At 46.3% G+C, this 72,089-nt stretch overlaps 1 protein-coding gene across 1 annotated transcript; it reads left to right on the top strand.

Moving 5' to 3' along the window:
• Positions 1-21,427: 21,427 nt before the first annotated feature.
• Positions 21,428-54,752, top strand: PRAP1 (proline rich acidic protein 1). Its single transcript, XM_085607941.1, has 5 exons — positions 21,428-21,890; positions 37,613-37,679; positions 40,116-40,159; positions 52,496-52,599; positions 54,274-54,752. The coding sequence occupies exons 1-5, from the start codon at positions 21,883-21,885 to the stop codon at positions 54,450-54,452; spliced, it is 402 nt and encodes a 133-aa protein (XP_085464067.1). The 5' UTR covers positions 21,428-21,882; the 3' UTR covers positions 54,453-54,752.
• Positions 54,753-72,089: the final 17,337 nt, after the last annotated feature.

Raw genomic sequence — 72,089 nt, 5'->3', positions numbered from 1 at the left:
CCGCCTCGTGAATAATAGACTTTTTTCTTCGCAGTTAATGAATATATCAATATTTATTTGAACAACAAAATCAATTAATGGACTGTTCAAAATCATTGTAATCCTTTACATGTCAAATAGCTCCCATATTTCACTAATGAACAGCTCTCTCATACTAGCAATCATACATTCAACACATTACCTAATTAGATTCACACTCAATGTTCGAACTTGCTCTCATTCATTCTAACAGCCACACAGCCAATCATTCATACACACCCTCATCAAATACTAAAAAGCATTTTTATATACATCACAATAGTTTAAGGAAACAATATTTTAAAGCAAACAAGACCTAAGGTGAATACATTTCACAATGATTATCAAAAATCAAAAATATTTCCAACATATAAAAACACTCAATAGGTCCAAAATCCAACAGGTCGACGCGTTTCAAACACCCCAATTCAATTATTGGTGTTCTCCTCAGGACCAACAAGGCTGTAACAAAACAAAACAAATCACAGTCACTCTATGTGCTCCAAAAAACCTCTGACCTCTTTCTCTCACTCCTACCAAGAGTCTCAGGCTTACCGTGGCTTTTTTAATTGATAGATCAGCCGATTTATTCATCTGCAGGACAATTAGCGCATTCCCTGCAACAACAAATCAAATGGCAACCATTAAGAAAACCATCTCACATTGGTATAAAAAGTCACCCATGCGGTGAAACACGATGTCTCAACAACACCAAAAACACTTACTCGTGGCACAACAGCGCGCTTTCTCTTAGGCAGCCAGAGACAAAGGACGGAGACAGCTTACTCACACAGTGTAGCAACCAACAAAGGACTACCTATAAAGAAAAGATTTGTATATAGGCCACTTAGTCGGTTATATGTAAAAGGATACAGTCCTTCATACGCATATGGCAGAAAAATTTGACTTACTTTTCACACTCCTTTATATTCTTCTCCGGAGCTCTTTTTACACTCCCTTCAATGGTGCACCGCTTCACAATTGCACGTCCACTCTAAAACAAAACAGGAGGCACAAGAGGGATGCCGTCAGTCTCCTAATTAGCCCAATACCTTCTGCGGCGGGTATCTTTACTTCATTGTATTTTCCATACCTGATTTAGGCAAGGGGGAGAGCTCTTCCGTAATTTCAAAATCCAGCAAGATACCGCGGGTATTAACTTCCGTGGTGGTGCCGGGTAGCCATGGTTTAATTCGTCTATCGACGTCACGTGATCGCCATGTTCTTCCTGGAGCGCGCTCCGGCGCTAGTCCTCATGGGAAATGTAGTTGTAAATATCTCCATGAACGAAACCAAGGACTCTATTTGCATATCTATTTTCCATAGGGAAACTTTTAGTGGTGGTAGAAGCCATCTAATTCTTTGTCAATAAAACCACAATTGCAGGATCGTGTCTGCACGTCACTTTGAGGACCCGATTTTGGCATATTGTTTTACATATAAAACCCTTTTTGTGAAATTTGTCTCCCAAGTAATTTGCCTCAATAAATGACATAAGGAATGTATATTTGGCCAATATTTGCATTGTCAAAGCAGCGCATGAACGTATTAGTGCTAGAATAGTAGTCAACCAATTTTAGAGATGTATCATATCATGAATATGATCAGTTATGGAATATATGGGACATCCTATCCCAATTTATAAATCTCAGATAGTTCATTTAATCCGTTTACTGCTGAATTGTATTTAACAATCAACATTGCTTCCCTGCGAGTCAGTTTTAGTTCTAAATCCCGCCTCTAGTATCCAGTTCAACTTTTGAAATTACAGTCCATTTAAGATCCTTTACGACATGATTGTTCTACCTCCAGTGATTTACCAGAGGAGCTGTTTGGACATTTTTCCGGATCCGTGATTTATGTTGTGAGATCCTAACTCTCACTTCCTGGTTAGTTTTGCCAATGTACAGTTCTACTATTCTAGCACTAATACGTTCATGCGTGGCTTTGACAATGCAAATATTGGCCAAATATACATTTCTAATGTCATTTATTGAGGCAAATTACTTGGGAGACAAATTTCACAAAAAGGGTTTTATATGTAAAACAATATGCCAAAAACTGGTCCTCAAAGTGACGTGCAGACACGGTCCTGCAATTATGGTTTTATTGACAAAGAATTAGATTGTTTCTACCACCACTATAAGTTTCCCTATGGAAAATAGATATGCAGATTGAGTCCTTGGTTTCGGTCATGGAGATATTTACAACTACATTTCCCATGAGGACTAGCACCATAGCGCGCTCCAGAAAGAACATGGCGATCACGTGACGTCAATAGACGAATTAAACCATGGCTACCCGGCACCACGACGAAAGTTAATACCCGCAGTATCTTGCCGAATTTTGAAATTACAGAATTGTGAAGAGCTCGCCCCCTTGCCTAAATCAGGTATGGAAAATACAATAAAGTAAATATACCCACCACAGAAGTTATTGGGCTAATTAGGAGACTGACAGCGTCCCTCTTGTGCCTCCTGTTTTGTTTTAGAGTGGACGTGCAATTGTGAAGCGGTGCACCATTGAAGGGAGTGTGAAAAGAGCTCCGGAGAAGAATATAAAGGAGTGTGAAAAGTAAGTCCAATTTTTCTGCCATATGCGTATGAAGGACTGTATCCTTTTACATATAACCGACTAAGTGCCCTATATACAAATCTTTTCTTTATAGGTATTCCTTTGTTGGTTGCTACACTGTGTGAGCAAGCTGTCTCCGTCCTTTGTCTCTGGCTTCCTAAGAGAAAGCGCACTGTTGTGCCACGAGTAAGTGTTTTTGGTGTTGTTGAGACATCGTGTTTCACCGCATGGGTGACTTTTTATACCAATGTGAGATAGTTTTCTTAGTGGTTGCCATTTGATTTGTTGTTGCAGGGAATGCGATAATTGTCCTGCAGATGAATAAATCGGCTGATCTATCAATTAAAAAAGCCAAGGTAAGCCTGAGACTCTTGGTAGGAGTGAGGGAGGGAGGTGAGAGGTTTTTTGGAGCACATAGAGTGACTGTGATTTGTTTTGTTTTGTTGCAGCCTTGTTGGTCCTGAGGAGAACACCAATAATTGAATTGGGATGTTCGAAACGCGTCAACCTGTTGGATTTTGAACCTATTGAGTGTTTTTTTATATGTTGGAAACATTTGTGATTTTTGATAATCATTGTGAAATGTATTCACCTTAGGTCTTGTTTGCTTTAAAATATTGTTTCCTTAAACTATTGTGATGCATATAAAAAATGCTTTTTAGTATTTGATGAGAGTGTGTATGAATGATTGGGTGTGTGGCTGTTAGAATGAATGAGAACAAGTTCGAACATTGAGTGTGAATCTAATTAAGTAATGTGTGTAATGTATGATTGCTAGTATAAGAGAGCTGTTCATTAGTGAAATATGGGAGCTATTTGACACGTAAAGGATTACAATGATTTTGAACAGTCCATTAATTGATTTTGTTGTTCAAATAAATATTGATATATTCATTAACTGAGAAGAAAAAGTCTATTGGTCACTTTGTTTTGTTTCTTTGTGACGTGTTCAGAATAAGGTTAAAGGAGAGATCAGTATTGGCATTCTGTTGTTAATTGTATATTGGGGCTCTGCCTTGCTGATTATGAGTCCAAACCCTGGTTGTTTCAGCCTGGTGAATAAGGCCCCCTTTCATGCAGCACTTCGTATGAAAGGGGTGGGCAAAGGGTGTTGTGGTGGGTGTTCCACTGCAACACCCATTGCTTTTTGACGCTGTCCCTAATTACAAGTGTGGCATAAAAACTGGTCTTATTATGACGAAAAGAGGAGAAATGATTAACTTCTCCATGTTTTTGTTGTTTCTGTGTGTGCTGTATTGTGCAGCACACTTAGGAACAGTGTATCGCCATGAATGATTGTTTATGTACAGGAATGTGTCCCTTCCTGCACATAAACAATCAGAAAAAAAAAATGTGATTTGCAACTTCTATGTATGCTGCACAATGTAGCACACATAGGAGTTACAAATCACCCATAGTGATTGTTTATGTGCAGGAAGGGAAACCTTCTTGCACATAAACAATCACTCCCTCAATGCAGGCACCCTTGCACTATGCTGCAAGGGTGCCTGTGTTGGTGCGATGTAGCTGAATTTAGCGCCAGTGCTGGGGAAAACACAGGGGTAAACCGTATCATTGTTAATACCGCGCATCCCTGCATTTTCAGAATGACGGAGCGCCGTATTAGCGATTTTGGCATAACGCCATGCTCCACCATTCTCTTGTAAATGTGCCCCTTAGTGTTTTATGGGTTAGGGTCTACAGAAATGTAAAAGTTACAATTCCTACCAACGACAAGGGCTTTGAATACCAGGTCAAGGACTCTAGGGCCAGAAAGTCAGGATCTTTCCTGGGTCAAGTGGCTGAGCTCTGACTCTTGGATATAAATTAAATGTAAGTGAACAAAGAAAGACAGGCATGTTAAACACCTTTCAGGTCCACTCCTTGAGTTTATGATCCCACTATTGCTCAGGCCAGCTGGGTGCCGGACCTTTGCACAGCCAGGCACTGTGACTCCCTTGTGGCACTGAGGCACAGAGTTCGGTGACGGGTATCTACTCATGATATGCTGGGTGGAATCTGGTCTGTACCGGGACAGCCAGTTGATGAGTCCCACAAACCTAACAAAGGGTTCTGGTGTTGCTGAAGAGAGTGCACACCAGGCAGTCATCGCTCTAGGAGGTTCAGCTGCACTTGAATGATAGATCCTTTCTGGCAATCCTCCTCCGATATATGTCAAGGGTTAGGGAGGACATTTTGGATTCTCTTGACACAATGTCAGGCCGGGGCTTCCATAGTGGTAGGACAACTGCAGCAAGGCCTCAGGACTTGCTTTTCAGTACTAGTCCTCACCTAGCTTGGAGGAATCCACACAACTTTCCTGTTGATATAGCTCTTCTGTGAGTTCGGAGTTTTTTTTAATATAGCGCAAACTTGACCCAAAGGTATAGGAGCGCTTTACATGAGAATCGGTTGCTTACAGAAGGACACATTCATTTTTTATTAGGCACAGGGAGATTAACGATGTGCCCAGAATCACAAGATGTTGAACGTCCCTGCCGAGACTCATACCCGATTCCCCAGTGTTGAGGTCGATCGCTCTAGCCATAAGGCCACATCCTTTTCCCTAATTGTTGAGTTGCTGATCAGTTAGGGGCAGTTGGATATGAGCCCACTGCCAATCGCAGTACTTGTATCCAATTTAAAATCCCACTCAGTCAGGTTGTGTCTACTTATATTGCTTCAGGAAAAGTACAAATATTGTAGCGGAGAAAAAGCTTGTTGCATTGCAAGGCCTGGCGGCTGTGTGCCAAAACACAGAGGAAACTCTCAAAAAAGTTCTGAGCTGTGAGGAAACCATATTTATTCCTCCAAGGTTGGAGAAGAAGCTGGGGGGGTAGCTGACCCTGTCATTTTCTGCATCCAAACCCAGTACGTCCCCTGGGAAAAGCCACAGCACCTCAAAGTGTGAACATGCTGTCACCATGCGGGACCTAGGATGAGTGGTCCAGAGGTAAGCCTGAACCGATTAGCTTGAAGAGGCCAGTTCAAGGTCTCCTCTGTCAAAAGGGGGCATCAAATGTGTGACTGCCTAGAACTAGAGGTGTGGTTTGCTGGTTTACTTCATTTAGGAGCTCCTCAGATAGAGTAAAACTGCCGGAGAGCTTTATGGACAAGAATGAAAAATGGTGGTATGCGTCAGCCATTACAAACAGATTTGAATTTTCCTCCTCACATTTCCTATTCAGCAAAGTTGCATTTGAATAGAGCCATATGAGTTCTCAGAAACCATCACACAATTAATCAGTGGTCCAATGGTTATGTTGTTGACCTTGAAACCTGAAGGATTGGCTTCTAAACCCAGCTTTGGTACCGGCAACTCACTTTCTCTCCTTGTGCCTCGCGTTGTAAATATGTATGTGTGATGTAAATAATGAAGAATAACTGCAGTGTGCTGGCTAACGCTTCTCCAGTTACATGTTCCCGTGCCCTGAGGATTGGCTTCTAAACCCAGCTTTGGTACTGGCAACTCACTTTCTCTCCTTGTGCCTCGCGTTGTAAATATGTATGTGTGATGTAAATAATGAAGAATAACTGCAGTGTGCTGGCTAACGCTTCTCCAGTTACATGTTCCCGTGCCCATCACAAACTGGTTTCATTACATATATTTCTGTCTAGTCATATCATGTTTGAGGTGCTACTATTGCAATAAAGATGTTGTCTATGAAGATCACTGCTTCTGCCTGGACCTGGGTTCAAGATGTTCTATATTGCTAAAATAAAATATATATAGATCTATGTAACATCAATGCATTATTTACATTGATCCAATGATAGTATGTGTTTTCAAATTTAATATAGCACGAGCCTGACCGAGAAATGGGTATTAGAGCTTTTTTTCAGAGTATACCAAAGAATACCCATGTAAAAGAAAATAGCACTAATAATATATAAAGAAGGAAATGATCATCCTCGCCACTTACCCAATCCCAGCACAAGATCAGCAGCTCTGCCACTAAGAATCAGTTTCCAAGGCCCTATTATGAACGGGATGAAAATGGCTCTGTATCTCTCCCTGGAGCTACTGAAACTGCAGATGTCATACTGTGGATATTGGTAATAACAAGGGTTGGAGAAATGACCCCTTCTTACAATATGGACCCTGAGGGATCCATAGGAAATTGGGATTCAACCAGTGGCGGCTGGTGATCCCCCAAAGTGGTGTGACATAATAGTTGCCACGGTTTCACCTCATTGTTTTCAATTTTTGCCTTGTGTGGTGCTGCCTGTATGTTAAGAATTACCTCCAATGTGCCAATGCCCGATATTTCCTCATTGGTACTCCATTATGCCAAGAATTATATAATTATGTCAGTACCAGAATTTTGCAGTTGATCCTGCCCATATATCATAGGTAAATCATATGTTAAAAAATACTCCCAGTATATCAGAGCCAACATTTTCTCATGGTTCGCCTCCTCCAGCCAGACCTCCCACCCCCAATGTGCCATGGTTACCAAGTATTACCTTAGTACGCCAACACCATCATTTTGCCGAGCGTGTATCCTCATGGCAAGAATTACAATCAGTATGTCAGTCCCTACATTTTTCAACGGTGTCTTCCCTAATTTCAAGAATAACCTTCAATATGCCAGCAACAGCAAGGTATTTTGTGTCTCCCCACAAGCCAAGAATTATCTAGAGTGTGCCATGACCAGCAGCAGACACACAAGCATAAAACATGCTAAAATACACACTCTTACTCACTTACACTTACACTCACTCTCGTTCATACTCACTATCGGCCTCATTCGCATTCTCTCCCCTTCACTCACTCTAACTCACACACTCTCTTACTCATTCTGATTCATACTCACTCCTGCACAAAGATGTACCCATACACTCACACTGAGTCGCATTCTGACTCTGTCTTTCACTCACAAACACAATTACACGCCCTCACTCATTCACAATAACTGACCCTCGCTCACAACAATTGGCGGACTGGGACAGCAATTTAAACTCCTGAGGTACAGGTCCTCTGCTTTAATATATAGGTTCAATAGGTTCCTCAGGCCTGTGGACCGTGGTGTAACTGCACCTGCTGCATCACTCATAGTGGCACCCCTGACTCACTCCCTCTCATAATCTCCGCCTCACTCACTCATTGTAACTCACTCACATTGCTTTACTCACCCCTAACCCTGCCTTTCACTTATTTATACTTACACTTACTCATTGAGTCTCATACTCTTTTACTCTCAGTGACACTTTCAAACACTAAATAAACACACCTCTCACTCAATCTCATTTTCTCTCAATCACTCACAACCACACTTTAACTCACACATGCAGAGAGAAACCAACCTGTTTTTTTTTTACTACCTTTCTTCCTTTGCTGGCAACTCAAAGCCACCCTGGTAGAAGGAGACCAGGAATCCGGATCCAGGCATTGGAAACATCAATGTATGATTCCAAACGAGGAGCCAGACAGAGCATAGGGCCAGAGATTAAGAGGAAGACCCACCTCAAGCCCTCTCGTGCCTTCTTGATTGGACTAGACGAACAGCCCCATAAGAAGCTGGGACAGAGCTGGGGATCCTGCCCCTGCTTCTCTGTGTTCTCTTCATTGCCTCGGGAATGCAATGATATGTGCCCTGACAGCCACATTTTAGCAGATATGCTGTGCTGCCTAAGGCATGCACAGTATGTCTGCTGAATTAAATCAATTGTGCCTGTGTGAGGGAATCGTAGTTTAACTATGCTCCTCACATGCACAATCCAGATTTTCTTCTACAGAGCGCTGTGCTTTTTAAAAAACACTCTTGAAGGGGTATTTCCTGCATTCAATGTTTTGCATTTTATTGACATTATGTGTGAACATGCAAATATATTAACTGTGTATTATTCACGTTTATATTCACCATAGCTAAAGTAGGTCTCAATTTTAAAATGTCTAACTTTTGGAAGCCATTTTGTTTCAGAAAAATCTGTATTTTTATTTCTAGGAGAAGCTGAACTCACAATTAAGAAATGCGATGCATCTTTGCTTTCTTTGGCATGTGAAATGTTTTAGTTTAGGCGATAGCCGCAGAATGTTTTAATTCGTTGCTACAGTACACCTGCAGAGTACAGGCTGGTCCGATGTTTCTTGTCACTGCAAGTTTGAAGGACGTTTAGAAAAGCTGTATTGTAGAGGGTCCTAATAAGATTCCGTGTGTATCCGTGTGCTCTATCCTGATTAGAGCGTTTTATATGAACCATGTGTAGGTGCAGCAAATGTTAGAACTGTGTGATTTAAGCTAGTGCAGAACAGAACTTTTCCAGAAGATGCGTTTGTCCCTTCTTGATGCAGCTTAGAAGGGAGTAAGGTACTCTCTCTACCATAGAACTGATGTACTTAACCTTTGCCTTCCAGACAACTATATAATAAATGTGTCCTTTCATTTATTTGAACTTCATAGTTGCTAAATGCATTCATGTATTGATAATTGATTGGATGGTTTTGAATCTATAACAATGTTAACCTGTAATACATCTTTATTGATGAAAACATAACCACTGTGTCTTCCTTGAGGAGGCAAACGTGTTTCATGTTATTTAAGTGCAGTGATATCATGCTTGGTCTTAGTTATGGGTTTTGATTCATCAGATAGCGCTTTATGGGCCCTGAATGTTCACAAAGGAAAGCGCTAACACTCTATAGATGGATCGTTGCTCAGCCCCTGTGCCTCTCCTCCTCCTTCTGTCATCAGGAGCTTGGAGCAGAGGCGGAGTGGGCCGACCTGCACACTGGCAGTGTTTATGGAAACACACAAGTCGTGTTTTCCTGAACACTGGTGCCGGTCAAGGGTCCCAGCAGTATTTGGCGCATCACAGGTGACATGGCTGGGTCCTGAAGCCCCTGAGGAGGAACCGACACTGGATTTAACGGGAGAAAGTGGAATATCACACCTAGTGCCGGTGAATAATTCCTTCTGCCCCAGAGATGGACCTGGAGACGTGGGTTGCGCTCAGGAATCCAATTACCCTGATAAGATCATTGGACATGTGGAGTTACCGAGGTTTCATAATCCGGATGGGGCCTTTTACTGCCATTAGCACAGGTCTTACTAAGGCCCCAAGAAGCGAAATGCCTGTTAACAAGACAGGCCTTCAGTTCTTCTTCGACCTAAAGTAGAGAGGGAACAGCCCACAGACTATTCCGTAGCCTAGACTCAAAAGAGGGGAAAAAAAGGTTCATTAGTGCGGCTAGTGCAGTGGCACCAGTTCCTAGGGGTGTGGCCCGATACATTCCTATTATGGCTGCCTTGTAATACCCAACCAGGGGCAGAGGGGCCCAATGTCCCTGGTCTCCCTTCCACACTGAACTGAGCGCTCCAGATGGTTCTAGCTTCACCTGACTGGTGCCTCTTCTGACAGTGATAGCGAATGGCCTTAAACTGAGAGGGAGCCAAGGCTTATTTTTTTTTTTTTGCAGTTTTATGTAGTGCAAACTTGGCCGAAGGTATCAGAGCGATTTACATGAGCACCAGTTACATTACACAAAGACACATTCATTTTTGGTAGGGAAGGGTATATTGAGTGATTTGCCCAGAATCACAGGATGTTGAGCCGACGCCCAGACTTGAACCTGGATTCCCAGCTCCAAAGTTGGCAGCCACATCCTGTGCCCTGTTCTATATGAATAGGCATGATGTCATTACTGACATGACCAGTGCTCAGTGTTCTACAATAAGTAGAGTTAAGGTCATGTCTAGCTCGCCAGGTGTCATGCTTGAGCCCTGTAGTGACGTCTTCCTTATGTCTTGCTTTAGGTTCACACATTTGTGGTGGTGCTGTGACACAGATCGCTGCACCTACGAGCCTGGCCAGTTTGAGTGGAGGCATGGGCTGGGATCACAGCTGAAACAATTGGTGTGCTTGTATGGACTGCATGCGTTGTGTGCATTCTGAATCTCTAAGTTAGCAATTTTAAGGTTAGCTTGGTGAGAGCCCCAGAACACCTGCCCAGACAATGCCTTAGGATTTCTGATATATTTCCACTACTGAAATGAGTCTCTCATAGGGTTGTGGTTTACAGCTTTAAAGTCTGCCAATGCCCATCCCAGTATTGGTTCTCCTAGCTGGACACCACTCTAACAGCCTCCCTTTGGCAGGGCTGGCGCCAAAAGTTGAGCCATATCATCACCCAATCCCTAAGGAGTTAGCGGGTGGGACGTTTCAGCTGCCATTTCCTCCAATTGTATTGTCTCATATACACTTTCCCCAGATGCCAATAAATGATTTATTAGAGCTTGCCACCCTATTTATTTTTATGTACTTACTTATTTATGTATTTATTTAGAGTATTTAATCTAGCTTGAACGTGGCAAGGAGCCACTGTAAGATTTATAGGGAACATCCTTATTTCAGTCATACACAAGGTAGTGTACGTACGAAATATTGTACACGGTTGCATGTACAAGTTGGCACCAGAATGTGATGGCGAGTGGAAACTGGGACAATATTAGGCAGCGCAGTTATTTTTACATCACACCTGTATACATAATTTTAAAACTTGAGGCAATTGGAAGAGTAAATTCCCCGGAGCCACTCGATTTTTGGTCAACTGTAAAAGCTGAGATTGAGACATGAAAGATTAGCAACTGAGCCACTAGACTGGTGGGCATATTTGCTACAACTTCATGCAATGAAGGACAGCAAGCAAAGTTGCTACTCTATGTACCGTGAACAGGACAGCTGAAAAGTGTCATATCTACAAAGATGTGGTGTTCTTCAGCCCTATACCTGCACTGGCGCTCTTGAGGCTGCTTACTTCTAACGCAGACACCCTTGCACCATAGTGTAAGTGCATACGCAGGGCCGTTTCTAGGTGTTTTGCTGCCCTAGGCGAGAATTGAAAAATGCCGCCCCCTCCCTTTTACTACCATCACTCTCTCCCCCTGTCATCCAGGCTAGAAGAATTAATGCATTAGATATTCCCAAACTCATGTTTTTTGCCGCCTTCCCCCCTTTGCTGCCCTAGGCGGACGCCTAGTCTTGCCTAATGGTAGAAACGGCCCTGTGCACACGTTATGGGTAGGAATCTGTTTGTGCAGGAAGTGGTACATTTCCTGTACTAAAATAATCCTAAGAGGCAATTTCCTCTTTCTATGCACGATGCAAAATGCATCACGCATAGAAAGAGGAAATAACAAGGAGAAATAACATATTTCTTTTTTTTTTTTTTTTTTTTTTTTGAAAGTTTTATTGATAACATTCCAAACATTACAATCAATGGCATCGCATTCAGGGACATAATATCAGTATATCATCCATGCCTTACCCCGGCACGGTCGGTCTGTGGTCATTTAGGCATAAAAAAAAAGCAACATATCCGACAGTTTCTTATCCTGACATTCAGCAGATAACCCAGCGGTTACTGCCCCATGCAGTTCAACCCCGCACTGATACAGGTCAAGTCGTGCATTCTCAAGGGGTTCCTCCCCCACCCCCATCGCCACCCTCCCTCACCCCCTCCTCAGATTCACATACCCCACCTCGCACCTCGGCAGTGCCTCCAAGTGGATGTGCAAGTAGATAACCCTGCAATGGCCCCCAGATATCCCTGGGCCTAGAGGCGCCCGGCAAGAGGTCCGCATATGTAACAAGCTGTTCCTGACAATATATCAGATCATCCAACCACACCTTAAATTTAGGTGCCCGCCCCCTGCCCCAGCGGCACGCCACACGCCTCTTTGCCAGCAGTAATGCCAGCGCGACATACTTGCGGTGCGCAGCCTTCAACGGCTTTACATAGCCTAATACCGCCAATAGGGGCGTGGGTTCAATCCGCTCATTCACCATCAAGGCCAAGGCCGCAAAAACTTTCCTCCAGTAAGCATGGACCCCCGGGCAGTCCCAGGCTAAGTGTAAGAAATCTGCATGTGGTGCTCTGCACCGCTCACATGTGTCCGCTGTCCGCAGTCCGTACCTGTGCAGCCTAACCGGTGTGTAATAAAGTCTATGCAAGAATTTGTAGTGCACAATGCGCAGGCGGCTGCTGGCCGAAACCTGTTCTGTATGCGTCGAACAGTACTCCCACTGTTCATCCGTCAGGTCGGCCCCCAGTTCCGCACCCCACCCCAGCCGGGCCGGAGCGGGTGACGTCTGCCTCTGTGTGTGGACAGTGTTATATATAAGCGAGACTAAGCGCTTCGCCGTCGCACTCTTAAGGGCCAAGTGTAGAGGCGCAAGTTCAGGGGGCTCAGTTGGGAAGTCAGAGGTGAGGGAACGAACGCCCTGCCGCAGGCGGACATATAAAAACGCGTCGAGAGGAGTGCTAGGCAAGTCTCCGAGTATGGATTCCAATGTTCGAAAGCGACCATTTCGGTAAAGATCCCCCCATGTTTTAAGGCACACGCGGTCCGCAAACCTTTGAAACACCGCTTCCTGCAGTAAGGGCATCCTAGGGTGATAGGTAAGAGGCAACAATGAAGAGTAGAGCATAGGAGCCTCCAGTAAGCTACCAATACGACGCCATGCGTCCACTGTGCATGCAACCGTCGTCGTCGGCTTCTCCCTGCCAACATGCGCATCATACAGTGCTCCGTCAAGCGGGATGGGATGAGCCAACCAGTGCTCCGCCGCAACCTGCGGCATATACCGCGGCTGATGTACCCAAAAATATGCGTAGTGCGCCTGCGCACTGAGATAGTACAATTCAAAGTTGGGTACTCCAAAGCCACCCTGCGAGTATGGTCGAACAAGGACATCCCACTGTAGCCGTGAGTGCTTACCCCCCCACACCAAGCGTATCAATTCAGATCTCAATGTTTTAAAAAAATAAGTACCAGGATAGAAGGGTATATTTAAGAAGAGATACAGCAGCTGGGGCAGAATTACCATTTTTATCAATGACGCACGTCCCGCCAACGAGAGCGGGAGGGTGATCCAGCGGGTCACATAGTCCGCAATCCGCGTCAATGCCGTGCCGTAATTGAGGCGCATGAGCGCATCCCTATCGCTCGTGACGATAACGCCCAGATATCGCACCTCATCCTCACACCACTCCAAGGGGTAATCTAGCGGAAATCGGGTCGCGGCGGCTGTCAAAGGGAAGACGCACGATTTACTCCAATTGATTTGGATCCCTGAAAGCCTCCCGAACACAATAAACTCACGGAGGAGCGGATTTAAGTTGACTTGCGGCTCACGAACATACAACGTGATGTCGTCCGCATACATGGAAATTAATATGTGCCTCATATTGCAACGCAGCGCCTTATCCTTGTGGTGTTGTCGCAGTTTAGCCGCTAAAGGCTCAACCGCCAATGCAAAAAGCAAAGGAGAAAGAGGGCAGCCCTGGCGGGTGCCCCTCGTAACCGAAAAAGCTTGGGACACGCGACCATTAACGAGCACCTTAGCTACAGGCATGCAATACAGCAACCTGATCCAAGAGAGGAACAAAGGCGGAAATCCCATACGCGCCATCACCCCAAACATATAGTCCCACTCCAGGGAGTCGAAAGCCTTCGTGGCATCCAGAAACACCGCCGCCAAAGGCAATTCTGGCGCAACATTGTTCAACACTGAGAACAGAGTGCGCAAGTTATGGGAGGTTGCTCGACCGGGCACGAACCCTGATTGATCAGGGAGAACCAATGCCTCCATCAATAAGCTGAGTCGGTTAGCTATCAATTTGGCTAATATCTTAACGTCACAGTTAAGAAGCGACAACGGGCGGTAAGAGTCGCACAAATTGGGCGCCTTCCCAGGCTTCAATAAGGAAATGATCAGGGCCTCCCGCATAGACGGCGGGAGATGTCCTACTTCTAGGGCGTCTTCATAAACCTCACGCAGAATGGGAGCCATCTGATCTATGTACATTTTGTAAAATTCTACTGGTATGCCATCTGTGCCCGTGGCTTTCCCAGACTGTAGTTGCATTATGGCCTCCCGCACCTCGTCCAGCTGAAATGGGGTGCAGAGAAACTCCCGTTGCCTGTCACTCAACCATCCGAGCGCCACATCGGACAAATAACCATCGAGGTCCAAGTCACCGGCTCGCCCCGTGGTATAAAGTTGGTCATAATGTGTGGCAAAAGCATTGAGGATACGCGCCGTGTCCCTGTATACTTCCTCCCCTGGGCCCGCCAGTTCCAACACCAGAGAGGAGTGTCGTGGCTTCCGAATTTCGTCCGCCAGCGCCTTGCCCGGACGCTCTCCCTCGCCGTACCGTCGAGCCACCCAGTATTTACCTCGAAAGCGCGCCTCACGTCTCGCCTCCTCCATATACTCAGTGAGCCCCTCTCTAAGCTTGAGCCGGGTAGGACCATCCGGGCACTCAGCCAATCTGGTCTCCAAAACCTTCAATTCCCCATCCAGCCTCTTTAGTGTACCCATAATAGCTTTAAGCACACCCGCACCCTTGGATATGCAATATCCCCTGAGCGTGACCTTGAATGCTTCCCAAACAGTCTCAACATGCTGAACTGATCCCTTATTCCGAGTAAAAAAATCACTCACCTCCTCCCCCAGCCCATCCTGAAAAACTGGATCCTGCAAAATAGATGCACGTAGCCTCCAGCTATTGCGCGGAGGGCCGTAATCCTCCGATGATAGGGTGAGTCTAACCGGAGCGTGATCCGAATAAGTGCGGGCTAGGTGTTGCACCTGTGTTAAGGCTGGCCCCAAGCCCCGGGACACAAATATATAATCTAACCGCGCCCAGGACGCCGCCTGAGCTGTAAAATGCGTACCTTCCAATTTGTGTGGGTGTAAATGGCGCCAAGCATCCAGTAGGTGATAAGAGTTAAGTATGCCCTGAAGGGACGTTCGGGCCCGGGTGTAGTGATGCGGGGCAGGGTGGGACCTGTCACGTCCCGGTTCGCACGCGACGTTAAAATCACCCCCCCAAATGACATGACTTGAGCCCACTGCAACCACCTTAGCCCACAAATCAGTATAAAAGTCGGGGGCATCTACGTTAGGGCCGTAACAACAAGCCAGTGTGACGGAGTCAGAACCCAGCCGACCCTAGACTATGCAGTACCTCCCCTGCTTGTCCCAAGTAGCTCCCGCCAGCTGAAATGGTGTGCGCTTCTTAATAAGAATAGCCGTGCCCCTAGCATAAGAGGAGTAAGAGGAAAAAATCCGGTGGTCCGCCCATCTACTAGCAAAGGCATTGGTACTCCGGGGGGCGAAATGAGTCTCCTGTAACATAGCGATATGCACCTGATGGCGATCGAGGTAGGCTAGTATGTGTCGCTTTTTGCGAGCATCTCCCAACCCCCTAACATTCCACGTAAGGATGTTCAACTTGTCCACAGTCCCATCAGACATATATATACATATGCAGTAATAATCAACGAGGTTCGTGTCATCCCCACATAGCGCAGGAAACGGAAACACTTACAATACCACAATGCAACCAATGCCATATGTACAGATCCATCAGTAAATATTTCGCCCAATAGAACGGAATGCGAACTATCCCCCATTAGGAAGAACAAATAATTCTGAGTAGGGACCCCTAAACAACCTCCCCCCACCCACTGAAGCAGCCCCAACTTGCCAGTAATTGTCTCCCACCCTCCGCCCCCCCCCAAATAATATGCATAAAAACAAAAACTAGAACCAACAACCCCAAAAAACATATGCAATATAGCAGTGAGCAACCCACACAGTGCAAACCATGCGGTGTGCCACTGCAGGGGATTACCCATGGGGGGTTCGCTTAGGCAGCCACACGTTCGCTCCCCTCCCCGCCAGCCAACCGCTGCTGGTAAGGGCCGGACTCAGGCGGAGCTGAGAGTGCCCAGCCCATCAGATATCATACTTAGAGTGAGCAGGCAGGCGTGCAGCAATCCACCCAGTCACCAGTCATCCACCCCGGTAACCAATACAGTCATCGCGCTGCCCGCATTGTAGTCCAGCTGAAGAAGCACCTGAAACAGAACAGTCAGCAAATAAAAATAAAGAGAAAAAAAACACTGCTATAATTACTGTGCACCAGCATCCACCCCGGATGGGGAGGAAGGCCTCGAGGAAGCGGCAGCGTCCACTCCACGGCCAGTCCGCCGCAGATGCTTAAGAAAATCCTCCACTTGCTGTGGTGACGTGAAGAACCTCTGCTGGCCCTGGTGGGTCACCCGAAGGCGTGCCGGATACAACAGCGCATAGTCTATTTGGGCCTGCCGCAATTTGGACTTGACCGCTGTAAACTTGCGACGCTCCTCCTGAACCAGTGGAGTGAAATCAGGGTAAACAGTAAATGCGTTGCCGTCATATGACAGTTGCTTTTTGCTCCTTGCGATCCGCAATACTGCATCCCGGTCCCGATAATTCAGGAGTCGTGCTATGATGGGGCGAGGCGTGCTCCCGGGGGGCGGTCGCGGGCCCAGCGCACGGTGCGCCCGCCCGACTATGAATTGCCCGGAGAGGGCATCCGCTCCAACAGAAGACACCAACATCTTCTCCACATAGTCTTCCATCCTCCCCGTATTGGTGGATTCCGGAATCCCTACGACGCGAATATTATTGCGCCGACTGCGCGCCTCCAAATCCTCATTCTTTGCAGCCACCATTTTCAACAGTTTCTCCATGCGATTGATCTGCGTGGCCGCCCTCGTAGCAGTGTCTTCATTGTCCGAAATGCGTCTCTCGGCCTCCTTGAGACAGACCTCATGGTCATCTAATTTGTGTGTGATAGCATCAATGCGCGAGGCCATCCCGTCCATCTTGTCCACCATAGTAGCGAATCCTTGTCGGACTTCGCGCAGTATACTCTGCACATCCCCAGCCGTCGCGGGCCCTTCACTCTGGACACCCCCTCCAGCGCCCAGCTCCTGCCCATCCTGGGGGGCACGCATGGTCTTCTTAGGTGCCACAAAAGTCAGCTTAGGCTGCCTGGCATCCGACTTGCCCATGTCGCCGCCTCTTTTCGGCACTTTCGCCCAGTCCGTTCGTCCACCTCCGAAGCCACACTAGGGAGTCAGGGCACGACCCAGATCAAGGCCCCACAGCCCCCAATGCCTCCTCCAGATCCCGCACCCTCTGAAACCAGAAGCAAAAGGGCGACACGGAGGGCTCAGCAGCGTCGCAGGGGCCACGAAGCAACCACAGGCCCAGCACACAGCAACAGTCTGTTCAATCCTCCATTGGTTCGGGGGTCCAGGTCCCCCCCTGCACCAACCAGAATACCCCCGAGCAGATAACTCAGCTCAGGATTCCCTCGAGCACTCAAATCGGGAGCACCAACCCCTCAGTCCCTGCACCAGCAGGTAAGGCAAGCCAGCGCCCCAAGCAGTCCGGCCAGCGTACAGTTCCAGGAGCATCAGCAGTCCCTCGGCTCCTCAGTGACCCGCTCTGCACCTCCCACGCTCTCCTCAGATAACGGCCACGTTACAGCCGCGGTCCCCAAGTAGCGCCGCTTCCGCACAGTCAGCCTCTCTCCCACTGATGCGTTCCCGAGGCACTCACCAAGTGTAAACCGGGGGGGCCTCCGCCGTCCACGTTCCGCACAGGGCGCTCCCCAGGCTCCGGAGGACATGCAGCGATCTCCCAGCCGCTGCGCTCAAGGGTCCCTGAAGTTCCTCCTGCTAACGGTGGATCTGCTCCGTCGCCGCCGCGATCACGGACAGCCGCGTCCCAGCAAGTGCTGTCCCTCGGCGCTGTGAGCGGGATCAGCCACGCCGATCCTCCCTCTCGGCGCGCGCGCCCAGGCCCAGGCGCCTCGTGCACCGCCCCGGGCTCTCTCACTGCCACGAGCCGAGGAAGGGCTCCGTCTCCGCCCCCTCCACCGTCCGGGCAATATTGCACCCCAGGATAGCAGGGCCAAATCCGCTCCGATTGGGCTCCAATTCACACCGGAGCCACAACAGCGTACTCGCACACCATTGCCACCGTCCTTGAACCGTTACTCTGCCTCCAAGTAGGATAAATTAACGGGTAATCGAGCTGGGCTGCAGGAGCCTCACACCAGTGCGGCCATTCTGCACGTGCGCCACCTAGCGCCCCCAGAAATAACATATTTCTCCTTGTTATGCCATGGTGAGAGTGGCGTACCATTTTTGCACAATCCCAGGTTTACTGATTTTGCCACTGTGAAGTGTAGCGCATTGCAAGCTGTTGTGTTGCATTACATTTCTTCACAAAGTCACACAAAGTGGTACAAAACACCCGTTGGGTGGCTTTGTAAATTTTACTTAAGCCTTTGTTAGGTCTCGGCTAGCGAAGGCTGCGCTTGCGCAGTCTCGCTCACGAGATTTAATGACTTGGAGAAGAGGGGCTTGAACCCGCCCCTCTTCTCCCCTCTTCTCCATTGGCTGGCCTCTTGAATGCTGGCCAGCCATTGGAGAAGAGGTTTGTCTCTCCGAACAGGCCCCGTCCTTTTCGGATTCGGGGGCGTGTTTTTTGCAACTTTTCGCTGGTGGGCGTGTTTGTTTTTTTTTTTTTTGGAATCCGAAGGTTCGGCCATTTTGTGCGCGGCGGGACTGGGAACGGAGCATTTTTTTTATCCTCGGCAGACAGGAGTCTGCGAAGGCACAGAGCGGTGGCTGTATTCCCGCTCCCTCACTGTAAAGTGTGTACGTTGTCGATGTCCATTTCTTTGCTGTGACGCAGTCACTCACTTTAACTATGTGAACGTGATTTTTGTCACCCCTTACACGGCAATGCAGTGAATACAATTTGGCGCACGCCTGGTTTCAAGGGTTGCCTTAATCACGTCGCATGCGCAGCACCGCTCCGGCTGATGCAACCCACACTAAAAAGGGAGGGGCGGACACATAAACCAGGGTTTTGTGAGTTATATTAGAATAGGGTGAACGCGCTCTTGAAATAGATAGAAGAACCAACTGTATTCACAGAAAAAGAGAAGGATCGTTATCTGCGGGAGCAGCAGGGAGGTAGGTCGGTCCTCTCTACAGAACATGCAGCCCCGCTACCGGAGGCCGAAATCAGACCCGCTTGCCTCAGTTGGAAGCATTTGTTAGAACGCAGAGCGGCGGCACCTAGTGACAGGTGCCAGTTCCGCCCACAAAACTCCTTGACCCTTCCCGACAGCCTACTTCCTCTGCGACGCCATCTTCCTCATCGTACAGGCCCAGCAGTTGTCGGACACGGAAGGGGGCTGCCGTATGTCCGAGAGCCTGGGAAGCCACCCGCCACGCTATGAGGAGGGGCCATCTAAGTCCCTTACAATACTGAAACCTGGCTTTGACGCGGCCGTTTAAGCAACCTACCAATCAACAAGGAACGGAGCTGCCCTACACCCTTGTCCTTTGAGTATGCTGACCTCCGGATTACTGCTGCGAGGATTTGGGTTCGCGCCTTCGTAACATAGTGTTTTGACTCCCCTGCTGCTGGTGACAGTTGGCCTCGCGACCACTACGGAACTTAAGGATAAGTCGTCACGAGCCCCTAAATTGACCAATCGGAAGCAGCGCCCCTCAGAGGTGCCTCCCGTTCATTTTCCTGAGAAAGGCCTATGGTTACGCAGAAGGCGCATTGAGGTCGCCTGAGCATGGAGGGCACCCGTTTAAGCACCTTGTTCGTCCTCGCACCCGAGACTCCCCAGTGCCCGGCAGGGCCACAGCAAAATGGCGAAGTTCCAGGCTATCGGGTCTGAGGCGTGCCGTCTTGGGCGGGCTCCGAGAGGTGACGGGATGGATGGCCCCAGCACTTCTCCCGGACGCCCTGGTTCCGCGCTCTGGCATGGCTTTTTTGGCCGTTACCCGCCTTGCTGCTGCGGTTGTTAATTGGTCTGCCCGCCCGCTGGTTGCAGCTAGTTGCCCTAGCCCGGGGGGCCTTGCTGGGCAGGGATTGGTCGCTGCTGCGTGCTGAGGAGGAGAAGAACGAGTGGCAGGAGATGCTTCAGGCATTGGGCGGAGGGGGAAGCACGCTCAGGCGCTCTACCTGGGCACAGACCCTCTGCTCTGGGAGTCAGTGGGTAAGGGTCTGTCAGCAGATGTCTTGGAGGGGCTTCCTCCCGAGCTTCTGGACGGGATCCCCACTGAACTCCTGGGGGGGCTACCCGCAGAGTTGATGCACAGTCACCTGAAGATGATTGGAGCTGTGTTAATGCAGTTTCACTGCTGACGAGGAGCGAAGGAAAGGAACAGACTACCAGACTAAGAGAAACAACTGAGTACGAGGTGAGGCGTGGAGCAATGCCAATAGCTCTAACTTTAACAATGCCGAGACCATTGCATTGTAAATGCTTGTGTCGCCTTGCGTCGCCTTGCAAGGACAACACAAAGGCTTAGTAAAAATGGGCCCAAGTCTTTTCTCATCCTCACATAAACATGCATATGTTTGCTTTAGAATAGACAGCCTCCACTTTTCTGGTTTTATGAGGTGTGTTGTTAAAGTGCTACTAAAGTCATACTCTGTGGTTTGTGTTTTCTGCTTTGGCAGTCCTTTGAGTGTATTTGCTTCCGGCACACCCCTGATTCACAGCTGGATACCTTCATGCCTCTAGTTAACACTAGTGTAGTGATCATGGCAGGAAGATCTAATCAAAGTTCATCATTTCCCTGCCTGTACTCTTACTGCATCCTAAATGCATCCGGCTTCAAAAGTGCGAATGGGAGTTTGCACACGAATTGTGATTAAAGGATGTGTGCAAAGTATCCAACATTCCATCAGGACTGAAGAAACTGGGAAGTAATTCTGACACCAGGACACATCTTCTTCCATTAAATAGTCACGTGGCTGACTGTATTTAGTCAACGGTGCACACCCTAAAATATTTATCACTCTTTCTCCTGACCATATCAATGACCACATTAGAAAGGACTGCGCAAATCACGGAGAGCCCCTGTGAACCCACGGCCACCCTTAGTCATGAGCAGGCGCGCAACACCCATTGGACTCACAGGGCTTCAGCCCCCCCCCCCCCCCCCCACACACACACACACACACACACAGCCGCAACCGAGCACTTCACAGGTCTTTAAAGGACCGTTTGCATGTTAATGAGGCCTCACTGTTGTCTCACCCCTTCTAAGAGCCCCTCCAGCTCCACTCTGCCTATGGCTTAAAAGATTCAGCCCCCCCCCCCCCCCCCCCCCCGAAATTTGGCTCTAGTTGCGCCTCTGGTCATGAGTCACGAGTCACAGGGAGCAGGAGTGGGTAATGGCGGCGTCATGTGACGTGTTGTTCTGCTGCCTCTGCAGACCCTTATCCCAGGGGCTAAAGTTCCACGCACTTACCCGGCTCCTGAACTTCAGTCCCGGTTTATAACCGTGAATTGCAACAAGGAAAAGCAGTCGCGAGGCCCGTCACCTAGAGCGTGCTGTGAGCCTATCCGGGAAGAGAGTAACCTAGCCCCGAAGATTGGCGCCAGCTGAGGGAACCGTCGTTATGAAGAGGTACAGTATCCTCCATTCCAGGGGCGCACCTGTCACTAGTGCAACATGTGCAGTGGCACCGAGGCCTCGGAGTGTGCGAGGCTCACTGTACCCCCAATATAGTTGTGTTTTTTACTGCTGAAACAAGGAATGGGTCCCAGTTCAATGTTGCTGCGCCACAGGTATCCGTCGTCTAAGTCTGAAGATCCTTCGGGCTTTTAAAACTAACAATGGTATGGTTAGGGGAGGAATGTCTGACAAATGCCATAGCACAGTGCTTGTGACATTTTACTTAGAAGTATGTTGTGCCGTGCCCTGGTCTGTTTGTAGTTTACACCATGAAGGAAGTAGGCATGCGCACGTGTGTGTGGCGCGCGAGACGTTTCTTAAGGCATTCGGCAGGAATGTCATCTCATGCCTGTTTGACGTTATAAGGCGCAGTGAGAGTTGTTCCTTACAGTGCATTGCGTGCACATCCTGGCTATAACATAAGAGATGAAAAGTGTACGTCTTTTCACACTAGAGCGTGAGATATCTATCACGCGGCTCTAGATATGAATAATGGCTGCTGCGCAGAGCAGAGAAAGTAAAGTATTCATCGGTATAATGCTGGTTTGCCTACTATAGCGCTCGCACACTCAAAGTACCTCTTAGCGCTGTACAATAAGTGAGATCAGTGCTGTAAAAACATAAGTGTTTCGTTGTCTTCAAAACGTAGCCTTGGATCTACCTGTGAGAACGTGATGTTTTTCAATAAAAATCGAATGGGTATGTAGGGTTAAATCTAGAAGAAATTCAATGAGTTATGCCAATAAATGTATGTTGTCTGCTATTGTTCTAATTATATTATTATTGTTATTATCAATTGTTGCTAATAATAAATAATAATAACAATAATAATAAATTGTTATTTTTTATAGATATTTATAACGTTTATATATTCATTATTTGTATCTCTCCCCTCCTCCCTCATCACCCCAACCCTTTATCGTGCATGCCTACGATGGGTCTAAGAATTAGAAAATAATTGTAAGTGTATCTTTACTGGTCTTTGTTGCTTTACTATTGTTGATGTATTCTTAAGTAATAGTGAAGTTAGTACATTTGTGTAGGTTTTGTCTCCTGCTAAGTTTAGAATCTAATAAAATATGATTTAAAAGTAGCTTTGCTCTGGGTGAAACGGATGCCACCTCGAGCTTGAAGCGTTCATGGTTCTTGGGGGCATATTAACAAGCAGGGCGTTAAAATTATCGCCGCTTTAATGGGCTTGATAATATGCTGCAGAGAATTCCAATAGAAGCCCATGTTAACACCAGAACATGGGCTTCTATGGGAATTCTCAAGGGCCTATTATCAAGCCCATTATCGCCGCTTTAGCGGCAGAAAGCAGCGATAAGCTTAACGCCGTTTCTTGATAATATGCCCCTTGGTAGGCTTGACTCTAATGTGTGGCGACGCCTATTTCTCATTTCTGAAGTTAGCTAGGGGCATATTAGCAACACTTTGCGATAACTATCGCAAAGCGTGCTTAGCGCTTCTTTTCCTAACGCCCGCTATCGCAGGTTGTTATCGCAGAGATATCGCGTTATTAGCAACGTGTATCTACAAGGCGATAAAAATTCCTGCGATAGCAGAGAAATCGCCGTTTTGCAGGGAACGTCGCTGGTTTTCCAGCGATGTTCCCTGCAAAACGGCGATAACCTTGCTGATGCGACCCTGTGGTCGTATCAGCAGAATCCACCCCCTATGTTAGGGGTGGATAAGTCAGGATTTTAGCAGACGTTAGTTTTTGGAGAAAACAGCAGTTTTCTCCAAAAACTAACGTCTGCTAAAATGCTAGGGCATCCTTGCTGATAGCGCAAAGCCGCGTTATGAATGTTCTGACATGTAGTGAATGTCAGGAACGCCCACTTTGCATCTCATTAGAGATGCAAAGGTAGGCGTAGTGAAAAAGGGTGCTAACATGCGAATATGCATGTTAGCACCCTCTTGCTGATATGGCGATGGTTTTATATCCGCTTTTTTGGCTTTTAAAGCCAAAAAAGCAGAGATAAAGCCTTTGCTGATATGCCCCCTAATTCTTCCAGCAATAGTCAGAATAGAGATGCAGGGTCTCTAAGAAGGGGTGAAAAACAACAAAGCATTGTAAACAAGTAAATGGTATTTTAAAGACCTGTAAAAGTATTCAGGTACGACTGTGTGTGCCCGGCAAGCTGTCTCACACGGGGGGGGGGGGGGCTGAATGAAGCCATTAAGCCCTGTGGCGTTGCGCGCCTGGATGGCAGAGCTCGGTTTTGGTGCCTGAGTGGAAAGCATACCCGGGAGACACCCTGCGACTCCCTCCGTGTTTAAATACGCATTTGCAATGCAATGGGCCTCGAATTTGTGAGAGTTTAAGCTATTAGTATTGTAAATGACAATGTATTTTATTTATGTTTTAAAACCCAAAACATAAGTAAAAGGCATTGTCATTTACAATGCCAATAGCTCAATCTCGCGTGAATGCGAGACCTGTTGCATTGCAAATGCTTGTCCTTTTAGGTTATGGTTTCCATCTGTGTTTTTATTTAAAAAAATAACAAGAGAAATGACAGTTCGTCATCTAGTGATGCTGAGCCAACCCTGCCATGGGTGAGAAGTGACCGCCACATGCGGCAGAAAAGTAAAATGGAAACATAGAGGTCTTAAGAACCCTGCCTGAGGCAGGGTAACTTGTCCCCTAGGCTGCTCCAATGACACAAGAGTCCTGGCAATGCAAAGTGAATGCTTATTTAATTTTAACACAGGAGGTTGAGGAACAGGAGAGTAGAGTGCAGAAGCAAGGCACATTAGCTGCAGAAACATAACAAAACAGGAAGTCCAATCCTTCAGAGTTTAGATCTTGTATGACAAGAAATCCTTCCCGAGAAAGAGGCAAGCCGGGTTTTTCTCATCTTTGAAAGAAAGCGGGGGCATATTTGCAACAGGCAGCGATAATTATCGCTGACCTTGTATACCGCATTTTTTTCTATCGCTGGAATATTTCGGCAGGCTAGCGTTGCATTAACAACGCTTAGCGCAATGGCGATGTATATTCCAGTGATAGCGCCCTTTTCCATGGGACATCGCTGGTTTTCCAGCGATGTTCCATGGAAAACGGCGAAATGCTTAATGATACGACCCTGTGGTTGTATCACATGAATCCACCTCCCATGTTAGGTATGCCTTAGTCAGGAATTTACCAGAAGTTAAATTCCTGCATTAAGGCATACTTAGCGCGATTAAAATAATCGCTTCCCCGCATTGTAAATATCGCGAAGCTGCCTTCGTGATATTTACCCATGTTTTTCCACAGACACGCCTACTTTGCATCTCATTAGCGATGCGAAGTTAGGCGTGCTGGAAACGGGAGCAAAATCAGCAAAATAAACGCTAGCGTGGCCTTGCTGATATCACGATAAACGTATCGCTGCTTTTCGCCCGTAAACGGACGCTAAAGCGGCGATAAGTTTATCGCCTACCCTTGATAATATGCCCCGCAGTTTTTCAACCAGTGGCGCTCAATTCAAGGATGCAGCTCAGCGAGCTGAAATCACGACTACATGCCTGCGGGCTCTTATGATGATGTGGGCGTGACAAGGCTGCAGGTCAGCAGGGCCTGTTCTCAGCCCCAGGGTATACCAGTGCTGGTCTACGGCTGTCTACAAATGTGCAAAGCAAATTCTTTCTGATGCAAGCCTTCACCAGACAGAAGTAGCAACACTGATTTTTAACTTGCGTGTTTTTAAGCCACGCCCTTAATTACATCGGCCACGCCCCTTTGAAAGACACCCCCCAACCCCCTACCAGTTTTTTCATCCCACTTAAAGCTCTGCCTACATAGGCTCACAAAAATACAGAACACTCTTTAAGCACAAGCTCCTTGTGATGTCAGCAGTAGGGTCTACTGTGGAGTCTCACCTTTTACTCGTGATCTCAAAAGGCAGAATGCAGCGCCATAATCTAAAACGAGACAGCACACCACCCTGTATGTACCTGTCTGAAGAATTTTGTGTAAAGTTCACTGTGCCTGGCTTGGTCTGGGGTCCGCGACCAGCCTCTCTGGCTCCAGTCCTGCTTGCGTGTATACCTCCACGGCAGTGGGTGCCCAGACACTCCCTATTGCCTCCTCTTCAGACCTCCCTGTCACATTCATTACCATATGAGCAATAGCTACCCCTAGAACTATCAAGCAAAAACTCCTTTAGTCCATCCCTACCCTCCAAGCCACTCCCACATCCTGTGGCTTATAACCCTTGACCCATATAAGCACATCCTGTTGTTTTTTTTCTGTGAACTACTCCTTCCAAGACTCTGATTACAGGTGAGTGTGCGGTGGTCTGCTATAGTGACCGTTGTTTGGGTATTATAGGTCAAGTCCCTGCTTTAGCAGGACTATGCTGTCGTTGTACAATGCACTGCCTCTTGACCTCGTGGTTTCTTACGTAGATTCTTATGGAAAGTTCCCCTCTTCCTGGTACGATCCCCGACTGTAGCGGGGACAACCTGGGGTGTCTAGGGGGTTTTGTTAGGGGCGTTGCAGGGCTTTCACGGCACGCCTGGGGCGTGGCGGGACGGCACCTCCTCTGGGGGGGAGGGGCAGGAAGCTCAGCATTAAGCTTTCCTTTTGGGAGGGCAGATCCCGGCAGAAGTGGGTTAGCGGTGGCTCCTAGACGACAAAAAGTTGTGTCAATTGGCTTGCTGCCGGCTCCTGAAATGCACGGACTCCGACATGTTACATACAGACCTCCATAACCACGACCAGTGGCTAGGCTAGTCCGCGGGAGCCGGTGGTGCTCGCAATGAGTACAGAATAAAAGCATTTTGGCGTTTACCGCTGACCTAGGCAGCGGTTACGGGGGGGGGGGAATGCATTAATTTGGAGCTTAGCTTGTGTCATTTCTCCACAAGCGGGTTGCTTCACGCTCTTGTCCAGCAATTTGCGGGTCATAAGGTTTGGCATGACAAATGGTGTTACTTACGGGTTTCAGGTGTTAGATACCTCGAAAGGTGGTTGACCTGCATAGGGGCTGCATCTGGTGCTCTGCCTTGGGTCCTTAGAGCCTGGGCCAAGTTAGGATCATGGGTTTTATATGATCTAGGAGACTATAATTGGTTGTCATCTGGATTGGCCTCCAGGCCTAGTGGTATTGGCTGGTTTAGCCTTGGATTGGCTCTTACTGGGTCATGTTTTGATTGGTAGTTATAGATATATACAAGACAGTGTGTGCTCCTCTGGTCATTGTTTATCATGGATAGGAGGTGGTCAGAGATGAGTGGGCTCCAGGAGAAGGAGGTGGTGGTTGCTGGGCCTTCCACAACACCTTCCTTGTCAGATGTGCAGAATATGATTGAAGCCGCAGTGGCTGCAGCCTTTCTAGCTAGGGAATCCAAGGGGCCTAAGAGAAAGAAGTTGGATGCCCCGGCTGTTCCTGATCCTGGTGAGGAGTCGGATGAGGAGGTGATGGGTTGTTTTGTCCAAGGGACTGACCTCCACAGTATTCTGCAGCATTACCGGGACAATTTTGGGTTCCCAGATTCCTCGGAAGGTGATGAGTCAGAGGACATTTTTTGCTAATTATCAATGTCGGGAGCCTGAGTGCCTTCCCATTCATAAATCTGTGAGGAATGTACTGGAAGGGGAATGGAAGGATATTGGCAAGTATACTCCCCGGTTTCTGGCTCAGAGATATCCTTTGCAGGGGTTCTCGGAGGAGTTTCCGCCTGAGTTGAAGGTGGATTCCCTGCTGGCGGGACTTGCATCTCAGAGCCTTGTGGTTTACTAGCATGCGGTTCCCTCTGATCCTGGGGACAAGAGGGTTGAAAGGGCTTTGAAGAGGTCCTTTGCAGCCTCTAACCTTGCAGTTTGTTCTGAGGCTTACACTATCTATCTGGTACAGTCTCTTCTGAAGGACTGTCAGGGTATATCAGAGCAACTATAGCAGGATGAGGATCCCACTGAGTCTTTGAAAATGTTGGAGCAGCAGTTGCGCTTCCTGGTTGATTTGTCCTTCAATTCCCTTAGTGTTGCGGCTTCAGCGGCTGGGGCCTCGGTGGCGGCTAGGAGGCAGTTATGGCTTAAACCTTGGAAAGCTGAGGCGGCACAGAAGGCTGCCCTCATGAAGATTCCTTTCAAGGGCTCTAAACTGTGTAGGGAACCATTGGAGACTTTGATTAAAAAGACGGCGGAGGACAAAATGTTGTTGGCTCCGGTTCACTCTTCACAGAAAGGGAAGTTTTCTGGTTATAAACGGGCTTTTGGGCAGGCATTCCAATCTAAAATGGCCGCCCAGCCCTTTTGTGGTAGGGGACGTGGCCGGGTGTCCCTTCCTTCCACAAGTCCCGGGGTCAGCAAGGTGCCTCCACTTCTTTGGGGCCTTCCAAATCGTGACTATGTGAGGGGTTCGGAAGAGACGCCAGTTGGGGTTCGCCTCAAGGCTTTTTTTCCGGTCTGGGAAGAGTTTGTTCGGGATCAATGGGCCCTGCGGAATGTCAAGCTGAGTTATCAGATCGAATTTGGGGTTCCACCAGAGGATGTGTTAAAAGGCTACCCCTATTCCCCAATCTCATGTCAAGTGTCGGGCTCTGTTGGAGGGGGTTCAGGACCTGGTTTCCAAAGGGGCTGTGATGAAGGTGCCTGTGAGTCGACAGGGTTGGGGGGTTTACTAGATCCTGTTTCTGATCCAAAAACCAAATGGGGACTTCCGTCCTGTTCTGGATCTGAAGGCGGTGAATTTGTGCATCCCTCATCGGTCCTTCAAAATGGTATTGCTACAGATGATTCTGCCTTTCCTGTCCATGGGGGATTTCATGGCTTCTCTGGATCTCAGGGACGCCTACTTTCATGTGCAGATACACGTGTCTTCCCAGAGGTTTCTGCAGGTCTGTGTGGGCGTTGATCATTACCAGTTCCAGGTATTGCTATTTGGTCTGTCTGCCTCTCCTAGGGTGTTTACTAAGGTGTTGGCACCCTTGATGGGGTTGTTGCATGCTCAGGGTATCCAGGTATTTCCTTACTTGCATGACTGGTTGATCTCTTCCTCTTCTTTCCTTAAGGCTCAAGCACATACCCATGAGGTTTGCCAGCTCCTTCAGCAGTTCCGGTGGATTCTGAACTTGGAGAAGTCCCATCTGTGCCCCACGCAGGAACTGCTGGTTATTGGGGGGGTCTTCAACACCAGGATGGGGAAGGTTTCCGTGTCAGAACCTCGCAGACTGACTCTGGTGCGCAAGCTGAAGAAGGTGTTGGTAGCCCAGTCTTCCACGGCTCGGCAGTGGTTACGGGTTCAGGGGTTAATGTCTGCAACCGTAATGATAGTTCCTTGGGCCCGTTTACACTTGTATCCCCTGGTGAATCATGTTCTGGGGCATTGGAGTCCTGGGTCTCAGAATTACGAACAGTTGATTCCGGGGTGTTTGGACATTTCCAGGGAATTGTCCTGGAGGCTGGAGGATCAGAACCTCTTGCAGGGCTCTCCCTTTGTGTCCCAGGAGAGGTTTGTGCTGACATCGGATGCCAGCGAGCTGGGTTGGGGGGCGGTGTTGGCCCAGGAGTCGGTTCAGGATATTTGGTAAGTCCAGGAGGCAGAGATGTCTTCGAATTTGAGAGGGTTGAAGGCAGTGCAGTTGTCCTTGACTCATTTTCTTCCTTGGGCCCTACAGCGGGATGTCCTGGTGCGGTCAGACGGTGGTGGTGTGTTATGTAACCGCCAGGAGAGTGCGGGAGTGGCTTCCCACAACTTGTTAGCGAAACAGATTTGCCGGTAGGCAGAGTTGAACTTGTTGTCTCTGAGAGCGTTGCATCTGTCGGGGGTTTTGAACTCGGAGGCGGATCGACTGAGCAGGTTGTTTCCCTCCCAGTCTAACATGTGCCTGATACCGGAGGTGTATGGGTGCCGGATGGAGAGGTTGGGGGTCCCGGTAGTGGACCTGTTTGCTGCCCCCGGGAACGCCTTGAGGGAGAGGTTATGCTTTCTGGTTTGGTCGGACTCGGTTTGGAGAGTGGATGCGCTGTCGTTTCGGTGGGAGGGGGGTCTGATGTATGCCTTTCCTCCGATTGCCTTGATTCCGAGGGTCCTGCTGAAAACTAAGTTGGATTGGGCCTCTGTTATCCTGGTGGCTCCTGCTTCGTCCCGAAGGCCTTAGTTCCCTCTGTTGTTGAGGTTGGCAGTGGGTCCTTGCTGGCAGTTGCCAGTGGTTCCTTGTCCCCTGTCGTTTCCCCCTCTGTCCCGGGATTGTCTCGTCTGCTTGAATCTGGCGGGTTGGCTGTTGAAAGGATGAACCTGGTGGCTCTAGGGTGTTCTCCGGCTGTGGCTCAGTTTATCCAGCAGTCCCGGGGCCCTTTGACTCTAAAATCCTATGCTCGGCATTGGGTGTCTTTTCAGGGTTGGTGTGCGGATTGGGGCTGATCTACTTTGGAGGTGGATCCTATGCGTATCTTGGATTTCCTGAAGGATGGCTTCAACTTGGGTCTGGCTGTGTCCTTCTGGGCTCAGTGGGCAGCGGTGAGGGCGTTTAGGGTTTCGGCCTGTCAGCCTGTGGTTCCGTTGGTGTCCCGGTTATTGAGGAGTTGTTTCCTCCAACAACCCATGGTTAAGTCCTTTGCGCCAGGTTGGGATCTTCAGTTGGTTCTGAGGGCTTTACAGTCGGCTCCCTTTGAGCCTCTGGGTGAGGTGTCTCTGCATTTTTTGATGATCAAGGTGGTATTTCTTGTCGCTTTTACCTCGGCCCAGAGGGTTGGGCAGTTGGGTTCCTTGCTTTGTTCTGAACCTTTTTTACCTTTTTTTACGGATCGGATTGTTCTCAGGCCTGATCCTTCCTTTGTTCCCAAAGTCCCTTCCTCGTTTCACTGCTCGGAGGATCTGGTTTTGCCCTTGTCCTATCCTGATCCTCTTTCGCAGGGTGAGGTGCGGCTGCACTGTTTGAACATTAGGCGGGCTCTTGAGGTGTACTTGGTGCATACTAAGCCTTTTGGTAAGATGGATTCCCTTTTTGTGACCTTTGGCCTGGCTGGTCAGGGTCTGAAGCCTTCTGGTGCTACTCACAGTCGGTGGCTGAGGTGGGCTATTGGGACGGCATATGATGCTTGTGGCGTGCTGGTGTCTGGGTCGGTGCAGGGGATATCGACTCGGGGTGTGGCTCCTTCCTGGGCTTGTTCTCAGGGGGTTTCTGTGGCTGAGATCTGCAGGGCGGCTACTTGGAGTGCTCCTCACACCTTTATGTCCCATTATCGTTTGGTGGTGGGTGGGACGGGATTGGCTGGTTTGCGGATGCAGTGTTGCGTTCTGTTCAGGTGGTGTGACTTTCTGCTTGTACTAATAAAGTCTGTTTCCTGCTCTATGTTGAAGCCGATTCTTGCTTTCATATTTACTCCTATGGTAATTACAGTGACGGGGAGGTCTGACGAGGAGGTAATGACTGGTTACTTACCGGTAATATTCATTACTCCGAGTCGTAGACATCCTCGTCACAGTCCTGGTTCCCATCCCTCCCTCCCTGTTCGGCTTCTTGTGCTTGGGGGTACAGGATGTGCTTACATGTGTCAAGAGTTATAAGTCACAGGATGAAAGAATGGCCTGGAGGGTAGGGATGGGCTAAAGGAGTTTTGTTGGAAGTTCTGGGGAGGAGCTATTGCTCATATGGTAATGATCAAGCCTCTGTGCCCCTGCACCTGGATGGTCCGCAGGCAGCGCCCACATCATCAGATGCCACCCCTCGCTTGCATAACCTACCGGACTTTGTTTGCAGAGGGGCGGCCCGTACGCCGAACCATCTCTCTTGCAGAATTTTATTTTTGCAGATTTATATAGCACAAACTGGACCCAAAGATATTGGAGCACTTTACATGAGCACCACACAATTACACAAATTGTCTTTTTACAGAGCCGGCTTTGAATTTTGAAAATTAAATACAAATTGTGGATGTGCCTGGTGTTGCAGAAGTGAGACAGAACCGGAATCCCGGACTGGCAGGAAGCATTGTGAGATAGATTTCCAGGGCCATTTATGGCAGGATGTAGATCTGCTTTTTCCATTAGACACTGCCATGTATTCGCTGGCAAACCACAAACTAAACACTAACCCCAGACCACTCCCAGGTGCTGGGGCGAGGGCCCTCACCTTGTACTGCTTCTGCTGGAGAACAACCGAGCAGCGTGCTGCGAGGCGGGTGGGTGGTTGATGCATGTCACTTTTTCATCTACAGACTAGGACACTGTTATTGTTGCTTTGTTTTGTTTCATGAGGCACAGTGGGCGGCGAGAGTCCCAGGGCCTACTGAGACCAACCAGCCTAAGGAACAAGTCTTACCCTCAGAACTATGGCCTCAGGAGATGAAAGTAACTCTGACAGACACGAGGGCGATGGAGATAGATTAAGCAGCAACGGGGTGGGTGGGGGATTGAGATAATGCCAGGTGACCATGTTAAAGTGAAAGCGGACGCCCATGTTGTTATAGAAAGTGGGTACCCATGTGCTGCCCGCAGTACGAGAAACTCATTAATGAAAATAGTGCTGACAGACAAAAGAAGGCGTACCGTGTAACATCCGAAGTAAAGGGGCTGGCGCCATGGGAGGTAACAAATGAAGACAAGGCGGTATTAAGGCAGGACTAACAAGCCAGCTAAGGAATCAGAAGCTAGCATTTATGAAGGACAATGACACAAACCAATGACAAATATGGGTGGAGAGTGGGCGGGGCTTCTATTCCATACTCCTCTACAACAAGTCTCGCAGAGCAGCGCATACTCGCTGCCTCTATGCTCGATCTAAAAAGAAACAAGCACAAAATGTGGGCAACTTTAAAGCACATTATGGCCCCACACACAACACACAAGTTTGATCATTTGGTATAAATATCGATATAATGGTTCAATGTGTATTTATGTATTTTCATTTACAATTTTTGTCTGTTTGACATTTCTACTACGTTCGTTTACTTATGTCATCTCTCTTTCTCTTACACTCCCTCTCTCTCTCACGCCGTTCTTACACTAATGCCATTCCTGTCATCGGTGCTGTCTCATTTGAGTGGCCAGTGGTTCTTGAATCCCAGGCTGAGACTTGGCTACCCTGTTACCCTGCTTGTGCCTTCCTCCCACCCTGTGCTCTCTTGCTCACCAGTGCATTACCCACTCTGTGACCTCGCCATAGCTGCGCTCTTCCCACACCTCTGTTCCTGATCACACATTCTGTGCTCTTTTCGTGCTTGTCTCCTCACCTGTCCTGTGCCATTTTACCTACACTTCACCCCTTACACATTAGGCACCGCTTCCTCTACTATGTCTTTGCCACCCTCACTCACAGTGTCCTCACCCACTCTGCACTACCTCACCACCTCTCTGGCCACCTCCAGCACTCTCTGATCCTCACCCACCATGTACCCCTCAACATAACTCTTTTCCTTGCTGGAAGTGCTTTGGAAATGCAATATTCGTTTGTGAAAGACCTTTTTTTTAGCACATTTCACTGGCTTAGACAAAAGAGGCATTGCAGTATTAATTAAATATGGTGACACCACATTACATACTTGAAGAACCACTGCTGTCACCATCAGCAAAAGACTGCAGATGATTATTCCATCCCTAAAGCTGTCATTCAAATGATTACCGCAAGGTATTTTTTATTCATGCTTGGAAGTACCTGAACCAGTGGTAATACCGCACACCGACTGCAGTAATATTATTATCACCCTTGGTGACTTTTCATGGCCTTGTAAATATGGGCCCCTTTCACGCATTGCTCTGAGTGAAAGGGGGTGCTTTTAAATCGTAAGTTATTGCCAACTACAGCTCCCTCCCTGACGTCAGTGCTCCCTCTCCATGTCAGTGCCAGTGCAGCTGCACATGTCGCACTGTCCTATAGCCGGCCCTGGGGGAAGGCACATGGATGTGTCGTATTGTTGTTAATATGATGCATCTTTGTGCTCTTAAAATTACGCAGCTCGGCGCAGGAAAATGGCTTGCGGTGCCACACTGAGATATTTTGTAGTAAATGAGGGCCTATGTGCGTGGGCCCTTGTGGCTACATGAGAGAGGGGGAGTCTCCGACTTATCCCATAGACACAATGCACTGCCCAAACAGGATGTCAGATGGTGGCCGGTGAGCAAGAAGCGTGACTTCTAAACAGGAGACGTTAGCAGTATTATGTCCTCGTGGGAATTCTAGTTTGTTGATAATGGCTGTAGGCTGTGTTGGGCCTCAATAAATAATTTTATTTATTTAGTTTCTTAAACCCAGATTAACCTCAGCTACCATGTCAAATTTCCTAGGTCCTCCAATGGTTCTTGTTCTATGCTGAAAGGGACTACAATATGTAGAGGATAAGCAATTATCATATGAGGACCTGGAATAAGATCATTGCTAACATTTAATATTGGAAGCAATCTCCCAAGCAATCGTACATCATAGTTAATCATCAAATCGATTTGAATTTAGCCACAAGCAAATAAATGAAGCATAATCAGCAGAGTAATTTATCTTATTTTATATTCCTTGTTAGATTTTCAAATAATTTGCATACAACCCAAATTTAATCTAAATCAGATTTAATTTACATTAAAAAGTCTTGTGCGAGATCCAAATATGAAGGGACTATCCTCCTCAGCAGAGGAAGATCTTATTTTAAAAGAAGTCAATTAGAAGGAGAAATCATTTGCGTCTCATACCAACCCTATTAGGAAAGTTCAGTCATTTCCAAATGACCATTTCCAGTTCATGGACAGATTTGTCAGTCTCTGTCCGCGCTGTAGCGTCAATGCCACAGCTGCTCCGACGCGAAAGCTTTCAGCCGAAAACGTTCCACTATGTTAGCATACCAGTCTGCAGCAAAACATAGTATATAGTAACAGTTCGCATTGTTTCTGGAAGTCCTAATCTTTTGTTTCTGTACCTCAAGATCGGTAAAGGGGTGACGCCCCTTAGTTCAAATTTTAGGCAATTATACTCCATCGATTCCAGGTTTACCCCTTGGACATCACCAAATTTGTCAGACCACTCTGTCCCATTGGTTGTTCACAATAGGATGAGATGATGTAGTTGGTAAAAGTATACTAATCAGGAAGAATTAAGTAATCCATCACTTGGAATTTCCTTAGAACCACTGTAATTTAGTTGTATGATTGTTTGTAGCATTTGGAAAGAAGACGATTTCATGCTCTTATCTCTTGTCTGTTCATTTGAGAGAGGGTAGATTTTGTATCATAGGGGGCCCCTGGCCCGTTCTGGCCACACCTGAATTATGAGACCCTTGTCCTTGCCCTGCCAGCCTAATTTGTAGGCCGTATTACACTGACCAGCGGGTCCTGTGTTGCTATTTAGTCACCCTGGGACATCCCTCCCACTTGGCCAGCATGAAACTGCTGTGTAGGCCCTTCATTTCGAAATATAGGCCTTTGTTACATTGACCATAGCTCTGCCGTTTTAGTGTATTGCAGGCTGATGGCAGGTCTGACCCAACTCATATTCAGTTCCTCTTTCTGCGAGGTTTCCCGCTCCAAACTAGTAGCCCCCACCCTACCGTGCTCTGTGATCGGAATCAAAGTTCAGCATCCCCTTGAGACTTCGACATACAGTAAGCTGCATCCTGGCATGGCACTTGTTTCCTGAGCAGGGGTCCCGCTTTTAAGGGAAGTGGCAACCGCAGAGTGTCAAGTTAGGAGAACTGAAGAGATTTATATGTGTCTATATTCAATTCGCGCATAATATCTGTTTATATTTTCTAAGTCGCGTACAATGTCTGCTTATAGTTTCTGCTTGCTCTGCGAAATTTACGACAAGCGATTGGCCTGAGACACTGACCTTTTCACCTAGTTCATTGTCAGCATTAAGTGGGTAAATGACGACATGTCTGGTAAATACTGCAGACGAAGCTATTTGGGTAACTTACGTAGGTAGAAGTTGCGTGCAAAGAACCCCAAAAACAGTATAAATAGGGAGCACTCACAAACATCAAGCGGACTACCTCGCTGTCTGTATGTGGGTTACGGACTGCGTAGAGTTTTCCCCAAGAGCAAAAGAAGCTCTTGCGTCTGCTTAGCATTATGTTGTATTTTACCCATATGAAATGTCTTGTCATGTTTAATCATTGTTCTCTTTATTTGTTTCTCCTTTTTTGTATTTACATAATGTATTCATTGTAATTGCAGGAATGCTTGCTCTAGAGTAAACGTGAGAGTTCCTAGGTGACAGAGTTCTTATACTCTGAAATGTTTCTCCTTGATGTAACCTGTTTCTTCAATTGCACTTATAAATGTGTTCTCTTTCTCTCTGACAGTACAATAGTGCAGATACGGAGGGTATCATGATGAGCTCCATGTGATTATCTGAATTCTGTATTTTATGCCTTTGTCTTGCAGTTTCTTTGAAGTTGCATCTTCTCATTAAACTGCCATTGTATTCTGCCTCCAATTCCATGTCTCACATGTCTATTTTCTTCAATTTTAGAGCGAGCATTCCTAGGCACCCCGGTTCAAATTAAGGTGCCCCTTTTGTCCCTGACTAACTCTCCTGCTCAGTTCTGTGGTGGCTCCCGGGGCTCTGAGTACCGCCCCTAGCTTCCTTGTCCTGTAATAAATCCTCCCTCCAACACATTCTCAAGTGTTTGCTCTAGGAAGTAACACTTTTGTTGCAAGTCTATTCAAGTATGCTACGATTGTGAAAGAAAGCAATTGAGTGTTAGAACACAAGTGGAAACTTTAGGAAAGGTTCCCATAGGTTTCAGACTATTCAGTTCATAAGTTCATACTAGGAAAGGAAGCGAAGTTTGAGGCCTTCATAAAACACAGCCTATGCACGATGAATTGGTGCTAAAATATGAATCTCACATTACATAGAACTGTGCATTAATTTTTCAATTAAGCATAATAATATTAATTTCAATATAAACTGTGATCAATTCATGTAAGTATTGGGTACCGATAAAAATGTTAACATTCACTATTACTTCACATATCATTTTCGTACGTTTTCTTTTGCACTTTACATATAATTATATCATGCAAGATTTAAAGTACATCAGAAATAAACTTCTAAAAAGTGCAATTCATAACATAATCTCGTGTAACACCTACTTTCTTATCAATGTCAGTGCTCACGCTAAACATTCTAGGGTTATTGCCTGTTTTCTAACGCATGAAGCAATTTTTATTCTTACATAGACATTTTCTGTGTTATCGTTTTATTTACCACATTTATACAAGCATAAGATCACATGTTACAAGAATGTCAGATTACACGTAAACGTATTAACTGTATTGTGTTATCAGAAAACTACTTCTAACATTCTGCATGCTTTTACGATGCAGTATCTAAATCAGAACTTCATTGGTGTGTTTCTTGATACATGGAGCCTAACGCATATTTTTTTGTCATCATCATGTAAAGGTGTTGCAAATCATTTCTGTGTAAAAGTTGTCGTAAATGGATGAAAGATAACATCTCTGTTCCATCACTACATATGGCTCTTAAAATAAACATGGGGTTGTTGAACTGGTTAAGTAATGATTAATCAAGAGGTAAGACACACACCATAATGTATATGTGATATTAGAAACCAGTTTCATGAAGCATCTGGAAACCGATGACATTTTCTCTAGTTCAGTCATTGATAGGACCAGCTACCTAGACATGCCCATTTGATATCTTAAATATCTTGTTCAGATTCCCTGAAGCAGACTTATATTGTATTAAGTTTACACCTTCCTCATGTGTCTTCTGCCTTCTTGCAGGATAACCAGTGTCGTTAGCTGCCTGCTACTCCTCCAGTGCATGGAAGCCATGTCGGCCATGCCACAGGTACATCTTAACAGTACTGCCATTGGTGACCACGCTAGTGCTATCTCAAATGTGTGTTTAGACAGAATGGAACATGGCTTGAGGTTTGATGGTCAAGAAGGCTTATGGTGAAGAGCTTTCATACAGATAGATTTCATCAATGTGAGACAGTCCTAAAACAATACCGAGCCTAAAAGACAGCGTCATCGCTTGCCATGCAGTAGGATGGCTTAACACACGATGGCAGACAGGCTGGGGCAGAGTTAGTTACATGTCAGTCCTGCACTACCAGTCTGTCATAAGTACCTACCTTTGGGGAGTGTTCCATACAGGTCAGACCGGCTCTCAGATAACCAGCCCTCCGAGACATTCTGGAAGCGTCCAGGACCCTGAAATGAGTGATGTGCTCATCAGAGGTTCTTGAATGATCTTGCATCTTCCATTCCTTCAAATAGAGTTAGCACTGGTTTTCCGTATGTTGGAAATAAGCCAGAGTAGCTCGCACAGGGCTACCCTACTGCAGCAGAGTCTTGGCGTCCATATGCTTCATATAAAAGAGTAAACTAAGGGGCCGATTCACAAAGGCATTTACGAGTCTGTGAAATAGTACTACAGGAGCATTAATTCACATGATCATAAATGTCTTTGTGAAATGGCCCCTAAGGTATGTTATCAGCATTTGTATAGCACCTTCTAGCATTTGGATGGCACCTGTAGTATTTGCTTAAACTTTGCTCCCCTATTGTATATTTTTGTGATTTCCATCAGTCGGTTGTGTGTGTTTGTATGTGTTTAGTTTTTTTGTATGGTTAGGAGGGATTTGTTAAATATATACCTAACCCCTTTCACGCGGGGGTAATTCCCCCGTGGCGCGGGGGTGGCGGCGGCGGTGGTGGCGCTGTGCTCGTGACGAGCCCAGCTTGTCATGAGGCACAGTGGAGCTCTGCTCATGACGAGCTGAGCTCATCACGACCCCGCCCACTGATTGATTCTCCCGCACAGGCGGGGAATCAATCGCGCATGGGCGGGCCGCGACTGTTATGACGAGCCCAGCTCATCATGAGCACAGCTCCACTGTGCCTCATGACGAGCTGGGCTCGTCATGAGCACCGAAGCGGTTAAGTCGGTTCATGTGAATGTAAGGTAAGTTTAATTCTAATAAAGAACTTTGTTGTGTTTTATGTGTGCGAACAGTCTTTAAATGGGCAGGTGCTGCCAAATGAGGAATATCTGCACTTCTTAGCTAGAAAAGGGAGTGTACCAGCACTTCTCATCAGAGTTGCATACCATAATGTGTTTCGAACCACTCTCACTCTGTGAATCACTAAGGGCCCTATTATGTGTTTGGCGGTCCATAGGACCGCCAAACCCATGGTGGCGGTCTGACCACTGCCACACTGCTGGCCTGCCTGCAGTATTAACAGATTGGCAGTCGGACTGCCACTGGACCGCTGCGACTGTCGCGGATCAAGGATCCCGCAGCAGTCTTGCAGCGGTCTGAGGCACTGCTGAGCATATTTTAAGTTGCCGCACCGCCACCCTTTTCATGACAGTGAGACCGCCGTGAAAAGGGTGGCGGTGAGGCAACAAAGAGGGCCCTAGCTGGGCCTTCTTGCACCTCTGGGCCTGGGGGTGCACATGTAGTGCCCCTTGTGATTTGCACCCCAAGTTCCTGCACAGTGTGGCATGTATGCCACACCATGCAGGAAGGTGCAGGCGGCGCTCTGAGAGTAGCGGTCTGCCTGTTAGGCTCTGCTATGAGCCCGACAGACCGCTGCTGTCAGACTGCCGCATGACTGCTTCCAGTCCAGGAATAAACTCCCGATCTGGCAGGCGGTCGCACCACGGGTTTTGTGGCTCTATAGCAGACGGAATGTTGCACCGTCGGTTGTAGGACCGCCAAACTCAGAATAAGGCCCTAAGTCTGCATGTGGACATAGCACACCATAGACCCTTATTCTTTCAACTTGAAATAGCTCAGCATGAATGAATGCCTCAAGAGGCATTATCAAGCCAAACCTAAATAAGCTGAGTACTGTCCAGGTGAGGTTTAGAGCCAAGACCAGTAACAAAATCATGACCTTCAAGAGATAAATGGTGTCTATTGGAAGCATGCTCTGTAGGGAAATCAGTTTGATCAGACACCTGCTCACACGCCCTAATAGCACATTTGGTATCATACACTTGCCCCATGGCAGGAATAGCACACATTGCACAGACATAGGACAACCAGTAAGAGAAGCCAAAATCGATGAGAAACATGATCACAGGTATAAAACTGACATGTCAGGCTGAGGATCTCTAGGAGAAGAAGCACCATTTGTATCTTTCATGCGTATATGCCACAGTATCACAGCTTTACCCGGACACAGAGGAGAAGCACATATTGTATTCATGTTCACTGTGCATTGTGGATTCCTCCAATTGACATTCATCTTTATGTCTCTCTGGTTTTAGTTCCCAAGAGAGACCGACAGTTCCTTTGTTATGGATTCCAAAGGGTATGTATAAGAAATGTGTTTCTGGATATGAGACCCTTTCTCTGACCCTAAATTAAGCTGTACTGTGTACTTCAATTATTTGTTGAAATAGTCCAATGAATTGCATATGTGTCCACTTGTATGTCTCTGTTGGTATAGGAGGCTGCATTTCATTTTTTTTCACAAATAGAGTGGGAGAGGTCCTTCTTTTATTGCAACCACTTTCCTATGTCAAATTAGTTCAAAGTCCTAGTTTTTGATTCTTTCTATTCATTATAAAAGTTTATCCACACCACTGATATATTTGTAATAAATACTCCTTTTATTATATTTCCAAACAAATCCAATATACAGCCGACGGATTTCATCCTGTGAAGCAGAGCTTCTATAGAGCTGTAAACAAACCAATAACACACAAATAAATTAAAAAGTTGTCCAGAAAAACATACTTCTACAATTTTACTTGACATAACAATTATCTGTGATTATGAAATAACTTCAGACTAAGGACTTGATTTAGATCTTGGCGGACGGGTTACTCTGTCATAACGGTGACGGACATCTGGTTCAATGAAATATAAATCCTGCTCTATCCTATGAGATTTCTATTTCGGCAGATGGTATATTCGTTCGTCACCGTTGTCATGGAGTAACCCGTCTGTCGAAATCTAAATCAGGCCCTAAGACATAGCATGCAAACTAATAACAATATTAATACAGTTCTTGTATGTGTCAAAGACCAGGATGATTCCTTACCTCTCTATATGAATTAGATGGCATGAAAATATATATTTTCAATGGACAATTCTTCTGTACTTCCTGCATCACGATCATAGTTATGAAAATTCAATCACTGTGTTTTCTTGTTTCCAATAACCAAAATAAAGATCCACATTTAACCTGGCTAGCCTACAATATTTTGACATTCGTGTGTCCCATCATTATAAATAAACAGATGAGATGCATATGTATATTTACTATTCCAAAAAGGAACATAAGAAAAATCATACCACACTTATTTTTTACTAGAGAATACATTTGTTATACTTAATATAGCAACTCAAAGGTAACTATACTGTGCCAATCAGCCACCAGAACCAGAACATAACATAGGGCCAGATGTACGATCATTGTGATTTGGAACTCGCAAATTGCGACAAATTATGAGTCACAATTTGCGAGTCGCAATTCACAATGTACAACAGTGTCTCAGACACAGTTTGCGATTCCCAATGGGGTCGCAAATTGCATGCCTCATGAATAATAATGAGGCACTCACAATTTGCGACCCCATTGGGAATGGCTGGCCCTCCCAGGTATGGTGGCCTGCTGGGCTCAGCAAAAATTGCCACGATCCTGTGGGATTGGAAAGAAACAAAAATAAAATGGTGGCCGGGCTGCACTGTTCAGTTATAGGTCCCGGGGAGTCACCCACTGGGTTCGTATTCAATAAGAGGAAGGGGGCGCATGGCCCCTGTTCGAGCCATTATAGTCCCCAGGGGGCCCACCCCATGGCCAAAATCACTAAAAAAGGGGACGGGGGCCTGCTCCGAGCCATCACAGGCCCTGGGGAGGCCACCCCAGGGCTGAAATAAAATATAATCAAAAGGGGAGTGAGGCTGGCCAGACCCCTCCCTGAGCCATGAAAGGCCCTGGAGACACCATCAACTGAGGCCGCTAAACTCTTTAAAAGAGAGGGGTCCATGCAGCTCACCTCCCTGAGCCTTGTATGGCCCGGGGACCCCATCCATCGGGCCAGCTAACTAGCTATGTCCCGGGGAAACTATCCCCAGAGCACAGCGGTTTCCCTATCCACAACGGTGCAGGCAGTGAAACCTGTGTTTGTTCCTACCTGGTGCAAGCTTTTTTGAATCTCTAGCCCCACTGGAGCAAACACAAAGTCTGCTCCCAGCTGGCAGGTGCTTTAAAGAAAGATCCTGCCAGCTGGGAGCAGACCTTTTTATCTGTTTCCCTGCCCACACTGATGCGGGCAGGGAAGCACATCAAGAGTACTCGCGCCCAGAGGCAGCAGCAGAAATAGCTGCTCCCTCTGGGTGGGAGCAATGCCGGCTCCCACAGGAGGCAGGGAGCCCACTGGGGCCACAAGGGCCCTGGGACTTTGCCCTCAACCCCCAATGTTGTGGATGGTGGGTGCCCTGGGTGAGCACCAGGGCACCAACCTCAAAATAATGCAGGTCCTGGGGGATGGGGTCCCCGGGGCAGAAAAGAGCACAGGGAGGTAGGCAGCATCCCCCTCCCATTTAAAAAAATACCCTGGAGGATGGGGTCCCCAGGGAGCTTGGGCCATGTTCCCACCCTCTCCTTTCATGAAAAAAAGCCCTGGAGATCAGGTACCCAGGGCCTAATAGAACCTTGGGAGAGGGGCCATGCGGGCTCCTTCCCCTTTAATAAAAAAAGCTCTGGGGTATAGGGTCCCCTGGGCCTAATAAGGCTCTGGGAGGGGGGCCACGCAGCCACCCTCACTTTTAATTTAGAAAAAGGCTCTGGAGGATGAGGTCCACATGGCCCCTCCCATGTTTTGTAAGTTTTGGCCTTGGAAGTTGGCTCCCTGGTGCCTATAATGCCTCCCCTTTGAGACTCGGGAGGGGAGTAACATGCCCCCCTCCCCTGTAAAACATGCATGGCCATGGTTTATGGGGACCCCAGGGCCATAATAGGCTCGAGGTGGGGAGCCACGTGGCTCTCCTCCCCTCTTCATATATATATGGCCCTGGGAGATAGGATCCCCATGGCCTTTTTAAGACACAGGGAGGGGAGCCATGCACCCTCCCCCTCCCCTATAAAATACATAAGGTTCTGGGCGATGTGGTCCTCAGGGCCCAATGAGGCTCAAGGAGGGGGGCCACATGACCCCCTCCACTTTTTTATTGGTTTTGCCCCAGGGGATGGATACCCAGTGCCTAAGAAGGTTAGGGGAAGGGGGCAACATGGCCCCCTCCCCTTTTTTATTGTATTTGGGCCCGGATAGGGTCCCTGAAGCCTGAAAGACAACCTAATGCTGCACACGGCAAAGACCATATGCAGTGGTGGGTTGGCTGCCTTCTGTAGATTTCGCCAGGACCTGAGTGTGCAGCAAGGGGTTAACTCTATGTATGGTAATAAAATATTACTTTACCTTAAAAAAAAATATTAATTCACTGAAAAAAATAAACGTTAAAGTAACGTTATAGGTAGGTGTGACAGAAAGATCTGTTTTTTTAAAAAAGAAGAAAAGTAAAAAAAGAAACATTTACTAAAAAAAAACAAAGGTTAAAATAACATTATAGTAAGGTGAATTTGTCATTGACAACATTAACGTTCTGAACTAAAAAAAACACAGATATTCACCAGTTATAGTTAGCAGAGCTAACCATTATTGAGACCCCACCATTCACTGCTTATGACCTCACATATTACATGACTCATGAGAAGTTCCATGACATCATTTATATCACTGATGATAAATCTAATGACATCATCGCTGACATCACTGATGGCATTATCCAATGAGTTTGCTAGTTTATTTTGTAGTTTCTATAGTCGCAGGCAGCTACCATATTACTTATCTACCTAATTTTGTACAGCCTGTGTCTAGGTACTGGGTGTAATCGTTTACAAAATGGATGTGCTTCTAATGCATCATAGATGTGTAGAGGTATTGAACACTTTATAAATCTTTGTATTGAAGAGTAACTCTGTGTGCAGATGACAGTTGACAAGTTCGATCCAGTTTGTTCCACACAGGGTTTTGGGCTCTGCAAAAAAAGATTCCAACAGGGCAAAGATTCTACATAATAGATACTATGTATTGTAAGCAGCTTTGAAATATTAGGCAGAATTGTCTCAGCATGACCATTTCTACATAACATAACACTAGGTACTAACCTATGTACATGTGTATGTTTTGCTTCAGGTGATGGGCTGTAAAGTTTTCAGTTAAAGTATGAAGGCAGCAGGTTGTATGATCTTTAGCACCTTCAGACCTCGGTTATTTTAAGCAAATAGTGCTGTTTTTAACAAGCTTTGCATAAAGTGTACACTGTTCTTAATAGATGCTTTTTAATACTCAATGGTATATTTCTCATGAAAGTTTCACTGTCTGTAGACAGTGTGGTACAGGGCAAACTCTATCCAGACAGTAAACAGTGTTTACAGTACCCACTTTTCTACTCATATCAACTTAATTCTCAATGTAGGTTCAGTGACTGTGAGACGTTTGATGCAGATAAAGGCTGTCCATAGTAGGTAATACATTTTGGTAGAGTTGTTGAGTATCTTGAGGGATTTGTCTTTCTCTGAACACTTGTATTCAGATTGAACACTGTGTGCAATAAAGGTTTCCCATATATCTGTGTTTGATTGGTAATGTGAACCAGGCTATCTGTGAAGTGTATGGTATAGGGTTAATGCTGTACATAATCCATGATTGCTACACCCAAGGGAGTTGTATGTGAGGGCATTAACGATGCTTTATATTATTCTGAGATATTTTGTTCTTGCTTTCAGGCCTCTAATGCCATACGGGTTTATAGAGCAATGTGTACAAAAGATGCTCAGATGATGTAATCAGTGATGCCATCAGTGATTTCATCAATGATGTCATTTGAGATTTAATCAGTGATGTTAAAGAATACGTCATGAGGGATGGCATATGTGAGGTCATAAGCAGTGCATGGCAAGGGTGCAAGTTATAGTTAACTCTGCTATCTATAACTGGTGAATGTCTGTGTTTATTTAGTTCAAAACATTAATGTTGTCACTGACATATTCACCTAATAATAAGGAGGAGGGGGCAAGGTGAGAATGCCCTGTTCTCATAGCGCTGGTGCTGGGATCCCCCTGTGACCCTGCCAGGGCCAAAAAGCATTTTTTAGAAAAATGTTGCCGTAAAATTGCGAAGATTTGCGAATTTGTGGTAATATTTGCTTTAAAAAAGAAGTGAGGTCTCCCACGCTTCTTCAAAACTAAAACCTGGATGTCCCGGGTTCCCTTAGCATGCTTAAAAATAAGGAGGAGGAGACATGCGCGGCCCCCCTCCTGCAGTTCTTAAGAGCCCCGGGGACCACCTCCCCGGGGTTTTATAAATATATCAGAGGGGGGGCCACAAGGGCTCCCTTCATTGCCCCTTAAGGGTCCCGAGACCACCACTTCCCCAGGGCCACGTTTTGAAATAACAGAGGGAAAGGGGCCACGTGGCTTCTCTCCCAGGTCATATACCGCCCCGAGGACCATCAGCTCCCCGGGGCTTTTTTATTTTATTAGAAGGAGGGGGCCACTACAGTTACGCCATGCGTTATCCCCAGCCATTGGCTCCCTGACCATGCTCCCGGAATTCCATCCCTTGGAGGGTAGACTGTTAATGGGAAACCTCGGTCGGCATAAAATCCGTCAGATATACCAGTCCCTAACGACCCATGCTAAGACTACACTGCATAATACGCGAGAGCGGTGGGAGGCTGATCTCCCTGACTTGACCGATGATGATTGGGCTGAGGCGCTGGCAAGTCCGCGTGGGGCAGCGGTTTCCACTAGATACCGTTTGATCCAATTTAAGTACGTGCATCGGGTCTATTATACTCGAGTTCGGCTTTGGCGTATGGGAGTGATCCAGTCCCAGACCTGCTTGCGCTGCCGTGCTGAGGACGGCACATTCTTACACACAGTGTGGGCGTGTGGGGCGTTACGGGTCTTTTGGCAGGGGGTGGTGAATTGTTTGAGTGAGGTACTGGCCTGGACCCTTCCCCTAGAACCCCGTTTGATCCTACTCCATAGTACTGAGGACATAGGAGGGAATAGGTATAAGCGGCACTTGTTGTTCCTGGGCCTCACCTTGGCCAAACGGGACGTGGCCCAGCACTGGAAGGATGATTCCCCCCCTAGACTGTCCCCTTGGAAGAAGGCGCTGGACCGCTGTATGATTGCGGAACTCGCGGTCTTTCAGGCTCGGGGGTGCCCAGTGAAGCATGGGAAAATATGGTCCAGATGGGCTACGTATAGAGGTATAGACCTGGCGTTGTTGGAACAGCCCGATATGGGGGATCCCATTGAAAGATTGCTTAGAACCACGTAGCACGACTCGCTTGCAGTGTCATGGAGGTGTCTGAACCCTACAGTACAGTGGCAATCGTCAGGTTGCGCGATGGAACGACATGGGTGTGGGCATAGGTTGGGATGGGAGGGGGGGGGGGTTGGGGTCTGATGTTTGCAGACCAGGGTAGTGGGAGGAAATTGCAGTAAAGGTGCTTATGTGTTTCATATTAGTACGAAGTCGCCTTTCTTGATTGACCCTTGTACTGTACAAAACAATAAAGTTTGTTGTTAAAAAAAAAGAAGGAGGGGGCCACACAGCCCCCCTCTGAGACCACAACCTCCCCGGGCAGGCCCTTGAAAAAGAAAGCAGTGTGGCAGTGCAGCCCCCCCTCCTGGGGCCACTGAGGGCCCTGGGGACTGCCACCCTCCAGGGCTGACTCTTGCTAGCTCCCAAGGTACCCACACTCAGGACATAGTAGTTTGCTTTTGCTTGTCTGCTCCCAGTGGGCAGGAGCAGGAAAACTGCTCCCACACACAGCTCCCCCTCCTGGAGCCACTGATGGCCCTGGGGACTGCCACCCTCCAGGGCTGACTCTTGCTAGCTCCCAAGGTACCCACACTCGGTAGATAGCAGTTTGCTTTCACTTGTCTGCTCCCAGTGGGCAGGAAAACTGCTCCCACACACAGGAAGCAGCATTTATTTGCTGCTCCCTAAGTGTGGGAGCAATGCTGGCTCCCGCCAGATAGGGGGAGCTGGCAAAGAAACGCAGGGCAATGAGGCCCCCCCACGGTCACCAACATTACACACTGGATGCCTAGGATCAGGAGGCCGGGTCCCAGGGGATGGGGTCCCACGGGGCCGAAACCCGTTGTGGGACATGGGCCGCACATGCCCCTTCCCCATTAAGTTTTACCCAGGCTGTTCTGGCCCTGATGCTCATTTCACAGAAATTAAACCTCAACAGGAGGCACTTACAAATATAAACATACCAGGTGCCCCAGTTGAAGCTCCATGTCTGTAAAGGACAAATGGTTCTAACGTCCTGGGCTTGGCGAAGGCAAAGCAAGTCTGTTTTCTGGGCAATTCCACATTGAATCACAATCTCAAATCCTTGGTGAAGGTGAATGCATTGTTGGTCTATCAAAGGGCAATTTGTAGTGACTGTGACAAGTGGGGTCTTTCTGGGTCTCTCCTGGTGAGAGCAGAGTCCATGGTTCTCCTTTTAAATGGCTATGAGTATGCAAAAGTGCAAATCACCTGGAGGGATCGCCTGTTTGGTTCTGCCCCATCTACCTTAGTAATATGCAACTCATAGACTCATACAGGCACACACACACACTCATACAACTACAAAACCACTCACACATCCATACAGCACTCATGCACCCGGTCACCGACCCATACAGCCATTCACACAGCCACTCACACACCCATACAGCCACTAGTACACCTACTCACAGACCTATACAACCAATTACAAACCCACTCACAGACTCATACAGCCACTCAAACCCACTCACGCACCAAGAAAACTACTCACACCCTCCTCACACACACACCCACAGACCCCTAAAGTCAATCTCAAACTCACGCACAAAGGTTACAGTTAAGAAATGACATTTTAAAGAACCTTTGAAATTCATTAAAAGAACTAAAAGTTACAGGGACGTTATAGGTAGGAAATAACATTAAAAACATAGAAATTCACTAAAAAACAAAGCTTACAGGGATGTTATAGTGAGGAAATAACATTAAAAAAACATCAAAATTCACTGAAGAAAAAGGTTACAGGGACATTATACTTGGGCTCAGATTTCACTTGTACAAAACCAGTGAAATTCAGAAATTATAGTCACCTGACCTAACTATAACTTACGTCCCTCAAAGCACTGCTTATGACCTCACATATTACATGACTCATGGCATGGTCAGTGACATCACTGATAACATTATTGATGACATCTCAAATGACATCACTGAGGACATCATCCACAGAAACACTCACACATCCACTCACACACCCACACAACCGCTCATACACCCATTCACACATCTATATAACCATTACACACCCACTCCCTTATCCATTTATCTACTCATGCACTCACTCACACATACTGCCACTTACTTACCCATACACCTACTCACACAGCCACTCACTCACCCATAAAGCCACTCAAACAAACAGTCACTCACCCACACACCCGCTCACACACACCCATATTCCCCCATATTCCTACACACACACACACACACACACACACACACACACACTCACACACCCATATAGCTTCTCAACACAGACACTCACTCACCCATACAACTTAGACATCCACTCATACCCACACAACCACTTACATACCCATTCACACAATCATACAACCATTCATACACCTGCTCAACCACCCATACAGCCACTCATACAAACACTCACTTTCCAATACAGCCACTTACACACCAACTCATTTAACCAAACACCCACTCAAACTGCCACTCCCTCATGCATACAGCCACTTACACATCCAGTCACTCACTCATACAGCCACTCAGTCACCCATGCAGTTACTCACACATCCACTCACTCACCCATACAGCCACTCACTTACTCATACACCTACTCATGCAGCCACTCATTCACGCATACAGCCACTCACTTACCCATATAGCTACTCACACACATGCTCACCAATACAGTCACTCATCCACTCACTCGCCTACCATACAGCCAGTCACTCACCCATACACCCAAACACACCCCTTATTCACCCATATACCTACACACACACTCACTCACCCATACAGCCTCTCAACAAAGACACTCCCTCACCCATACAACTTAGACATCCACACAACCACTAACATACCCATTCACACAACCATACAACCATTCATGTACCCACTCACTCACTGACACAGCCACTCACACAGACACTCACTCTCTAATACAGCCACTTACACACCAACTCACTTAACCAAATCCCCACTCAAAATGCCACTTCCTCATGCAAACAGTTGCTTACACACCCAGTCACTCAATTATGCAGCCACTCAGTCACCCATACAGTAACTCACACATCCACTCACTCACCCTTATAGCCACTTATACACTCACCAATACAGCCACTGAAACAGCCACTCACTCACCCTCACTGGTACACACACCCTCTTTTACAACCTTACACTCATTCACACACCCACTCACACACCCATACAGGCACTCACATACCCACTCACACAGATACACAACCACTTACATAATATATGTTAGAAATAGTATCACTGATTAGTAGTACACAAAGTATACCAATTTAACTTTTGTAGTAGCTTAGTGTATATGTTTAACAGTCATAAACGTTTAGAAAACACTCACAATCACTGGATTATGTCATCAGTGATGTCATTTGAGATGTCATCAGTGATGTCACTGCACATCATGAGTGATGTAATATGTGAGGCCATAAGTTGTGCATTGCGGAGGCATAAGTTATAGTTAGCTCAGGTAACTATAACTGCTTAATTTCACTGGTTTTGTACAAGTGAAATCTTAGCCTAACTATAAAGTCCCTGTAACCTTTGTTTTTATATATATATATATATATACACACACACACACACACATATATATATATATATATATATATATATTATCTACTGGCGGTCGCCAGTAGATAGTTATAGTTAGGACCGTGTTTCCATAGGAAATCTCAAAATTCTATTTTGAATAACTTTGGCGCCGGTTGACGAATCCTCGCGAAATTTTCAAAACTAATGGGGCGCTCCGTTCAGCTCCTACCCTGAAAGTCTCGGGGTGGTTCGTCAAGCGGGGACCGAGAAAAAACGCGTTTTCCCCATGCATTTTTCCATAGGACCTTTAGTCGCAGCTACAGCCCGAACGGCTGAACAGAATTACTTGAAGTTTGGTAGAGAGGTAGCCATAAGGTCAAGGAAGTGCCTTTCGCAGGTCTGGTTTAAATCTGTTTAGTATTTCCTGAGAAAATAGCATTTAAAAGCATATATATCTATACGCGCGCAGGGTGCGCGCACCGTGCGTGCATCGTGCGAGCACCCTAACGTGCGCGAGCGTAATTCTGATTGGTGGTTACATGTTAGTCAACGTTCGAATCGGTCGAAATCAGGAAGTGTCGGCCGCCATTTTGTTTGTTTTCAGTGCGAGAGTGAAAAAGGAAGGTGGCGAACATGAAAAGGGGGCAGGGTAGAGAGTTCCTGACCCCCTAGCCTTGGTCAGGGGGTCCCTGAAGGACCCCGAAGGCCCAAAAAAAAAATTTTTTTTTAAATCGCGGGGGTCCCTGAAAAACTCAAATTTTTTTTTTTTTTTTTTTTTTTTTTTTTTTTTAAATCGCGGTTTATTGTAGTTTATTGTAAAATAAATATATAAAAAAAAATAATACATAAATAAATTAGCATTTAAAAAACCGTAGAAATTCACTGAAAAAACCATAGGTTTCACACACGTTATAGTTAGGAATTAGCATTTAAAAAACCTTGCAAATTCACTTAAAAAACCATAGGTTTCACACATGTTATAGTTAGGTGGATATTTCACTCGTAAAAAACCAATGAAATTCCCCCGTTATAGTTAGTTCAGATAACTATAACTCGCGCGACCGCCACTCTATCACAAGGATGATGTCATCAGTGATGTCATGAGTGATGCCACTGACCATGTCATGAGTGATGTAATATGTGACGTCATGAGCAGTGGATTGCGGGCGCGCGAGTTATAGTTATCTGAACTAACTATAACGGGGGAATTTCATTGGCTTTTTACGAGTGAAATATCCACCTAACTATACCATGTGTGAAACCTATGGTTTTTTAAGTGAATATATATATATATATATACACACACACATATATAAATATATCTATATATCATACACATATCTATATACAAATATAGGGGTAAGGGATAGGTAGAGGTATTGGGTGGTAAGGGTGTTTTTAAGGTTTAGGGGTGTTGGGTGTTAGGGTTTAGGGTGGGTAAGGGTACAGGGTGGTATAGTGTTTTTAGGGTTTTGGGGTGGGTAGGGGTATTGGGTGGTAAGGCTGGGTTTAGGGTTTAGGGGTGGGTACGGGGTGTTTTTAGGGTTATGGGGTAGGTAAGGGTATTGAGTGGTAAATGTGTTTTTAAGGTTTACGGGTGGGCAAGGGGATAGGGAGGTAGGGGTATTTTTATGGTTGAGGGGTGGGTAGGGGTTTTGGGAGGTAAGAGTGTTTTTAGGGTTTAGGGGTGGGTAGGGGTATTGTGTGGTATGAGTGCTTTAAGATTTAGGGGTGGTTAGGGGTATTGGGTGGTAAGGGTCTTTTTAGGGTTTAGGGGTGGGTAGGGGTTTTGGGTGGTAAGGGTATTTTTAGGGTTTAGGGGTGGTAAGGGTGTTTTTAGGGTTCAGGGATAGGTAGGGGTATTGGGTGGTAAGGTTGTTTTTAGGGTTTAGGCGTGGTTAGGGGATTCACTTTCCTTATATATGCTTACCTTGCATTGTAAAGGCATGCCTGGTAAAGGCAAAAGCACACTAGGGATCCAAGGGAGACAATCCAAAAAGATAAAGTATTACTTCCTGTCTAAATTGAAACTCACAAAAAATACGTCTCTCGTGAAAAAATTGTATAATAGAAAGAAAAAGGAAGCAAGACAAACAAGAAGTGCTCCTTTATAAGGACGAGAACCCTCACTGACCCGAAGGTGACATGCTTCATCCTTGGGCTCCCTCCTCACATCGGGCCCGCAAGGTTCCAAATGTGGGCTACAATTCTCCACCAAAGGAAGTCGTGGGTGGAGAGGAGCTTACATATTTTAAAGTGAGGGATAACCATAAGCAAAAAGGTTAATGAGGTGCAGAGTGCAAAAACAAGATTAATAAAAAGGTGAAAAATATCTCAGGGGCCCAATAACTTTATTCTGTGGTGCCCTTGGATAGGGTTAAAAACTAGGAGGACTGGGGGCTCAAAGCTAATATACCCCCAGAGCGGTCAACGTGTTTCTGCCTGTGTGGTGTCAGAATTATCTGTATGGCTGCCTCAGTGCTCCCTCCTTTATATTGCAGAACCAGCGGCACCTCATGTGTGGGTACCATATTTGAGAAAGGGAAACAAAGCTTTATCTTCTCAGAAAAAAACACGCACAAAGTCTATGAATCCTGGGCATATTCACTGAAAATCTCAGGATTTTGCAAGCCCAGCAGATCACCATAAACCGAAACGTGATCACTGTGGAGAACCTATGAGAGGAAATTTTATTTTTCTACTTAAGAAATATTTTGGGCGGAAATTGCTTAGTGTCACGCTGTGTGTTTTTTGTGTTCCAGTGGCCCCGGAGTCATTCAGATCGAGCCCCCTGAGGATGCAGAAATCACCTACGACATTGATCCTCAGATGCTGATCTTCACCAATGCTCTGCAGAAAGGAAAAGGTGCAAAGCTGGCGCAAGCCTAACTACCCTCAGACCATCCCCTGGTCCCGCACCCACAAATAGGCACCCCGATGAGCTGCAGTTAGTTTGGGTACTTTTAACGGTAAATATATAGTAAACCAAACGTAGCCAGCTGAGAATCTTACAATTTTCTCCTTGAATTACCACTCAAGTGACTTATGCTCCATCTCCTGGCCCTAGCTCCTGACAAAAACCCGAATCAGATTTCAAGCATTTACATTGGGATAGATTATCTCAGGGGTGGATTGAGATGAGAGCTGAATGTTTCTCACTGGAGACAGAGAATAAAATAGCCAGCAAGATATGGTTCCCTCATCTCCCAAAAATATGGGAACACCCAACCCTATAGCTTTTATTTATTTGGGTTTTTCTGTAGCACAGGCCACATCAGTCAAACTCGAAGCGCTTTAGACTTGGACATTGATAGAATACACCTACAAAAAGATGAAACCAGGTTTGTTTACATGATGAGATTCAATCGCACAAGTAGTACTGGTCACAGAGAAAGGATTAAACAGCTATACAGTAAAAACTATATATGGGATAAAGTACCCAGGCCATACATTAAAAGGATATTGCAAGTCACTGATGAGGTCCATGACTATATTGAGAAACAAGGCAGTAAGCCAAGATCTTTTATAAGGTTCTGGAACTCCGAGGTGACTTTCAATATCCTAATCATGTACGGCAGGGGTACTTTATTCTTTATAATGAATGGTCATACTGTCACCTTTCCCTAAAATCACCCTATACATTGGCGCATAGCTCTTTTATATAAAAGAGAAAGCATGTTTGCAAACATGAGAAATAAAAATAGAATACATAATGCAAAATTAAACACATCAAGAAAGTGGTTAGATATTTGCTGTAAAAAATATTTGAAAAAAATATCTGAAGCTGTTTAATATAGGTTAGTTTATTTTAAAGGGCACAGTAAAATCATGCAGAAAGATTCTAACTTTTCTATAATACTCAAGGAGTGCAAAAAATAAACATGTTGCCATAAATCTCCTTTCTTCTTGTCAATATACAACAAGAAATACAGTGCAGAAAAAAGAAAAGTAACATTTCATTTTCCATTCTTTAAACAGCTGCTTTAATTATGCTCTGTGACCTGACCTGCATGTCTCCTGGCTGGATCGCAGAGCAGATGGCCAGTGTAATGTTTGTACACATTTGGCAGGATAACCATGGGAACTTTGGAGGTTCTATTATAGAAATTATAGGCTGTTTCTGAGGGCTATTAACTGTTAACTTTTCCCAATGTATGGGTTGGAGCCAAAGTGAGGGCCTATCACAAGGGAGAGGACCATTAACAGCCGCTATAGCCCGACGCAGAAGGGCTATAAGAGTATTAGCGCATTCCTCCCTCTGAGGGCAGAATGTTTAAAAATAAACAGGGTGAAAGAGAGAGAAGCAAAGGAGTGTTGGTGCAGTAGGTCTATAGCAGCCACTATTGGCCCTGAGACACTTCATTGTCTTCAATGGACCTCCCAACATTCCAATGTTCTAATAGGAATGCATGGTCTATCAGGGAACCGTAATCTGGAGCACTGATGAGTTGGGCTTTTCAAATGTTTCCACGTGTGTCTTTTCCTCACCATAGTGCTCAAATTGTTTATTTAGAAAGCACTCATTTTGTCCCCTCTGTAGCTGAAGATCCTTTCGCCCACCTGCGGTCGGTTTCCGAGGAGGCAGAAGAAGACCGGGACAGTTTGTACCACCCTTTCGTCGAAGGCTATGGTGAAGCTTCCGCTGCACAGGCTGAGCTAGTGTACTCACAAGTGGTGAATGCGCCTGAAGAAGACCGCGATCACCTTCATCATCACTGAGAAAATGATCATCTACTAAAAGTAGAAAGAAGTGTCACTACGTTCAAATTAAAATACTGAAACAAGCAGCTCTGAGGAAACTGATCAATTGCAAAATTTTGGTGAGGAAGACTGGCCATTGGAGAGATCATGAAATAGGGCCGATTCCTGCTGAAGAGCAGAATGACACTTGAAGAGTCAATAGTGCCAATCAAATCCTGGTATGCAAATGACAACTGCGACCCAGCAGATTTTCAGAGACAGCGATCAAATATTTGGGCACTGTATGATTCAACCAGTAAAACACAATATTGAAATAAACAGACCCTGACGTTTGCTTCTCTTTCCCTTACAAATATACTATACGTTTTTTTTATTGCGACAAAAAGTGATTTTTTTTTGGCCTCTTCTCTATGAATATCCTTGTGACGGTGATAGGTTACAAGTTTTCTTCCACAGAAGGGTTTGTGCATGTATGTGGTAGGTGTGTCTATGATCATTTAGGGATGTGTGCATAGTTTGAGGAAAAACACAGCATGGGGTGGTTGAAGGAACATTCCAGAGATTTACTGGTTGAAAGTCTGGCTATGAATGACTGTACTTACTTGAGGAGAGAATGTTATAGAGTTGGTGTTCTGAGACTTTACTGAATTGATATGTTCCATATTGCAGGGCTTTGGGAATGCAGTCTCAGGAGAGACTCAGCATGGAAAAAGGTAGTTTCTGAGGCAGGACAGAACACTTTGGAATGCAAGGGCTAGCAGGTTCCCTTTGGGCAACTCTGATCCTTCGACCTTCTCAGCAGCATCTCAGGCACTGTTTGTTATGCTAGGGCAACAGAGAAAACAAGAATCTATGAGCTCCCACAATGACATTAACTGGGTGACTCATAGCAGGACACCAGTTTAGGACTTCCTATCTGACTGGTAATGGAGTAGCTGGGTGGGGCTCCACTATGTTGTCCAGTGATGGGAGCTGTGGCTAATCTGGTGTATAGCTAGGTCTCAGATGCCTAGCTAGGTCTCTGAGACGCTTAAGAAACAGGGAGGGATAGTTAGCCTCTACACCAGCCCATAGGATAATCTCACTTCATTCAACTGCTTGGCTGGCACTAGTCCATAAGAAGGTGTGAGAAGTGACCTAGGAGCCACCTTGCCCAAATCCTTAGGTACTGCAATGCAGTCAGTCTCTGTTCTCCTTTGTCAAGAGACTGTATGGCTATGTTGGATATGAATGGAAGATGCACTCTCTGTGAGTGATTAATGTATTCACTGACCCAGTTTATTTAAATATTTATTTCCCATACAGCCAGTGAGGCCGCTTCTGTATTGGACTAAGTTAAGTAATGTAGAGCGCGAGACACGCTCACTACGGATTTAGTGGTTTTATTATTACATTTTTGTGTAGTATAAGGTTTCCAGGCTCAAGATGCTGGTGTATAGAGGGATGACACTACGGTGGCCTCCAAAATGCACACGCTTCTTTGTTCCACCACATCGATCATGAACTCAGCAGTCTAGCCCTAGTGGAGGATGGGGTTCTACTACAAATGAAACTCCTGCTGCCCCATAAATGTGGGTAAGATCCTCCTGCAAGTGAAAAAATGGGCAACATATCCTGTAGCGATTTCTACATCAAACATGTTCTGCTTAAGAATTTTGAAGCCAACATTTAAAGACATTGATGTGAAGGAATGTCCCTCTTGATCCGTAGGGAGACATTTTCATTGTTGGAGACCTAAAGTGGAGAGAGGGTATTACAAAAGCTGTTATCTCTGAACCCATCCCCTATGTTGTAAGAGTTCTGAGGGGAAGCATCATGCCTGAGAGGTGAAAGTGGTGAAAAGGAGGGGTGAAAATGGGCGGGCCGGCCGGCATGCCCCTTCATCCTCAGGTGTGCTGGGTAACAGTTACATACTGGCGATGCAATGCCAGGCTTCTTCTTTAATAAGCAACCTACATCCTGCCAGGGGACATTTATGAGGTGGCTGTGCTTTAATCTCACATGTTACTCTCACCAGCGTAATGCCCAGCAGAAAACTGACAATCAACCAATGTATCACCCCAAAAGTTGGAGATAAACTACTGTTTTTGGATAATTTGAATTTTCTGACAGGGAAAACAATATTCTCTTTACACCCTCTATCAGTTGTGATTAATAACAGAGGCAAATAACTATTCTTGAATTCTCCAAATAAATGGGTTAATGATCCACTGTAGATTTGAAAGACTTTGAAAATGTACATTTCATTTTCTTTGCATGATAGAGGTGAAGGACACATCAGACACGTGTTTTGCTTGGGCATATTTTGCCAAGACCTTTTTCAAGGCTTCAAGGGCAGTCGGATCTTCATACAATCCTGCAAAATGTGATGATTAAAACTTGCCAACAGGTTAGATCATACAGAAATCCCCAAAAAAATACCCACAGTCTAATTACTCAATGCACATAATATGTGATGTGCTATGTCGTAAACCCACCAAGTGCATTTAGCACCTGGGGCCTGATGTCTAACGCCATTTCATGGTTGCAAACCATGTGATTCAAATGGCTTTTCGCTATCTACTAAACCCATATTGCAATTCGGAAAAGCCTTTGTCATTTCGCAAAATTGGCTTATCTACTTGTTTTTAAGGAAGGGGTATAAAACAACTGTTCTGTCCTAACTGCAATTGGCAATGCGATCTGTTGATGGTTTGTTACTACAATTGTGGTGGCAAACCATTGATTAGTCAATGGTTTGCGACTCCAGGAGTGGGGATGCTGGCAGTGGTCCAGAGAACCACTGCTTTCTCCCCCAATGTGTTCCAAAATGGGAAATCTATATATTTTTAAAGCTGCACCAGTTCTTTTAAGGAGCATGGAATGCTTTAAATAAAAGGTTCCCATTTGGGAATGCAAATGCAAGGATGGTGGTCCGCTGTTCCTTGAAGGCCAATCACAGCAAGTCACAAATAGCGAGCTGTTTAATATTCATCAATCAGTGAGATCTCTGACCCCCTGTCATTAGAGAGTTTTCCAAGCAACCTACATTTTCGTAAGTCACATCGCAAAATTACAGAATGGTTGCAAAAATCAGAGAGCAATTTGCAACAACCTTTTGCGACCAGGCTCTCCATACATCTAGGCCCCAATCCCTTGTGCTAGTAGGCAGGTGACATCAGTAAAACCCAGAACACCAGCGCCAGTGGTAGCAGGACACGAACCAGTGCTGCTATAAATAGTATTAATATACTGCACAGGTTAATCCCGAAGCATGAGGCAAAGTTATAATCTGCACTCGGGGATTGGATAAATGTAAGCATTTCAGTCTGCGAAAGATGAGCCAATATATATCTGTTATGAAAGGGAATACCTATACAGGTAAAAGATAGCTCTGGCTGATACTTCTAATCGCGGATTCCTCACCTTTTAAATATGCCCAGGCACCAGACTAGATCTGGAATTTTTCAAAAAAATTACACCCAGAGGTGGCACCAGCAGCAGATCCGGTCCCAATGCCCAGACCCATGTCAGATCCTGAACTGAGTTAGGCTGCAACAGGTCTATGATCACCAAGATGCTGCCCGTACCTTTGGAGGATTCCCACTTCCCCAGACTCTCCCTTGACATCAGTCAGGAGGTTGGAATCCTAGCTTGGATCTGGTTTGGCACAGTTGAAGGGTGTTAAAATGTCCCCAATGATGAACACATTGATGAGGAGGCAAATAACTTTCTTCCCCCCTCCCTATACTGATGGTGGCTTTTACCTAGATCTGCAAAATGCAGATGGACCTTAAACTTCTCCTGAAACAGAGCTGGACTCCACACCATGGCCCCTTCACTGAGGAGAGTGCCTCCTTTGGGGTAGTAGTACGTAGAGAAGCAGAAGTATTAGTACTACAACTACCTACTATAGTGACAAAAGCAAACCTATTGACAGAGATCTTCCAGCCTGGACCTGCAATCCTAGAGTGCTTGCAGCCTTTTTTTGGAGCCATGACAAAACTTTAATGGTGACTTGGTCTAACTTGGGTTCAGCACCATGAGCAAACTGCCTGGTAGCTAGGCATCATAGGCCAGCTCCTGGTGATCTGCCCTTTTTGATCCACCACCCAACTCCCAAGAGCTCAGTAGGTCTCCACTAAAAAATCGAATCCAAATGCATCCCCTACTGCACCTCTAGAGAGGGAATCAAAATGCATTGAAACTTTTGAGAAGAGAGATTTTTCTTCTGCTAGATTGGCCTGGAGGTTTCTCAGTGCTGTTTGCCTGCTGGGACAATACACACATGAGCTCCAGGACATGGCCAGCAAGTTCTTGATTGTTATCCTCGTCGAATTCCAAAACACCTTTGGATCAGACGATCCAAAAGAGACAAGATGCAGCCAAATACATCAAGAGAGGAGACCTAGACAGGATGAATTATATTGGACGAGTCACCAGTATCACTTTGGTGATTCGGCACCATGAATAGAGGCAGCCCGCAGGACTTTCTAGGAACGTGCAGGCATCCCTTTTGCAAATGGCTTTTGATGGTTCCTGACTCCAGTGAAAAGGCTGATTGTGTGTTGGAACACTCTTAGGTCCGCCCTCTCCGGTTCACCAGCAGTGCAGGACGTTCAGAGGATTCTCGCAGGGTCTCGCCTACTACGAGAGGCAGCCCTCACAACCAGTGCAGCAGCCAGAATAAACCTTTCATGGCGCAAGGGGACACAATGCTGACAAGAGTTTGTGCTCACCACAAAAGTCTGCAATTTTTTTCTCCATCTTGTTCCCACAGTTGTGACCAAGCCTCTTTGATTCCTCCTCTTAGTAATGCTCAGCAAATAGGGAGAATAATTTGTTTTTGATTCCTCCTCTTAGTAATGCTCAGCAATTAGGGAGAAGAATTTGTTTTTTTCTGCCTGGCTGGTGCACCGGTATAGCAGACCATTGGATGTTGCAGAATAAGAGCGGTTACGCCTTATCTATCACCACCTCTCCCCCACATATTTAGTATATTTTCATTCAATCGTCAGCAGATCATGCCACCATCCTTTGGCAGAAAGGTCAATAGCTTTTGGTCAAAGGGGCCATAGAGATGGTCCTGGAGGTGGAGAAATGTGAGGGGTGTTGAACGCTTCTGTCAACTCGGGATATTTCCATCAGTAAGCCAAAGTACCACTTGATGTCCGTTCAGAGGATTCCCTTCATGGGGGCCATCCAGGTCTCAAAGGGACGTTCAAGACTTTTCCACCACTTGTCCAGGACATTCTGGATGTAATCACAATGTTTCCGGGCTCACTCCTAGATCTCGGCCTGGAGGGTTCTAAGGCTTCTTGGACTCATACATCCTACTGATTCAGAGTACCACTGGCACATGCAACCGTTGTGGTGAAACCTCCACCTCCATTGGGATTAATGATGGAGTTGTCTGTTGGACAATGTCTGCATATTGAAGGAAACAGCCTGGAACCTTCAGTGGTGGCTGGTGGACACCAACCTATCCTGCGGCAGGCCGATCTCTCTACCCCAACCAGAGCTCAAGTGGTAACAGGTGCATCATCTCTGGGCTGGAGTAGCCATCTGGCAGAAGTGGAGATCAGGGTCCTTTGGTCTCCAGTGAAGTAAAAGCTCCATTCCAACCTCCTAAAGCTACACACTACATGCTGGGATCTGAAGAGCTAAATCCAATCAAAGGGAGATAATTTCAGGTCTTGACAGGCAACACTTCAGCCATGTGGTACTGCAACAAGCAGGCAGTGTGGGTTTGTGGACCATGTTTCAGAAGGAACTGCGCCTTAGGAAATAGCTGGACCTACAGGCGAGTTTATTCAACACCAGCGCAGATGAGCTGAGAAAGAAGACTTTTACTGGTGGACTACGAATAAGATCTTCATCCAGAGATAGTCTAAGGCATCTTCACCCAGTGGGGCATATCTTGGTTGGATCTTTTCGATACCAGGAACACAAGGTTTCCAGAGCACTCTGAACTAGAGCTAGAAGGCTCCCTAGGAAATGAAGATGAGGAAACCCCAAGCTCAGATCATCTTGATAGCACAAGACTGGGCCAGGAGAGTGTGGTACACTCTGTGGAACCTGAACATTAGCCTTCCAATCATTCTGCCTCTCCAGGAGGGCACCCCGTCTCAGTAATAAGGCTGGGTCCTACACCCAAACTTGCACAACCTAAACCTTCATGCATGGAAATTGAGTGGTGACAACTTAGTGGTTCTGAATTACCTGCTGAAATAGTGGACGTTCCTGAGGATAGGCGCCCAGCTACCAAATCTATGTATTTGGGACATTTTGTGGCCTAGTATGGACATCGTCTGGTTTACCCGCTACAAGCTAAATTAACAGATGATTTGTTTTGCTATCTCTGTACCGTAAGTATCGGGGGCGGGGACATTAAAGGTTATATGTCACCCATTTCAGCCTTTATACATTCACTTTGAACAACCTTTCTTATTCAAGCCACCAATTGTGATGAGCGTTCTAAAAGGACTCACATACATTTTGCCACCACCTTTGTCCCTGACAAATTGGTGCTTCAGACTCATGCTTCATTTCTGCAGAAAATGTGTCACCCTTCCATGTGGGACTTTTCACTATTCTTCCTACTTTCTTCTCTCCACCCTATGCCTGTCAGGAAGAGAGGCTTCACCGGCTGGACCCAAAAAGAGCTCTCATTTGTTACGTTGACTCCACAAAGGATTACTGAGTTGACAATCAGCTTCTTAAGGGCTTTGACAGTGCTAGGAAGGGACGGGCAGTGCCCAAACAAGCCCTACCCAGATAGATCATCCTGTGCATAAAAACGTGGTATGCATGGCAATAAGGAGTCACACAAGGGCATATGGGCTCATTCTAGCAAAGCCATGGCAGTCACAACGGTGTTGGTGAGATGTGTTACAGTACTACACACCTGCCAGGTTGCTACAAGGGTGTCCATGCGTACAATCACCAAACAATACTGCCAACAAGTCCAGTCAGCAGAGAGGGCCATTTCAGGCACTTGATTCGGCAGCTGAATCCTTAGACCTTTTGGGAGGCACTGCTTTTGTATCTATACAAAAGGTGACATGAACAAGTTATTTACCTTTGGTAACACTCTTTTGGGTGGATACTAGAGCTAACAGCAGATTTCTCACTATCCTCCCCCCTCCACATTGTGAGGAGAGGATTCCTATAATTCTAAAAAGGTCCCAAGTTAGATATGACAAACTATAATCTCCAAACTGTCATGGTAAATCCGTGTGTGGTGGCGCAGAAGAGTTCCATTTAAACTAACGTAAGCATGCAGGAGCAGCACCTATATGCGTCTCTGTGCTGTAAACACTGGAGATGGTGCGACACCGCGGCACAGCCTGATGATGCCACCTGCCAATAGGCAGGAGCAGTTGCTACAAAAAATTCCTGTTCCAGTCTGGGGCCTGGGTTTATTCAAAATGTGAGGAATCTGCGGTTAGATAGAATATCCACTAGAAAGAGCCTTAATAAAGGTAAGTAACTTGTTCTGCTTGCTCTAGTACATGACACTTAATATAAATGTTGTTATGTTAGGTAGTTTGGGGCCCGGTGTTAAAACATATGTTTTATAGCGCTTTAGTGACTAGATCAAATAATCCATAAAAGGTACCAAGCAATCAATATGTTTTTTTCAGCCTGTTGGCAAAGTCATGGACATAATAATAGCATCAGAAGTATAAAACAATGGGGGTTGTTTTTCCAACCCATCTTAACAGTGTCCTTTCTCTGCCCCTAAAACATACCTCCCACTGATTCAGATACAAAATAAAAAAGAGGGAGGCCCCAACACAGCCCTGTTAACACCTCTGGCTTGGTCAAAGCTCTCTGAACACTCACCTCCTGGTCAGTATCTAACTCTGGCTAAGAGATCACAGTGTGATGCTGGAAAAAATAAAATCAATTATGGAATGATTCAAGTCCAAATATTTTAAAATGCACCAAAGTTCAGTTCTATTTGGTTGAAAACTCAAATGGGAGATGTAAAAACCAGCTAGATATAAAGAGCCTACTGTGGCAAGCATGCATTTACTAAGACAGTAGGTGTAGATTTAGACATTGTTCTATAGTGCTCAGCTCTGAACCCAAACTAAGTTTCATCCAGGATTTCTTTTGATAGGGCCCAGACCTGGATTCTAGTCATGAAGATTCTACCAGTCACTTTAATTATAGAATCAATCAAGGAAATCGAGCAATAACATAAAGGGTCCTGTTTTTTACTGGTTCTTATAAATACTGGAATAATTATGGACATCGACCAACCATGAAGCATACAATATTAAGAACATTAGGATGATGTGGCCCACATATCAATGATTTATTTTTAAATAGGTCCATGGACATCCCATCCAGGCCAGGGGCTTTACCATTGGGGCTGTCCTTGCCTGCAACAATTACTTCGATGAGAGTGTAAATTGGTGTCAGAGGAAGGACAGGCAGATTTAATTTTGTCGACTCTCTTAAAATCATAAAGATTAGAAAAATGCTTCACCCACGAATCAGCTGAGGTATGGAAATCTAAAGTCCAACAATAAGGATAATTAGCCGCCTTACAAACTCCACAGCAACCATATCCTTAGAGGTGCATGCTGCGATTACATCTTCTCAATTTTAATTTTTACTAAAGTACTTGCATTCCCCGATAACTTTTGTGTATGCAGCTTTGCAGATAAGAACTTCATCTCAAGATAATTTTGCTGCTAAATGCAATTTACCATTGGCATACTACATGCTCTGTCAAATGTATTACTAGGGTGACCCCACTGTGGCACAGAGAGAATGGTAGAAATAGCCCCTGCAATTGACCTGTAAGGCATCACGATTGTCGTACTTTGGTATTCGGAACCGCGTAGGGGACAGGGCCCTACCTCTGTCTATTTTGGTATTAGCGAACCGCAAATGGTAAATGCGGCACGTACGAGTGCTTTATGTGCCGTTCCAGCTACGAATGCACTGTGTACACGTATTCTGCTCAACTACGCGGGTTCCATTTTGGAAGCAGTGGCCATCTTGTCATTGCCCTCACATAGGCTATGATGGAGTTAATACGGGCCTCACAGTACACGGGCTTTCCCTCTGACTTCTCTGTGACCTGGGCAGCTGGCTCTGCTGCCCCGGGTCAAACCGGTCTCACGAGCTCCCCTTCCTCCTTCCACCTGTGATTCGTATCAGGGCTTGACCCGTCATAAAACCCTTTCATTCTACACAATCCCCCGGCTAATCTCTTCCACACCTGCTTGTTCTTGCTTTATGACTTGTTTCCCAAAACAGGAGATGCTCATATTTATTGGGGGGTCTATTTACTTCAAACATGGGATCTGAACCTTCCTGTGTAAATCATTGTGGGCTGGCCGAACTGGAATGTGGGATGGTCATCATGACTCTGCTTTTTCGTTTGTAATGTATACCTTTATATGACCATATCGTAAACCAAGGAATGTATGCCTGGAGCATGATATTTTGTACTTAAGGAGAAGTCCGTTCCTATGATTTTCAGCAGTCTCCTGAGAACATACACGCTGTTGTACTTCTAGGATACCTGTCATTGGTCTGCAGCCAATAAACGATTCTTTGACTTCACCCAGAAGACTCTGTGTTTCTGTAGGTCCGGAACAGGGTGAAACCCCGAAGTCATAGGGTGTGTGCCCCTGCACCGCTGGGTCTAAAATACCCAGTACTTCAGTTTGGCGCCCAACTTGGGCCGATTTCAGCGGTACCAGTCCAAGCCAGAGGTTCGTGAGGAGCTTCGTGTGGAAATTCCGGAGGAAGGCCGCCACTTCATCGACCCCTGCATGTCGACGTGGTCCGAAAGTCTTTTCTGCGAGGTTCTCCGCGTCCCGACGGCTACGAAGGACTGCTGCCCTGATTAATCGACCTGTTTTGGACCCTTGACGAGTTTGAGAGAGCGAAACAATCGAGAGAGTCTTCTGGTGACGTCATCGATCAGCAATATTCAGTTAAGTATAAGTGGAGCGTCTCCCATTTGTTTTGGTATCCCTCGGGATCGTTTGATTTGATTGGTGATTTGGTGTTTGCAAACCCCAAAGCCAGAGGACTCGTGCATTCACGAGAATATCGTAATCGATAATCCTTTGACGTTTGGATCTAGACTAGTGAGCGAAGATGCCTGGTTCTGGACTATTTGGTAGATTATTTTGTTTGGGTTGTGGAAAAGATTTCCAGCTGGAAGAATCATGTCCGGTTCCTCCGGTTGGAACTCCAACTTATGAGCTCTATGTGAAACATGGCGTAGGCCCCATTGCATATAACGAAGTGTGGATCCACTACACCAGGAAAGACGGTGTTTTAAAATGGCCCCAAAATGGTAGTTTTGATACCGATATTTTAGATAATCTGGAAATTAAATTGTTTAAGAAGAAAGCCCGGCCGGCGATGTTTGACTCTTTCCGCTTATGGCGAAAGGAAGCCAAACAGAAGGAAATTAAGCTAGCGAAAAAGAATAAGAGAGAGAGAGGTATGTCGGTAATGCAAGCAGCTGTACAATTTAAAGATAATGAAGAGGAGCAAATGAATGAGCAATTGCACAGGCAGCGTAAGTTAGGGATTGACAAATGTTACCCAGCTTTGCCACATTCTAAGCAGGATGAGTCAGAAGAAAAGGAGAAAGATCCCTTAATGTCGCATTTGTTGAGTTCGCCACCCCCGTATGCTCAAACTGCCACGGCGCCTCCCCAGCTTGTAAATATGCCACCTCCAGTGCATATACTGCAAGCCTTGCCGCAACCGCCAGTTGCTTTGCAACCAGTTCCTATTCCTGTAGCGCAGTCTTCTCAAGCGCCTCCGGTAGTGCTTCCAACTACCCCCGCACTTCCTGCGACTTTGCTTAATCCAGTAACTGCCTCCCCTAACACTCTTCCTTCTACCACTCCAGTACCTGTCTCTACATCCTCTTTTCTTCCCTCTGTTTTTCCCCCTGTTCTCGCCTCAGCTTCTCCTTCAGCGCGACAGCGTTTAGCTAATGTGGTTACTACATTAATGTCGCCTCTCTTTGGGTCATCTGGTGCAACTCCTGGTGTACAGCGTAAGCAGTTGCGCAGCCAATTGCCTAACCCCGATGAGAAAAAGGTAATAGATCACATGGCGCGTAGATGGATCGTTTTTCCTTCACTGTATGATGTGGAATCGGTTGTTAACACTTTCCATCAATGGGATGCCCCGAAACAGAGATATGTATTCGAGAAAATGTGCGAAATTCTCTGTGAAGAATTGGAGGATAGTGGTAGAAATCCGAACCCGCAGGAATTGTGTAGAGTGAGGTTCGATTTTGGAACTGGTATAATTGTGGACCGCGAAGTAGATAAAGCAGTTGCGGTTGTATTGTCCTTAAGGAATGACGATTGCCAACAGTCATTGTTTGAACACGAGGTCCTTGTGGGGAAAAAGGCAAAAGCGCGACAATACCCTATGAGAGAAGTTCCCCCGGTATGGAAGGAAGCGGTTGCAGCTGTCGGTGGTAACCCCGCTGTGGCAGCGCATTTCCAGCGTGTTTGGGTGCATGTTCCATGGAAGCGCTCTGAGGTGTTAGCACTTAAGCAGACATTGCCTGATCCCCGTAAAAACCCAGCAGGTTATTATAAAGAGTTGTCACAGACGGCAGGGTCATGCATTATGAATCTGGCCGACATAGACATGTTGTTTGGTAATGTTGTTCCACAGCCTCTATGGGGATCAATTCGTAATGTAGATCACGATGCAGAACTAGGGGATACATGGGCTAACATTGTTGCTGCTGATGCTAGACAAACGGGTGGTGCGAAACCAGAACCTTTAGTAGCTGAACTGCCTGGTAGAATCATCACGTATATGAAGACAATAATGCCTGCGATGCGCGTAAATTGGGACAAGTTATCTGCATGTAAGCAAAAGAAAGATGAGACAGTGTCAGACTTCTTTACTAGGTTTGAGGAAACGTTTATTGACCACAGTGGGCAAGATATGAGTACTGAGGGTGGCCAACGGTTGTTTGTGGATAAGTTTGTGCAGAATTTACTCCCTGACCTGTGTAAAAAGTTGAAAGATTCAGAGAGTTCTTGGGCCGTTTCTTCTTCAGCGCAAATACTGGCTACTGCACAGTATTATGAAAACGGAGATAAAGACGAGAAAGATAGAACGGAGAAGAAAACGAAGGAACTAAAGACAAAGGTCCTTTTACAGCAGGCCTATCCACCACGTGGCGGCGGTAATAATTATAGACAACCCCAAGGTGTCTATCACCAACCCCAACAATTTCAGACTAATCAGCAAATGAATGGGTATTATCAACCACGTGTCCCTGTAGGTCCCAACCAATGTTCATACTGCAAAGAGGAAGGTCATTTTAAATATAGTTGTCCTAAATTAATGCAACGGAACGGTAATATGTATGGCGCAAGAGGTAGAGGTGGTCAGCAAGCTCCTAGAGGCAGAGGGCGTGGAAGTGTTCCACAAAACGCGCGTCCTCTTCCGCCCCAAAGCGCCATTAATAGCTTTGATCAGCAAGCTAATGCGACTAGTAATACGGCTCAGTATTACAATAATGATTATTATGCAGAAGATGGTGATGCAGAGAATAATGATTACTAGGACAGCCATAGACAGAGAGAGGGAGTTGTTTCAGTGCCAGTGGATCAGAGTGGACCGTATGTTGAGGTGACTACAGCAAATGTAACGGAGCCTTTTCTGCTAGACACTGGTGCTGCAAAGAGTTCAATTATGCATTCCAAACTCCCTGGCGCACCTTTGTCTGGCGACATCAATGTTTCAGTAGGTTTTTCTGGCGCCCCAGTTAGGAACCCGATTTCCAGTCCCATGTCACTTTCCGTTGGACCTTGCGAGCTGAAAGCGCCCCTGATCCTGACAACAGGTTGTGGTGAGAATTTGCTGGGATTAGATTTGTTGAAAAGATTGCACGCTACACTGTATTGTTCTCCTTCAGGAGTACAACTTACATTAGGCAAGAAAGTGGTTTCTCCAATGTATTTGTCTAAAAACACGATGCCACCTGAATTGTCATCCCTTCCGGATGCCCTTTGGGCTACTGGTCCCAATGATGTGGGCCTCTTGGAAATACCACCATATGTGGTGACTCTGAAGGCTAATGTCAGACTGCCACGTATTCCCCAGTACAAGATCTCTAATGAAGGCCAGAAAGCATTGTTAGACATTGTCAGCGACTTGATTAATAAGGGTGTGATTGAAGAGACAAGAGGCAACGTTTGCAATAGTCCGATTTTACCTGTCTTAAAACGAACGGATCCTTCACAGCCACCTGTTTACAGATTTGTGATTGATCTTAGAGAGGTTAATAAGATTGTTGTGCCTCAATTTCCGGTTGTCCCTGATATAACTGCCTTGTTAACGATGATTCCAGCCTCTGCTGCATGGTTTTCAGTGATCGATTTAAAGAATGCTTTCTTTAGTATCCCAATTGCAGAAGAGAGCAGAGACATTTTTGGTTTTAGTCTGGGAGGCCGAAGCTTCCGCTTCAAACGCGCTCCCCAGGGCTACTGCGAGAGTCCATCCATATACAGTCAAGCTTTGAAAGCGCAGCTTGATGCACTTGTTTTACCTAGTGGCGCTATCCTGATCCAGTACGTGGATGATTTACTGATCGCTGCGGATACTGAAAAGATCTGTAAAGAAGCCACATTGTCACTGTTGCGCCATTTATCCGCTTACCATCACAAAGTGTCTCTCTCTAAGCTGCAATATTGTCGACAAGAAGTGACCTACTTAGGTCATCTCTTATCGAAGGAGGGAAGGAGACTGACCCCAGAAAGAATTCAAGCCATTGCACAGTTGAGTGTGCCAAAGACACAGAGAGAAGTGCGTGCTTTCTTAGGAATCACCTCATACTGTAGGCATTGGATCCCTAGTTTTTCTTTGTTGGCAAAACCTTTATTAGCATTAACATGCAAAGACACACCGAATCCTATCCCATGGTCTGAAGAGTGCCAGAAAAGTTTTGTGGAATTACGCAATGCGTTATGTTCAGCTCCTGTGTTGGGCACCCCTGACTATAGCAAGCCTTTTACATTGTATGTTCACGAGAAAGATGGATGTGCGTTGTCAGTGTTAACACAGCCTTTTGGCGACAGACCGCGCCCATGCGCGTATTTTTCATCCACCTTGGACCCTGTAGCGAGGGCATTGCCAAGCTGTCTGAGAGCGACAGCTGCTGCAGCGATGTCTATCCGACAATCTGCTGGTCTGGTAATGGACAACACATTGATTGTCATGGTTCCACACGCTGTAGACACATTATTAAATAGAACCAAGACACAACACTTGACTAGTGCGCGATTATCAGGGTATGAACTCACACTGTTAGCGAATCACATACACATAAAAAGATGCAATACGCTGAATCCAGCTACATTATTGCCAATTCCAGCAGACTCAGATGAGATTGAGCAACATGACTGTCTGTTCAGGACAGAAGAGGAGACGAAAGGGAGAGTAGATCTCAAAGATACTCCCCTGACTGAATGTGATGGCACTTTATGGGTAGATGGGTCATGTTTCAAGCTCCCTAATGGTGACACGACTGCTGCATATGCTATCACGACTTTACATACGGTCGTGGAAACTGCACGAGTGCCACATAATTCGGCCCAAGCAGCAGAATTGATCGCCCTCACGAGAGCATGTGTGTTGTCTGAAGGAATGAGAGTGAACATATACACAGATAGCCAGTACGCCTTTGGCGTGGCTCATAATTTTGGGCGTTTGTGGAAAGAGCGTGGGTTCCTGACGTCGCATGGAGCTAAAATTCAGAATGGCAAGTTGGTGAATGATCTCCTTGAGTCACTGACCCTACCTTTGCAAGTTGCGATCATGAAATGCAGTGCGCATAGGAAAGTCACAGATGATGTTGGACGAGGGAATGCGTTTGCTGATGAGACCGCGAAAGAGACAGCACAGAATGTGAAGACTAGAATGTATGTTGCAGGCCCCGCAAGATGGGTTAATGATGTGGGAATGTGTGAGAACACAATAGAGAGTGTGAAGTCGCTTCAGGCTGAAGCTACAGAAGAAGAGTTAAGCAAGTGGAGAGAGAGTATGGGTAAGTTGGATGAGAATGGTTGTTGGATTGACCTGACAGAACATAGGCGATGGTTGTTGCCTGATGCATATGTGCTTCCAGTGGTTACTATGGCACATGGAATGGCGCATATCAGTACGAAAGGTATTTGTAAGTTGTTGGCTCCAGTATGGCAGAATGTTGGGATTCCCAAGTGTGCAGAGAATGTGGTCAAGAATTGCATAGTATGCTTGAAGTACAACCCTGGTAGGGGAACCCCAACTCCGGCCGGTCACTTTGCACCCCCATCATGTCCATTCGAAGTTTTGCAGCTGGACTTTATTCACATGGAAAGATGCAACAACCTGAAATATGTACTAGTGGTTGTTTGTGCTTTCTCAAAATGGGTAGAGGCTTATCCTCTGAAAGATAACACTGCCCTATCCACAGCCAAAGCCCTTGTGAAGGAGTTTTTCCCCAGGTTTGGAATGCCGAGAATGGTGTGGTGTGATAACGGAAGTGAGTTTGTGGGTAAAGTGATGAAGAATGTATGTGAAGGTTTAGGCATAAGGCAGAAATTCCACGCTGCAAATCACCCCCAATCAGCTGGACTAGTTGAACGCTACAATGGAGCCTTAAAGCTCAAGTTGGCCAAAATCCAGGCGAGCACTGGTCTTAAATGGCCTGATGCTCTGCCTCTAGCACTCTTGTCCACCAGAATGACGATACACTCACGAGTGGGACTTAGTCCTTATGAAGTAGTCTTTGGCCGCCCGGCCAATGTATGGGGTGTGCCAAGGCCTACGAAGTTCAGTGAAATAGAGCATCCAGTACTGCTCGATTACCTGTATGATTTGACTGTTAAACTGCGTGTTTTGCACCAACAGGTACATGATACTCTTCCCCAAGCCTCTGAACCTCCTGGACACCCCATCAACCCTGGCTCGTGGGTCCTGGTCCGGAATTTCCAGCGTAAGGGCAACGACGAACCTCGCTGGATCGGCCCCCATCTTGTTCTTCTTTCGACAAGATCAGCAGTGCGAGTGAAAGGGAAGAAGCACTGGATTCATGGTACTCACTGCAAGGTAGTTCCCTTGCCTCTGCCATATGACCAGTGGGTCAACGAGGGTATCGCCGACTCAGAGACAGACATTGTACCTCGCTTTGTACCATTCAGTGACGCCCGCTTAAGAGACACAGCTTCAGTCCAAGAGAGTGACAATATTCTGCAGGAAGCTGTGCCGCCATCAAATCGACTGGACACCACTGAGCCTGAACTTTTGTTTCAAGACCAAACAGCACCTGGCCATCTCCGCTATAACTTGAGACCTAGGCCCATGGACAAATAAAGATTTCCTCATTATTTCCCTTTTGACATTTTTTGCTCTCCCATCTGAAGGACTTTCTTGATTTTTGTTTTTCGAACCACCATCCGGGTTCTGCCGCAGGGTCGCGGTGCCAAGACTTTGGGGTACAGGCCGAAGACGCTAGGTCAACGGTTCTGGTTGGTCTAGGGCGTTTCCCTGGACTGACAGGCGTACTCCTTAGCAGAAGAAACTCATCCACCGCGAGCGGCCCGAGTAGAGGATGGAGTTTTGTAGGATGGAGAGACCGATTGAGGAAATGAACTCTCAAACAAGGATGTGTAGAATTGTAAAAAGTAAATGTTTTGTCTTTTTGTGCTTTGTTACACTGTGTAGTATCATGATGTTTATTGTAGGATGTGTGTTTTTCTCTGCTCCAAAACCCATTGCACCCACTCAACAGCCTATATCTCTTTCTACTGCCTCCTCTCACTCTTTTCACCCTTTGCCTGAGCACGAACAGACCCGACGATCAGAGTTCGTAAATAACTCATTTATCCAACTCTTGCACCAGCACCAACTGGTAATGAATACGACCAATTGCTGGGTCTGTGGGTTAATGCCCCATACCACTAACAAGGGTATTCCCTACCTGGTGCTACCGTACAGTTACAATGGATCGTCATGGGCATTCCAAACCATGTTTCTCTACGCCCTAGATACATACTCCCCTCGCCCACCGCGTTCCATCAGACCCATCACCAATAATAAGGCTTTGATGAAAGGAGTTGCCGATATGAGTAGGGATATTAATGCATACTCGTCCATTCCCAAAGAAGAGCTGAGACCTTATGTAGGATGGAACGCGACGGGGTATAGTATTAGTCTGGGTGAAAGACAGCGAAAAATCTCATCTCCAATCTGGGTCGTACCCCACCTGGGTCGGTTCTGCTTACAGGGTAATGGTCAGAACCCTAGGGCTCAACTGGGAAGAAGTGACTGTACTGAAACGTACACTTTCCCGTCACAGTTTTCCCCTGCATTTTTGGCTGCTAAGGGCACATATTTCATCTGTCATGACCGAGCATATACGTGGCTGCCCCCTGATTTCTCGGGCACATGTTATATTGCGAACTTGCTACCGCCGACATTTACTGCCGCCTCCGACTATCACAAGACCAGAGTTGTGAGAGGCGTGATTAGTAAGGAGGACACTGCCGGTCAGGAAGCAGGAGACTTTTTCCTGGGTTTCCTGCCGTTTTGGGGACCTATGGTCAATAGTAGGAACCTGAGACAGCTGACTCGTGTGGTTGAATCCACCGTCAATGTAACGGCTGGTGC

Source organism: Triturus cristatus, chromosome 1_2, assembly GCF_964204655.1.
Source record: "Triturus cristatus chromosome 1_2, aTriCri1.1, whole genome shotgun sequence".
Classification (NCBI taxonomy): Eukaryota; Metazoa; Chordata; class Amphibia; order Caudata; family Salamandridae; genus Triturus; species Triturus cristatus.
Note: the sequence above shows the minus strand (reverse complement) of the source record. Positions and strands in the feature narration are given on the sequence as shown.

Coding starts and splice junctions, on each gene's coding strand:
- PRAP1 (XM_085607941.1), top strand. Junction 40,160..52,495: donor TTTGTTATGGATTCCAAAGG/GTATGTATAAGA, acceptor TTTGTGTTCCAG/TGGCCCCGGAGTCATTCAGA. Junction 52,600..54,273: donor TGCTCTGCAGAAAGGAAAAG/GTGCAAAGCTGG, acceptor TCCCCTCTGTAG/CTGAAGATCCTTTCGCCCAC.